The sequence below is a fragment of the Macaca nemestrina genome, chromosome 3 (assembly GCF_043159975.1).
Source record: "Macaca nemestrina isolate mMacNem1 chromosome 3, mMacNem.hap1, whole genome shotgun sequence".
Taxonomy (NCBI): Eukaryota; Metazoa; Chordata; class Mammalia; order Primates; family Cercopithecidae; genus Macaca; species Macaca nemestrina.
In genome coordinates, this window is record NC_092127.1 from 128,175,485 (window position 1) to 128,247,573 (window position 72,089).

Consider the following 72,089-nt stretch of genomic DNA (forward strand, 5'->3'; position numbering starts at 1 on the left):
AATTACCTGGGCATAGTGGCGCATGCCTATAATCCCAGCTACTCAAGAGGCTGAGGAAGAAGAGTCTCTTGAACCTGGGAGGTGGAGGTTGCAGTGAGCAGAGATCACATCTGTACTCCAGCCTGGGCGACAGAGCAAGACTCGGTCTCAAAAACAACAATAACAACAAAAAACTTGTTACTAAATTAATTTAAAAAGAGTATTGATAAAGGAAAATTGTTTCTAAAGGTTTTTATATGGATAAGAATGAATAAACAAAATAACCTTTCAAGAGACTACAGAAATATAAAATTTTTCATCTTGTACCGGAAAGACCAGATAATAACAACAACAATAATATACTGTAAGTTGTCCCAGTAATACAGAATATAATAAAGATATCCACTTTATAGGGTTTTTAATAGGTCTATTGAGATGCTAAACACTTGATATATCAACTCAACACTGTATAAAGAAAGGTGATCAACTATAAAATGTTTATTAAAAATGCATCAATGCGTCAATGAGTGATAATTCCACAAATATCAAATCTGGTAGTTGAACCATGAGTATGGATTTTTATATGGAATTAAAAATTTAATATTATTACTAAAAGTAATTTTAGTATCTAACTTATATTAAGCACATATCCAAAACAATTAATTTTAATAATTTATTTGGAAAATAAAAATATCATTGTCTTCTACTTCTAATTTGGTTGGTTGATTAATGAAGAAGAACGCCTGTTTGTAAATTTGTTATTTTGAATTTGAGCAAAAGTCAATCCTTTATATACTACACGTAATCATATTTGTGTGTAATAAATACTTTTACTTAAATTCCTCAAATAATGTTATATACAACATAGTAAAGGTTTAAATTAGTATTTTATTTATAAAACTTTTAATAATTTACATTTTTAGTGTTGTTTTAATAAAATTCAGACTTAATAATAATGGAATAGGTCAATACATTTCACTATATGAAAATAATGAATGTAGAATTGCTTAAATTGGTGAAAAAGATGATGGTTACATTTCAAGTGAATTAAGGATTTAGTTATGTAATTCAGGAGTTTGAGATGGAAGAGGAGAAGAACCAGCAACTACCTAGATAATGTAGAAAAAGCTGTCGGTAAAACTTTCGTGTATTCATAGGTCAGGTTTCATTTTCATTATGATATTCAGGGTTGCAGTGTCTAATATAATATTTTGGGGTCTCAAAGGTTTTTTTTTTTTTTTTTTTTTCAAAGAAATATTCAGTAACTCCAGCTTTCATTTTATATAAAGTTGGCTTTTTAGGAACTGAGTAAAAATTAAGCAAACCTCAAAAGGTTCTCTAAATATGCTTTGCCTCAGGATAGTGTCCTGCCTCTGTGATACAAGGACACAGGAATAGAGCACTTTCTCTAACTTAATACAATACCAATTTCCAACTCTCAAGCACCGCACCACTTAGAGATCTCTCATATAAAAATATACTTTGTATGAATTCAAGACACAGGGCTGGATTCTCATCCTTTGTATCTCCAGGGGAAAGCTTACTCATCAAATCTACTTAAACTGAATTTCCCTAGAGTTAGGAGAATGTGAATATGGCAAGTAGTAGTTTATTCTCTTGCCTTGGAGTGTTCTAACTTTTTTCCTGAGACTTCATAATTTAAAAATCTTATTGTCCCAATTTTCTTTTCCTTCCTCCCTTCCTCCTTTCCTTCCTCTCTTTCTCCTTTCCTTCCTTCCTTCCTTCCTCCCTTCTTCCTTTCTTTCCTTCCTTCCTCTCTCCCTCCCTCCCTCCTCTGTCCTTCCTTCCCTCCTTCCTTCCTTCCTCCCTCCCTCCCTCCCTTCTTTCCTTCCTTCCTTCCTTCCTTCCTTCCTTCCTTCCTTCCTTCCTCTCTCTCTCTCTCTCTCTCTTTCTTTCTTCTTTCTTTCTTTCTTTTCTTTCTTTCTTTCTTTCTTTCTTTCTTTCTTTCTTTCTTTCTTTTCTTTCTTTCTTTCTTTCTTTCTTCTTCCTTCTTTCTCTTTCTCTCTTTCTTTCTTTCTTTCTTTCTTTCTTTCTTTCTTTCTTTCTTTCTTTCTTTCTTTCTCTCTCTCTCTCTCTTCCCTCCCTCCCTCCCTCCCTCCCTCCCTCCCTCCCTTCCCTCTCCCTTTCCTTCCCTCTTCTCTTTCTTTCTTTCTTTCTTTCTTTCTTTCTTTCTTTCTTTCTTTCTTTCTTTCTTTCTTTCTTTCTTTCTCTCTCTCTCTCTCCCTCCCTCCCTCCCTCTCTCTCTCTCTTTCTCTTTCTTTCTTTCTTTCTTTCTTTCTTTCTTTCTTTCTTTCTTTCTTTCTTTCTTTCTTTCTTTCTTTCTTTCTTTCTTTCTCTCTCTCTCTCTCTCTCTCTCTCTTTCTTTCTTTCTTTCTTTCTTTCTTTCTTTCTTTCTTTCTTTCTTTCTTTCTTTTCTTTCTTTCTTTCTTTCTTCCTCTCTCTCTCTCTCTTCCCTCCCTCCCTCCCTCCCTCCCTTCCTCCCTTCCTTCCTTCCTTCCTTCCTTCCTTCCTTCCTTCCGTCCGTCCTTCCTTCCTTCCTTCCTTCCGTCCTTCCTTCTTCTCTAGCTCTGTCACCCAGACTGAAGTGCAATGGTGCGATCTCTACTCACTGCAACCTCCGCCTCCAGGGATCAAGCAATTCTCCTGCCTCAGCCTTCCAAGTAGCTGGGATTACAGGCGTGCACCACCACGACCAGCTAATTTTAGTTTAGTTTAGGTTTTTTTTATTTTATTTTATTATTATTATTTTTTTTTGTAGCTTTTAGTAGAGATGGGGTTTCACAATGTTGGCAAGACTGATCTCAAATCCCTGACCTCATGATCCTCACGCCTCGGCCTCCCAAAGTGCTGGGATTACAGGAGTGAGCCATCATGTCTGGGCCTAATTTTCTCTTCTAACATATTTCAGCTAAAGTCTGAATCTTATCATTTTGTTTCCTTTAATTTTATCAGTGGCTTTTTTTGGCATTCAGTTCTCTCTGTGGTATTACTGATGCTCGAGTTGCAGCTCGAGTTATTTATTTATTTATTTTTGTCTTTCCTAGTTAGTCCACATGTTGAGACAAATACCAGTAACAAGAAGTAAAGTAAAAAGAAATGATCGATTTATTTCTTTTTTTCCATAAACATAGATTTTTGATGTAATTTCTTTTGAGAGAAATAAAGGTAAGATCAGAATTTTTCTTTCTAAAATCTTATGCTTAAAACAAACAAAAAAAATTATTTACTTAAAATAAGTTTTTGTTAATGTGGGAAGAACATAGTAGCAATTCAATTGTTGTTTGGTAAATAATTAAACTGATAAGAACAACAACAAAAAAAGGCAACTCATTGAAAAAGACTAACCTCCCACTTCAATATTTTAAACTATTTTGGCAGCTGTTATACATGATTCTCTAACTGAAACAATATAGCATGAAAAAATGTAGATTTTAAAAAGTAACAAATAGACAATTTTTCTGGGTGTGAAAAATGCTGTCATGACATATAAACATATGTTAAGTTTTATCTTTTTTAGTTTGAATTGTCTTTATCTCTGAATGTGTCATTATGTTTGTGTCTTACAAAGTAATGCACCCATCTCTTTCTGTAGACCAATTAACAGGTGATTAATTCAATATATTATGTGCTACTCTGTGACTAGTGCTGATGCTGTTCTAATCAATTGTGATATATGAGTAGAACTGTCAGTAAAACTGAAAGGATAGTCTCCTTTATGGAGCTTACAAGAGATTTTTTTGTTTTTTAGAAAACATATACGTTTAAAATATGATATGGTACTACTTAATAAGTACAATGGAAAACAAAAGATAGGGCAAGGAAGGTAAAATATGCAATTTTAAATAGGAAGATCAGAATTCATTTTATTGGAAAATGATATTTGAGTCAGGGCAAAGTAGAAGTAGATGCAGGTATGTGCAAGAAAAGCATTACAGGCAGAGTGAAAATCCAGTGTTAGCATTCCAACGGACTTCTTGCTAAGTCCTTACTTAACATAGTCCATACTTTCTTGGAAACTTTGACTTTAAAAGACGTAGAGTAGAACATCATTAAAAAAATGATGAAAAAGCATATTGGTTTTGTTATATGGCATTTTCCTTAAAGTTGTAGTTTCCATGAACATATCAATGGCATTAAGTGAGGACTTACTCTATTGAAAACATTGAGAAGAGCAGTGTGGTTACAAAAATGACCAAGGAGAGATAATTATGAAATAAAGTTGTCAAGATAGAAAGGTGAGGATCACATTGGGCTTTGGAAGTACTTTACATATGTTGGCATTTTTATTGAGTGAAATGAGCCATTGTAGGATTTTGAACACTGGAGTGACATGATCTGGTGTATATTTTCAAGTTTCATTGTGGCTGTGGTGTTGAGAATAGATTATAGGTACAAGAATAGTATCCTTGTGGCCACTTAGAGGATGATTAGTAATCCCTACAAGAAATGATGGTGACTTGTGCAACAGCTCTAGAAGTGGTTATGAAGAGAGTGATCAGATTCTGGCAGTATTTTGAAACTAGAGTCAAACATAGTAAGAAACTATTTTTGGAGCATGATACAATAAAGGTGTCAAGGAAAGCTCCACATTTTTTAAATTAAAAAGTGAAAGGATGTAGTTGTCAAAAACTGAGATAAGAAAGACAGTGAAATGGGCAAGTATTCAGGGGATGTCCAGAAATTAAATTATTTATGTGTTTAGTTTAAAATTTTTATCAGACATCCTAGCAAACATGGGAATTAGGTTTTGCATATACAAGTGGGTGTATGGGAGAAAAGGTTGAGTTGGAGATACAGTTGTGGATATTGTTTACATAGTGATTATATTTAAAGCCAGGGATTTAAAGTATTTTACTAAGCCAGTGAGTACAGATAGAGAATAGGACCGAGGTTGAGCCTTAGGTTCTATTTTTTTTCTCTTTCTTTCTTTCTTTTTTCTTTCTTTCCTTCCTTCCTCCCTCCCTCCCTCCCTCCCTCCCTCCCTCCCTCCCTCCCTCCCTTCTTTCCTTCCTTCCTTCCTCTCCTTCCTCTCTTTCTTTCTTTCTTTCTTTCTTTCTTTCTTTCTTTCTTTCTTTCTTTCTTTCTTTCTTTCTTTCTTTCTTTCTTTCTTTCTTTTTCTAGTTTTTACTTTTTTGAGATGAAGTCTGACTGTCACCCAGACTGGAGTGTAGTGGCGCAATCCCGGCTCACTGCAGCCTCTGCCTCCTGGGTTCCAGTGATTCTCCTGCCTCAGTCTCCTGAGTAGCCGGGATTACAGGCATGTACCACCACACCCAGTTAATTTTTGTATTTTTAGTAGAGATGGGGTTTCACTATGTTTGCCAGGCTGATTTTGAACTCCTGACCTCAAGTGATCCACCCACCTTGGTCCCCCAAAGTGCAGGGATTACAGGTGTGAGCCACTGTGCCCAGCCAGGTTCTTTCCTCATTAAGATAAGAAACAAACATTAAGAAGAGAAACAAACAATCTTGCATGGTGGGCAATAATATACTAGAAAAACCAGGAGAGCATGTTAACATGAAAACCAAGTGAAGGACGTCTTTCAAGAAATAAGGTAGGGTCAACTTCATCAAATGTTACTTAATAAAAAAACAGAATTGATCATCAGCATTAGCAATGTAGGGCCATCAGTGACCCTGGCTAGAGCAGTTTCAGTGTAAAGACGATGTGGAGGCAATATATTGATTGGCTTGTGTTCTGGGTTGAATTGATGTTCAATCCAGATGTTAAATTGCTAACCTCTAGTGTCTGTGAATGTGGCTTTATTTGGAAATGGTATCTTTGCAGATGATCAAGTTAAGATGAGGGCATTAGAATAGGCTGTGACCCAATAGGACTGTGTTCTTATTGAACACAGAGACAGACACACATATACGGAAGAAATGTGAAGACAATGTGAAGACATAGGGAGAATGCCATCTTTATAAGCCAAGGAACACCTGAGACTACCAGAAGCTAGGAGAGAAGCATGGAACAGATTCCCCCTAATAGCCTTCCAGAGAAACCAATGCTGCCATTACTTTGGTCTCTGACTTACAGCTTCCAGAACTGTGAGACAATAAACTTCTGTTTTTTAAGACACCCAGTTGGAGGCACTTTGTCACCACCCTTAAGATGGGTGCAGCACACCAACATGGCACAAGTATACATATGTAACAAACCTGCATGTTATGCACATGTACCCTAGAACTTAAAGTATAATAATAATAATAAATAAATAAATAAATAAATAAATAAATAAAAAGAAACATCCCAAGAAGCTAAAACAGAGCACATGTAAGAAAGTTTGAAAGAGAGGAATTGGTAACAGATTACAGTCCATATGTAACAAATTTACAGGTATGATTGCAGAAGAAATTATTCACATGGTCTCTAGGCCCTTCACTGCAAGCATTTACAATCCATTCATTTTCCAATAATTGCTTATTGAGTGACAGTTATATACATTCGGCTTTGATAAATGCTTCAGTGGAGAGCTGAATTGCATGACATGTTATGAGGCCCTCAAGGACTTAGGAACTTTTCTGTATTTTTCTATTTACAATCCGTTAAAAAAGTAACACCCTGCTTTCTACATATCCCCCCACCCCGACCCTACCAAGTCCTCTACTCTCTGACTCTGTCTCTTGCCTCTCTTCCCTTCACTCTGTTCCTAAATCACATCAGGCTTCATGCACGTGATGCTTTCTCTGACTAAAATGGTCTTATGCCAGGTACTATGTGGCTTCCTCTCTCACTCCCTTCCTTTAGGACTTAATTCAAATGGCACATTCTCAGTGGGGTCTGTCCTGACCCGATCCTACCGAAAATAATAACTCCCCTTCTCCTTCCTGCCATGGGAATATAAGCAGGTAGAAAAAGAAACACATCAGTAGAAGACTACATACAAGACAGAACAAATGTACAGAGAGAAGTAATTATATGATATACATAGCAGCGAGATAGAATAAATGAGTAAATACAATACATATATTTCAGTAAATACATATATACATATATGTGAATGTATATATGCATATATAAATATATATCATTATAGTATAATTATATATTTACTAATAATATAAATTATATATGTATTAAAATATAAAATAAATTAATACTATATAATGATTATATAGATATATTATAATATAATTCTACATTTATATATAGAATTAATTAGAATTAATAGAAATATAATATATTTATTTATATGTATGCTTGTATACATTCATATATATTATATGTAATGTATGTACTGAAATCTAAAGCTATTGTCTTTTCAAATCCTCAGAATGCTTTCACACACACACACAAACACACAAATTGTATATTAGGCCACAAAATGAAAATTGTCCTCCCCTGCCAGATTCCATGTACCAAATAGATTGCCGGGGAGTGTGCAGCAGGAACCAAGTACCAGGAAGTTAGCGCTCTGTGATCACAACAGCAGCAGCTCCCTTGTCACCACAAATTGAGAAGAGCAGACACCTGACCAAGTTCTGTGTGTTTTTCCTGCAGCTCCATATTCTCCAGGTACCCAGAGCAGTAGAACAATAGCTACAACAGTGAAAAGGGAGGCTTCATTAAACAGTTAAAAAATGCTGGTTTTTTTTAAGTGAACTATATTAATTAGTGCTTAATGCTGGAAAGTAACTGCTTTGCATCTTTTTTTTTTGTTTTTAACCTTAAACTTGTCAGATTGTTGCTCTAGAATTGAAATTGTAAATTAGAAATGCTGATAAAACAGAAATCCTTAAAAAATTTAGTTAATAAACCTTGGTTTACAATGTTAGGTGATATCCCTTTGCCTTGACTGAAAAAAAAAAAAAATATTGACAAAGCTCTGACCTTTTCTTCCTGTTGCCATAATGCCCCTAAGAAGTCAGACCTATTGCTTTAGTGATTTTCAAAAACATTTTTGAAAGATAATAAATAGTTTGGTAGAAAATATATTTGGTTATCCCATACATTTACAAATTTTTACCCCATAGACTAACACAGGGAGAAATCTGTCAAGTTAGTGCTGCCACTCATCAAACAAAAGGCAGGTTTTAGAGAAATTGACATCTGGAGGAAAAATGTTCCAAACTCCATTACCACATGAAACTTTTGCTAGAAACAGGAAAGTTTCCTTTTGTTATACTTTGCAGTCGTATTTGTGGCTTAGAAAATATCTAATTTTTTTTACAATAGTATGTAACTTGTATGTAAACATAGCAATGTTTTTAATATCTTTTTGATGTGCTGAAGACTTGATTCTTTCCATTGAAGAAGAGGTCATGTGGTAAATAGACTGCACACATTATAAGGTTATATTGCTGAGTGGTGGCCAGGATGCTTATTTTATCCTTGAGTCTTTCTGTGTTATTTTGTCCTTTATCCCTATCATCAATTCTAGTCAGCAGGGATTTGTCCTTCTCCCTAGGTATTAAGCTGACCACAGAATAGACATTTTAACCAAAGATCAAATTTAGTTGGAACTTAAATCACATCTGCTACTGTTGTCTAAACCATAATGGTGTAGGTTAGCCACAAAGAATTGTAATTCAGCTTTTGAAGCTTATCAGTTTATTTTTGGAATAAACTAGAAAGTTAATCAAAGTATATTTATGAGTACAATAATATATATTTGCATGTCACAACATTTTAAATTGTATTTTGTTAAGAAAAGTACACTGGTTTTTGCTTGTTCATTTTTTTTCTTGAGAATAATACTACTTATCTATTTGTATATAGAAAAATGTAAACAGGATGAAGGAAAATTTTTGAATAATAATCTTCCCACTGAGTGACAAATCTTAAAATAATTGGGCTTATGTCTATAGATTTTTAAATCAATAAAACCGATGAGCCCTTCTCATTTATGAAAACATGCAACTGCTGCACTGAATTCATACTTTATAAAAAATTCAAGTTCTAATGATATTAGAAATGAAGAGATGAGTTAGTTGCTTAAACCCTGAGTATGTGTCAGGCATTATTCTAGATGCTGGGGATTGGAGCAGAACAGTAGATTTCTTGTCCTCATGGGGCTTACCTTCAAGTGACAGAAACCAAGTATGCACACAACTATATGAGAGAGATGATATATTAAAAATGACTGTGAAGAAAATTAAAGATGTGCTAAAGAGTGACTGAAAGCTGCTTATTCAGACAGCTTATTTGAGGAAGGGTAGTGGATAAAGGCCTATCAAAGGGAATTATATTTGAATTAATACTTCAATGATGAGATGATGGCAAAATGGAAGAATCTGTGAGAAATACATTTCAATCAAAAAAAAAAAAAAAAAAAAAAAAAAGAGCCAGGATAAAACTACCTACTTAGTCTGAATTTACAATGACTCCAGTCAGAACTCTTAAGTAATGACTGTACCCTAATTGAAATGGAACATTTAAACCTCAAGCTGGAGACATTCACTTGTTTGATTTATAAGGAAATATCATTAAATATCCAGCAAGTATTTTCTTTATGTTACAGATATTAGATCCATAAGAGTCTATGGTTTTTAAGGGGAGAAAATAAAGTATATCCTCAGGAGCTACAGAAAGCACGAAACCAACAGGCCCCAAAGCAGCATTAAAACAGAACCGAGTTTAACAGTATTTATAAAGTCTAGGAAAGTTAAAAGGAAAGAAAAAGAAGGAGGAGAAGGAGGAAGAGGAAGGAGAAAAATAAAAGTTTAAAATTAGAGAGAGGAAAAGAATAAACATGAAATGTACATTTTCAGAATTAAGCAACTGTAACGAAATTTGAGAGATTCCTGGAGGATGAGAAGAGCTCAATCTAGAGGCTTTGTCTAGAGACAAACTTTATATTTACAAATCTGATTTGAGGTAGAGATTATTTTCTATCAAATGGTAAATAAAATATTATTTGGGGTGTTTCAAAACTCTTCATTTTATGATAAATCTATAATGTTTTTCTGGGTTTTTATTTTGAAAAAGAGTAGGATAATTGGTACACAGAAAAAAAATAGTGAGTGAAATATATAACTAGTAATGAAAACTAGAGAGAGGAACTGAAATAAGCAAACTTTTAAAATTTGAATGGTTGAAATGTTTATTTTCGATTTTAAAAACAAAAGAGAAAAATGTGGTTAAAATATGGTCAATTACATGAAGATATTTTCAAAAAGGAGGAAGTACCTTCATTCTTTAAGAAAGGCTGAACTTTTCTAAACACCAAACTTTAAAGTAATACTCTAATTCTTAATTTTTTTAAGTAATACTACAAGGGTCAATATAATCAACACTCATTCCTTTAATAAAACAGGTGAAGTATTTCATATGGCTCTTCTTATAATATATTTCATATGCTTATTCTTATGATACTGATAAAAGTCAAGGACGTAATATAAATAACATACTCAATATATATTTATATACTCAGCATACTCAAATAATTTTCTGTAAAACTGAAATATTATACTGGAAATACTTGATTTTTTAATTGTCAGGTTTACTCAAGGGGAGTGAGAAGATTGTAAGGACTGCATGTCTTTCAGATATTTCCCCTAAATTCTACCTTCTTAGTGAGATTTTGATTGAAACTTGAGAGAAAATGCCTTAGTCTCTTTGGAAAATAAAAAGACTGCAATTGTTAATATTTTGAGTTGCAAGTTAAAGTTGGAAAGATATAGCTTGTAAACATTACATAAATTTGCAATAAAATAAACATTACTTGGTGAAAAGTTAGGAATCTAATCATAATCCTCATTTAGAAGGAAATATCATCCATTTCTACTTGAGCTTAGTCCCTAGTTAAAGCCAGAATTTCTTTAAATTATCCTCGTTTAATACAGTATATTAACAAATTGTCTAGTATCTCTAAAATTTTCCACAGGAAAGCAATGATTAAATAATTTGATTCAGGTAAATATTTCTGTAGCTTCACCATGAGTAGTAAAATGTCCATGGAATGTTGGCTTTGAACATACACCATGCTAGTGGATCTATCTTGACAAATTAATTGCAAAATATTCTTCCAATAACTAGCCAAATTTCCATTAATTGTGTATGAAATCAACAATAATTTTGGAATATAATATAAAATATAATAAGGATAAATACTGAAGACATTTTGGTATTACATTAGTTTTTATTATGCATTATTTTGATAAGAACAAATTATATTTAATAATAATTTCAAAAAAGTACGATCTATATATTTATAATAGAAAAACTGAATCCATTCAGACCATCTAATAATCATTAAATCTGCAAGTTTAGGCTAAAAGCTATAGTGGTCATACCATATTTCACTTGATATTGTTATCTGATCTATTAGAAGATTTTTATTAGTAAGGCTGTTGCAAGGATATTGGAATATGAGTTTCATATAAGGCTATGTGAACATCAGTAAGTTAATATTTAGCATATAACTAATTGTTTTTATTTTCAATATCTAAAAAATGGTCAGTTAACATTGCCAATAATCTTAAATATCTCTTCACATACTTCATAAAATTATAGTGATCATGGAGAGTATTAGTAGTAGTCATTTGCTTTTTTCTACAAAACATTGCACCTGAAACCCCAACATAGTAAGGAGGAAGACAGCACAAATATTTATGGAATGAACAGTTTATGATAGATGGTAGGACTATTTGGATGAAAGGAGCGATCGGTCTTTAGTCTTTTAGAAAAAAGTTAATGGAGAAGGACCATATTCCTTGGGATTTATTAAGATAAAATATTTAATAATTGTTATTGCTTCTGGCATTTATTGAATGCAAACCACGGATAAAGCATTTCACGTAAATTCTCATTTAACTTCATCAAACAATTTCAATATAAGCATTATCTTGTTACAAGTATATAAACCTATTTCCAAATGTTAATTTGTTCAAACTCTTCGAATCAGTACTGCATCAGGGATCTGATATTTGGAGGATTCATATAGTGAGGTTATAAAGGAAGGAAAGTGGGCCTATCAGTTAGCTGTTGTTAGCTATTATGTTATGTAATAAACCATCCAAATTTTCAGTGGCTTAAAATGACATTTTTCATAGCTCAAGTGGTTGGGCTTGGCTGATCTCTGCTGAAACACCACTTGTGTGTAGGCTAAGTAGGGAATGTATCAAATGGAGACATTCCCCACAAATGTAAATATATATTTATTCTTTACCAAAAGAAGATGTACAGATGACAAATAAGCACATGGAAAGATGATCAACATCATCAGACATTAAGGAAATGAAAATTAAAACTATAATGAGATCACTACATACCTATCAGAGTGGCTAAAATGAAAAATAGTGACAACACCAAATTCTGGCAAGGATACAGAGATGCTGGATACCTCCTACGTCATTGGTGGAAATGTAAATGGTAGAGCCACTCTTTCTTCTTTTTTTTATTTTTATTTTTTGAGACAGAGTGTTAGTCTCACTGTTGACCAGGCTGAAGTGCAGTGGTGCAATCATGGCCCCCTGCAGGCTTGAATTTGCCCAGGCTCAGGTGATTCTCCTACCCTAGCCTCCCAAGTAGCTAGAACTAGAGGCTTGCGCCACAATGCAGAGCTATTTTTTTTTTTTTTTGTAGTGAAGTTGTTTTGCCAGGCTGCTCAGGCTGGTCTTAAACAACTTCGGCTCAATTTGGGAGGCCTGCCTCAGCCTCGCAAAGTGATGGGAGCCACCTCATTCAGTCAGTAATTTCTTTAAAACCACAACTCAACTCAACTAAACTGAAACTGCAACTACCACATGACTTGACAATTGTACTCCTGGATGTTCAACCCAGAGAAAGGAAAATTTATATTCACACAAAAACCTGTATATGAAGGTGTATGACAGTTTTATTTGTAATAACCAAAAACTGGAAACAGCCAACATGGTCTTAAACAGATAAATGGTTGAACAAACTGTGGTACATCCATACATCAGAATTGTACTTGGAAAAAAAGCAAAGAAACCATGAATTTGCCAATACCTTACGTGAATCTCTAGGGAAACATGCTGAGAGAAAATGTGGAAATGGTTGTAAAAGAACAGCACAAGGGATCCTGGAAATGTAAATGGTACAGCCATCCTTTCTGAAAAAAGGATCAGTAAGCATTACCATGAATCTTAGATAAATGTTTACGTACTTAATACACACATAACTGTTACATGCAAAATTATAAAAGATCCCAGTGGTTTTGGAACTGTAGAGTATCATGAGTGAAGAGATCCTGGTGGTTTTGGAACAGTACAGTATCTTGAATGTAGTGGTGTACATGATAATAGACAAAGGTAATAAAATTGTATTAAACTTAGCATACATAACGGGCATAGCCCCCAACCAACTGCAAATAAAACTGGGAAGGTATGAATAAGATTAGTGGATTTTATCGATGTCAATAACCTGGTTGTGATATTATAATATAGTTTTATAAAATGTTGCCATTAGGGAAAACTGTGAAAATTGTACACAGCGTATTATTTCTATAATGGCATGGGAAACTAAAATTTTCTCAATTTTTTAATTAAAAATGCATTTATTGATATTTGTAAAATAAAAATTTTAAAATGCAGAAATCAATAAACAAATCTAGCAATAAGTAAAATAAAGTAAAACATCTGGAAAACAAAACATGATCTTGTAAGAATACAGGGGCAAATACAAATTTTAACTTATTGGTAGAATTTTAAAGTAAAATTTAAGTAAGATTTCTAAGACACAACACAAAACAAAAAATATTTAAAAGCTAAGTAAATTTTAAAAATTTTAATGAGCTAATTTTATTAGTTAATTATTTTAACTTATGTTTATTATTTATTATTGTAAATAAGTAAACTTCATTGTTTCACTAACTTATTTTTACAAAAAAAATTAATAATACCAATAATAAAATTTATACAGTCATGAGTCACTTAGCAATGAGGATACATTCTGAGAAATGCACCCTGTGGGCAATTTCCTTGTGCTAACATCACAAAGTGTAAACAATCCTAGATGGTATAGCCTACTACGCACCTAGGCTATGTGGTATAGACTATTGCTACTAGGCTACAAACCTGTACAACATGTTACTACACTGAACACTGTAGGCAACTGTAATATAATAGCAAATATTTGTGTATCTAAACATATAAAAGATACAGTAAAAATATGATATAAAAGATTTAAAAGGGTACACCTTTATATTTTAATTTTTTATTTTTAAACAATTTTTATTTTAGCTTCAGGGTTACATAAGCAGGTATGTCCTATAGACAAATTGCATGTCACAGAGGTTTCATGTACATATGATTTCATTACCCAGGTAATAAGCATTGTACCCAATAGGCAGTTTTTTGATCCTCACTTTGTTCCCACCCTGTGCCCTCAAGTCGGCCCTGGTGTCTATTGTTCCCATCTTTGTGTCCACGGGTACTCAGTGTTTAACTCCCATTTATAAGTGAGAACATGGAGTATTTGTTTTTTTGTTCTTGTACCAGTTTGCTTAAGATAATGGCCTCCAGCTCCAACCATGTTGCTGCAAAGGACATTATCTCATTCTTTTTCTATGGCTTCCCAGGTGTATATGTGCCACATTTTCTCTACCACTGACAAGCATTTAATTTGATTCCATGTCTTTGCTGTTTTGAATAGTGCTGTGATAAACTTACAAGTAATGTACCTTTATGGTAGAACAACTTCTATTTCTTTGGGTATAATGGCCTTGCTTGGTCAAATGGTAGTCCTGTTTTACGTTCTTTGAGAAATCACCAACTGCTTTCCACAATGCCTGAACTAACTTACATTCCCATCAGCAGTGTATAAGTGTTCTCTTTTATTGACAGCTTTGCTAAGGTCTGTTATTTTTTGACATTTTAATAATAACCATTCTGACTGGTGCGAGATAGTATCTCATGGTTTTGATTTGTATTTCTCTAATTGTTACTGATGTTAAGCACTTTTTCATATGTCTGTTGGTCACATATATGTCTTGTTTTGATAAGTGCCTGTTCATGTCCTTTGCCCATTATAGACATAGGCCCTGGCAAGTATTTCATGATGAAACAAAATTGCAAAGAAACTAAAAATTGACAAAAGGGGCCTAATTAAACTAAAGAGCTTCTGACTAGCAAAGAAACTATCAACAGGGTAAGCAGACAATCTGCAGAATGGGAAAAAATATTAGCAAACTGTGCCTCTGACAAAAGTCTAATATCCAGAATCTATAAGGAATTTAAACAAATGAACAAATATAGTACACCTTTATGGGTCACTTACCATGCATGGAGCTTACAAGACTGAAAGTTGCCCTGGGTGAGTCAGTGAGCGAGTGGTGAGGGAATGTGAAGGCCTAAGACATTACTGTACATTTCTGTAAACTTTATAAACACTGTATATTTAAGCTACACTGAAATTGTAAAAACATTATTTCTTCAATAGTAAAATCATTTTAGTAGCTTACTGTAACTTTTTTACCTTATAAACTTTTAAATTTTTATTAACTTTTTGTCTCTTCTGTAATAACACAGCTTAAAACACATGTTGTACAACTGTGCAAAAGTATTTTCTTTTAAAAATACCTTTATTACATAAGGTATGTGTTTGTTTGTTTTTAGAGATGGAGTCTCACTGTGCTGCCCAGTCTGGTCTCAAACTTCTGGCCTTAAGATATCCCCCAACCTTGGCCTCTTAAAGTGTCAATTACAGGCATAAGCCACCACAAGGGGCAAGTTTATTTTTTCTATTAAATTTATTTTTTTACTGTTTTGTTAAGACACAAAAACACACATTAATCTAGGCCTGCACTCGGTCAAAATCACCAATATCACTGTTTTTTACCTCAACATTTTGTCCCACTAAAAGGCCTTCATGGACAGCAGGCATAGAGCTGTCAATCTCCTTCCTTCTTCTGGAATGCTTCATGAAGTGCCTGCTGTTTTACAGTTAATGTTTTTATTGTTTTTTTTAGATAAATGTAAGAAGTGCACTCTAAAATAATAATAAAAAGTACAGGAAATATATAAACCAATACATAGTCATTTGTCATCATTATGAATTATGTACTGTACATAATTGTATGTGCTATACTTCTATGCAACTGACAGCCCAATAGGTTTGTTTATACCAGCATAATCACAAATGCATGATTAATGCATTGAGCTGCAATGTTATGACGGCTTCAGTGTCACTAGATGATAATTAATTTTATTTATTTGCTTAATATTTGCCTAACTGCCTTACACGTATTAACTTATTTAATGCTTACAATAATCTGATAAGTAATTTAAATTATATTCACTTCTATTTGAAGATGAGTTCAAATCCAGAGAGGTTATTTAACTTGCATAAAGTAATCTTACAGATGAGAAAAATGTTAATATGGAAAAGTTAAGTATAATTAGTTTATGTATAAACATATAGATGGATGCTACATTGTAAATTCTTAGCACTTTGTATGCATACTTAAGTTTGTGTATAAATAAACAACAAGTACTGTCTTACAAAGTACTTATTTCCACTCAGAAATATTATATTCTTATTTCTCATGTTTTAAATGGTTTTAAGGAGATATTTTATGTATGCATTAACTCACATAAATGTACCACCTACAGTAGTCCTCCCTGATCCACAGTAGTCCTCCCTGATCCACAGTTTTGTCTTCCATGTTTTTAGTTACTTTAAGTCAACCGTAATCTAAAAATCTTAAATGAAGCATTTTAGTAAAAATCAAGTCATCAGTTTGAGATTGCACACTGTCCTGAATAACATGACAAAATCTACCTGAGATGTGAATCATCCTTTTGGATGGTTTATCCCTGCTTTAGACATTTCCAGTCCGTAGTCACTTAGTAGCCATCTGTTATCAGGTTGACTGTGGAGGTATCATAGTGTTTGTGTTCAATTAATCCTTGTCTTACTTTATAATGGCTCCAAAGTGCAAGAGTACTATGCCTAATTTATAAACTAAACTTTATCATAGATATGTATGTGTAGGAAAAATAGTGTGTTACAGGATGCTTGGGGTGTCGTTTCACCAGCTGAAAACCTTTGTGGCTGGTGGCATCTTTGCCTGAGTTTTGCACTGGCCCGCTGGGCTTATTCTGCCCACTCAAGCCTAGCAGGATGAGCTTGGATTGCACTTCTGGCCTGGATCCCATGCCTGCCAAGGGCAAGCCAGGCAAGGAGCAGCAAGGGGTGTGTGAGCGAGCTTGGGGTTCATCCACTGCACACAGCCAGGCATGCTGGCTGCATCAGGGCAGACAGCTCCAGACGCTGGCACAGGCACTGGCTCCCTGAAAGACTGCAGTTAGACCATATGTACCATAAGCAGCTTCCATGGCTGACACCAGGGAATGTGGTGGTACCTGGAAGCTTGGAGACACCAGTAACTGCAGATCCCTAAAGAGAGTGTCACAGTCCTGACTTGAGGAGCTCCTAGGTCAGGGCTACCCAAAGGGCTGCAGCTCTTCTCTCCTCTCTTCTCTACTTCTTGTTGCCTGAAATGTGGTGAGCAAGAGGCATGTTTCAGCCCTATTTGTGTTACAGCTCTTTTAGCCCTGTCATTGGGTGGGTCCCACCTACTTGTCCTGCTTCCAGGAAGAATGGGGTACACAGAAAAGTGGAGGGTAAGCAAGACCAAGATGGGCTGTATTGAGTACTAGAAGAGTTCAGAGGGGACCCACAGTGGGTAGTTCTTCTCCATAGCCAAGGTGTTCCAATGAATGTTCAGCTTTTAGCAGAGAGAGTAGCTCTTCTCTGCTAGGCAGATCGTCCTGATGAGCATTCAGCTCTGAGCAGTGAGGGTAGCTTTTGTCTGCTATGCAGATCATCCTGATGATTGTTCAGCTCTCAGCAGAGATAGTAGCTCCTCTCTGGAAGCAGGTCATCACCAGGAATGTTCAGCTCTCAGCAGTGAGGGTAGCTCCTCTCTGCAGTCAGGTTGTCCCAATGAGTGTCCAGCTCTCAGCAGAGAGGGTAGCACCTATGTGCAGGCAGGTGGTCCTGTCAACTCTTCTGGTCTGGTTAAGTTCAGGGTTTTTCATGGGCCTCAGAGGGGAGGAAGTGTATGCTGAATCATCCAATGGTGGCCATGGGTGGGCTCGGAAAAAGCACCACAAATTTCCACTCCTGTCCACCAGAGTGGCCACTCAGCCCTCAGCCTTAAGATCCTCCCCAGCTTGAAGGTGGGGCTTCACCAGGGATCCGCCCCCTCCACCCAGGAGCCTGTCTGCCTCCTGCTGCTGTTCATGCCACCCAGGCTGTTCTTGCCAAGAGGCACCCGCAGGCCAGTGCTGAGCTGCCCTCAGTGCCCTACTTAGTCTCTCCCCCATGCTTGTTTGTGCCTAAAGTCCTGAGGGTGCTGAGGCAGCAGGGGTTGGTGTGCCAGCATGGCCCCAAGCGTGTGCACACCTGGCCAAATTGAGACAGTGCCTAGCCTCAACTTTGCTCCATGATTACAGTGGGTGCTGACATTGTGGAGAAGCCAGACAGTAGGAGCAGGCACTTGGAGCCTATATATGCAGGGAAAGGCTTCCTGGGCCCCCAGAGTGCAGAAATGCCTGGGTCTGCAGCTGCAGACATCCAAGTTGCACCTGAGAGGGTGGGGCTCCTGCCTGCTCCTGACTACCAAGAGCACGGGGTCCCAGGCCACAGCCACAGCTTGGGTGGCCCCAGTTGTGTCTGAAAAGCTCTCACTCCACAAACTTGAAAGGGGCAGTCTCCCGCTTCTCCCTGGCTCCCACCAGCTCAGTCAAGCATGTGGAGCATGCAGCCCTGGCCTTGCTTCCTCTCTGTTTTCCCTGCAGCAGCAGTAGGTGAGGTGCAGGTGGCACCTCACAAATTAATCTGATGCTCCCAAGTTCTGCCCTGTGATTCCTGCGATGCAGCGGGGAATGAGGTTGAGGCCGCCGAGAAGGCTCTGGGACTAGCAGCGGGTCCTGCCTGGCCATGCAAGAGTGGAGGTGGCACTGTTTGCTGCCTCGGGGACACAGGGCAGAGGGAACCCATTGCTGCTCCAGCAGCTGTTTCTGCCACCAGTGCCCATGTCTCCTCGCTTCAGCCAGTGTGATGGCAGCAGCCACTCCAGCTGGCCTGCTGCTGCCATCAATAGTATATAGAGGATTCAGTACTCTTTGCAGTTTTAGGAATCCACTGTGGGTCTTGAAACACATACCCTGAGGATAGGGGAAGATTGCTGTAAATTCAATTATTTATTGTTAGCTGGTTATATTATTATTTTTCTTCTCTCTTTCTCCTAACCTCTCTCTCTTTTTCCTCCTGACTCCCTCTCTTTTTTCCTCCCTTCCCTCCTCCCTCCTCCCACTTCTTTCTTTCTTTCATTTATAATACTGTGAATGGCACAGCAGTTATTTCTTTCTCTGATATTGTGAGTGGCACCGCAGCTAGCCCTGACATCTGTCTTCTCCCTTTCTTTCTCCCCTATCTTGGCAATACTAGTTGTGGAAGAATAATGGATATAAATCATGTGAATAGCCCTGACCACTAATCAGCTGTGATGGTTACTTTTAGATGTCAACTTGACTGAATTTACAGATACTTAGAATGGCTGATGAGGCATTGTTTCTAGGTGTGTTCATGAGAGTGTTTTGGGAGATTGACAAGCAATTTCATGGACTGAGTGGGGAAAATCTGCCCCAATATGGGAGGGCATCAATCAGCTGGAGAACCAGACAGAACAAAAAGGTGGAAAAATGGTAAATTCTCTCTCTCTCTCTCTCTGTCTCCCTTACAGTGCTAGATGCCTTCTTCTGCTGTTCTTGCACATCAGAACTCCAGATTCTTCAGTCTTTGGATTCTGGCACTTGCATCAGCAGCCTCTAAGGGCTCTCAAGCTTTGAACTTCGGACTGAGAGTTAGATCACCAGCTTTCTTGGTTCTCAGGCTTTCCAAGCTGGAGTGAACAACACTATGGGCTTCTCTAGTTCTCTAACTTGCATATATCCTGTTGAGGGACTTCTCAGCCTCCAATATCATAAGAACCAATTCTACTAATAAACACCCTTTCATATAGCTATACCATCTATGTGTATATCTATAACTATTTATATATTCATTGGTTCTGTTCCTCAGAAAACTCTAATACAGCAGGAGAGGTAGTGGCCACCTTTCTCAGTCCAGAATTTCCAATTTCTAAGAGTTTCTATCAATGATGGCAGAGAAAAAAACACATACTACAATGTAATTTGCAACTACACCTCATGGCTTATTATATAACATTGACATTAATCAATTAGCAGGAAAAGCACTAAGTGAGCTCTGTGAGCAAGAACTCTCAAACAACCACATTGTAAATGGTTTCCTTATTCTTGTAGCATAGTTTTCACCCTTGGTACAGTCCTTTGGCTGTGCTACAATCATCTCAAAATTTTTCTGCCAAAAATTCCCCTGAGGTGTAGATACTGGGACTATATTTAGCCTCATTACTAATTATTCTTTACATGTGTTTTTATTATGACTTTTATTCTTTGCATGTATTTTTATTATAACTTTATGCCATAAATTAAATTTCCGTATTTCAAATTTGATTGATAAGTTTAACTCTATCTTGTTAGCTTTCAACCATCTTCTTTTTATTTATTAATTAATTTATTTATTTATTTTTATTATTATTATACTTTAAGTTCTAGGGTACATGTGCATAACGTGCAGGTTTGTTACATATGTATACTTGTGCCATGTTGCTGTGCTGCACCCATCAACTCATCAGCACCCATCAACTCGTCATTTACATCAGGTATAACTCCCAATGCAATCCCTCCCTCCTCCCCCCTCCCCATGATAGGCCCCGGTGTGTGATGTTCCCCTTCCCGAGTCCAAGTGATCTCATTGTTCAGTTCCCACCTATGAGTGACAACATGCGGTGTTTGGTTTTCTGTTCTTGTGATAGTTTGCTGAGAATGATGGTTTCCAGCTGCATCCATGTCTCTACAAAGGACACAAACTCATCCTTTTTGATGGCTGCATAGTATTCCATGGTGTATATGTGCCACATTTTCTTAATCCAGTCTGTCACTAATGAACATTTGGGTTGATTCCAAGTCTTTGCTATTGTGAATAGTGCCGCAATAAAGATACGTGTGCATGTGTCTTTGTAGCAGCATGATCTATAATCCTTTGGGTATATACCCAGTAATGGGATGGCTGGGTCATATGGTACATCTAGTTCTAGATCCTTGAGGAATCGCCATACTGTTTTCCATAATGGTTGAACTAGTTTACAATCCCACCAACAGTGTAAAAGTGTTCCTATTCCTCCACATCCTCTCCAGCACCCGTTGTTTCCTGACTTTTTAATGATCGCCATTCTAAATGGTGTGAGATGGTATCTCATTGTGGTTTTGATTTGCATTTCTCTGATGGCCAGTGATGATGAGCATTTTTTCATGTGTCTGTTGGCTGTATGAATGTCTTCTTTTGAGAAATGTCTCTTCATATCCTTTGCCCACTTTTTGATGGGGTTGTTTGTTTTTTTCTTGTAAATTTGTTTGAGTTCTTTGTAGGTTCTGGATATTAGCCCTTTGCCAGATGAGTAGATTGCAAAAATTTTCTCCCATTCTGTAGGTTGCCTGTTCACTCTGATGGTAGTTTCTTTTGCTGTGCAGAAGCTCTTTAGTTTAATGAGATCCCATTTGTCAATTTTGGCTTTTGCTGCCGTTGCTTTTGGTGTTTTAGATGTGAAGTCTTTGCCCATGCCTATGTCCTGAATGGTACTACCTAGGTTTTCCTCTAGGGTTTTTATGGTATTAGGTCTAACATTTAAGTCTCTAATCCATCTTGAATTAATTTTCGTATAAGGAGTAAGGAAAGGATCCAGTTTCAGCTTTCTACTTACGGCTAGCCAATTTTCCCAGCACCATTTATTAAATAGGGAATCCTTTCCCCATTTCTTGTTTCTCTCAGGTTTGTCAAAGATCAGATGGCTGTAGATGTGTAGTATTATTTCTGAGGACTCGATTCTGTTCCATTGGTCTATATCTCTGTTTTGGTACCAGTACCATGCTGTTTTGGTTACTGTAGCCTTGTAGTATAGTTTGAAGTCAGGTAGCGTGATGCCTCCAGCTTTGTTCTTTTGACTTAGGATTGTCTTGGAGGTGCGGGCTCTTTTTTGGTTCCATATGAACTTTAAAGCAGTTTTTTCCAATTCTGTGAAGAAACTCATTGGTAGCTTGATGGGGATGGCATTGAATCTATAAATTACCTTGGGCAGTATGGCCATTTTCACGATATTGATTCTTCCTATCCATGAGCATGGTATGTTCTTCCATTTGTTTGTGTCCTCTTTTATTTCACTGAGCAGTGGTTTGTAGTTCTCCTTGAAGAGGTCCTTTACATCCCTTGTAAGTTGGATTCTTAGGTGTTTTATTCTCTTTGAAGCAATTGTGAATGGAAGTTCATTCCTGATTTGGCTCTCTGTTTGTCTGTTGCTGGTGTATAAGAATGCTTGTGATTTTTGCACATTAATTTTGTATCCTGAGACTTTGCTGAAGTTGCTTATCAGCTTAAGGAGATTTTGGGCTGAGACAATGGGGTTTTCTAAATATACAATCATGTCATCTGCAAAGAGGGACAATTTGACTACTTCTTTTCCTAACTGGGTATTCAACCATCTTCTTTACTTCCCTTAATCATGCCTTAAACAATGCACATCTTTCCTTACATCTGCTTCTTTTCTCTTTCTGTTCTCTCCTGCTCTCACTCATTTGCCTTCTTTTGTACTTTTTCCCCCTCTCCGTAAGATCTGTATCTTTTTATATCTGACTGACATTAATAGATTCCTATAAATCTGTAATTTAACTATTTTCATTTATACCACTAATATTAACGTATTTCTTTTCTTCTATTCAGTGAATTTGCTTTTGCTCTTTAAATTTCACTCTCAACAATTGCCTGGGAATAAAATCTTTTATTCACATGAATAACTCTGTGAAGGAGTATGAAACCTATGGAGATCTTTGATGCAAATTGCCAATTTTACTCAAAAAAGGACAGCATAGTGGTCAACAGCATTGCTTCCAGGCCATGGTAACTGTGTTGGAATCCTGAGTTCTCTAGTTGTTAGACATGTGACTTAAGGAAATTATCCATTTCTTCTAGATTTTCCAGTTTATTTGCGTAGAGGTGTTTATAGTATTCTCTGATGGTAGTTTGTATTTCTGTGGGGTCGGCGGTGATATCCCCTTTATCATTTTTTATTGCGTCGATTTGATTCTTCTCTCTTTTCTTCTTTATTAGTCTTGCTAGCGGTCTGTCAATTTTGTTGATCTTTTCAAAAAACCAACTCCTGGATTCATTGATTTTTTGGAGGGTTTTTTGTGTCTCTATCTCCTTCAGTTCTGCTCTGCTCTTAGTTATTTCTTGCCTTCTGCTAGCTTTCGAATGTGTTTGCTCTTGCTTCTCTAGTTCTTTTAATTGCGATGTTAGAGTGTCAATTTTAGATCTTTCCTGCTTTCTCTTGTGGGCATTTAGTGCTATAAATTTCCCTCTACACACTGCTTTAAATGTGTCCCAGAGAATCTGGTATATTGTATCTTTGTTCTCATTGGTTTCAAAGAACATCTTTATTTCTGCCTTCATTTCGTTATGTACCCAGTAGTCATTCAGGAGCAGGTTATTCAGTTTCCATGTAGTTGAGCGGTTTTGATTGAGTTTCTTAGTCCTGAGTTCTAGTTTGATTGCACTGTGGTCTGAGAGACAGTTTGTTATAATTTCTGTTCTTGTACATTTGCTGAGGAGTGCTTTACTTCCAATTATGTGGTCAAGTTTGGAGTAAGTACGATGTGGTGCTGAGAAGAATGTATATTCTGTTGATTTGGGGTGGAGAGTTCTATAGATGTCTATTAGGTCTGCTTGCTGCAGAGATGAGTTCAATTCCTGTATATTCTTGTTAACGTTCTGTCTCATTGATCTGTCTAATGTTGACAGTGGAGTGTTGAAGTCTCCCGTTATTAATGTATGGGAGACTAAGTCTCTTTGTAAGTCTCTAAGGACTTGCTTTATGAATCTGGGTACTCCTGTATTGGGTGCATATATATTTAGGATAGTTAGCTCTTCCTGTTGAATTGATCCCTTTACCATTATGTAATGGCCTTCTTTGTCTCTTTTGATCTTTGATGGTTTAAAGTCTGTTTTATCAGAGACTAGTATTGCAACCCTTGCTTTTTTTTGTTCTCCATTTGCTTGGTAAATCTTCCTCCATCCCTTTATTTTGAGCCTATGTGTGTCTCTGCATGTGAGATGGGCCACCTGAATACAGCAGACTGATGGGTCTTGACTCTTTATCCAGTTTGCCAGTCTGTGTCTTTTAATTGGAGCATTTAGTCCATTTACATTTAAGGTTAATATTGTTATGTGTGAACTTGATCCTGCCATTATGATATTAACTGGTTATTTTGCTTGTTAGTTGATGCAGTTTCTTCCTAGCTTCGATGGTCTTTACATTTTGGCATGTTTTTGCAATGGCTGGTACCGGTTGTTCCTTTCCATGTTTAGTGCTTCCTTCAGGGTCTCTTGTAAGGCAGGCCTAGTGGTGACAAAATCTCTAAGCATTTGCTTATCTGTAAAGGATTTTATTTCTCCTTCACTTATGAAACTTTGTTTGGCTGGATATGAAATTCTGGGTTTAAAATTCTTTTTTTTAAGAATGTTGAATATTGGCCCCCACTCTCTTCTGGCTTGTAGAGTTTCTGCTAAGAGATCTGCTGTTAGTCTGATGGGCTTCCCTTTGTGGGTAACCCGACCTTTCTCTCTGGCTGCCCTTAAGACTTTTTCCTTCATTTCAACTTTGGTGAATCTGGCAATTATGTGTCTTGGAGTTGCTCTTCTCGAGGAGTATCTTGGTGGCATTCTCTGTATTACCTGGATTTGAATGTTTGCCTGTCCTACTAGGTTGGGGAAGTTCTCCTGGATGATATCCTGAAGAGTGTTTTCCAACTTGGTTCCATTTTCCCCCTCACTTTCAGACACCCCTATCAGACGTAGATTTTGTCTTTATACATAATCCCACACTTCTTGCAGGCTTTGTTCATTTCTTTTTCTTCTTTTTTCTTTTGGTTTCTCTTCTCACTTCATTTCATTCTTTTCATCCTCAATCACTGATACTCTTTCTTCCAGTTGATCGAGTCAGTTACTGAAGCTTGTGCATTTGTCACGTATTTCTCGTGTCATGGTTTTCATCTCTTTCATTTTGTTTATGACCTTCCCTACATTAATTACTCTAGCCATCAATTCTTCCACTTTGTTTTCAAGATTTTTAGTTTCTTTGCGCTGGGTACGTAATTCCTCCTTTAGCTCTGAGAAGTTTGATGGAGTGAAGCCTTCTTCTCTCATCTCGTCAGTCATTCTCCGTCCAGCTTTGACCCGTTGCTGGCGATGAGCTGCGCTCCTTTGCCGGGGGAGATGAGCTCTTAGTTTTTGAATTTCCAGCTTTTCTGCCCTGCTTTTTCCCCATCTTTGTGGTTTTATCTGCCTCTGGTCTTTGATGATGATGACGTACTGATGGGGTTTTGGTGTAGGTGTCCTTCCTGTTTGATAGTTTTCCTTCTAACAGTCAGGACCCTCAGCTGTAGGTCTGTTGGGTAATTTCCTGGACACTTACACTCTTCCAAGACCAAACCAGGAAGAAGTTGAATCCCTGAATAGACCAATAGCAGGCTCTGAAATTGAGGCAATAATTAATAGCCTACTAACCAAAAAAAGTCCAGGACCAGATGGATTCACAGCTGAATTCTACCAGAGGTACAAGGAAGAGCTGGTAACATTCCTTCTGAAACTATTCCAATCAATAGAAAAAGAGGGAATCCTCCCTAACTCATTTTATGAGGCCAACATCATCCTGATACCAAAACCTGGCAGAGACACAACAAAAAAAGAGAATTTTAGACCAATATCCCTGATGAACATCGATGCAAAAATCCTCAATAAAATACTGGCAAACCGGATTCAGCAACACATCAAAAAGCTTATCCACCATGATCAAGTGGGCTTCATCCCTGGGATGCAAGGCTGGTTCAACATTCGCAAATCAATAAACATAATCCAGCATATAAACAGAACCAAAGACAAGAACCACATGATTATCTCAATAGATGCAGAAAAGGCTTTTGACAAAATTCAACAGCCCTTCATGCTAAAAACACTCAATAAATTCGGTATTGATGGAACGTACCTCAAAATAATAAGAGCTATTTATGACAAACCCACAGCCAATATCATACTGAATGGGCAAAAACTGGAAAAATTCCCTTTGAAAACTGGCACAAGACAGGGATGCCCTCTCTCACCACTCCTATTCAACATAGTGTTGGAAGTTCTGGCTAGGGCAATCAGGCAAGAGAAAGAAATCAAGGGTATTCCGTTAGGAAAAGAAGAAGTCAAATTGTCCCTGTTTGCAGATGACATGATTGTATATTTAGAAAACCCCATTGTCCTAGCCCAAAACCTCCTTAAGCTGATAAGCAACTTCAGCAAAGTCTCAGGATACAAAATTAATGTGCAAAAATCACAAGCATTCGTATACACCAGTAACAGACAAACAGAGAGCCAAATCATGAATGAACTTCCATTCACAATTGCTTCAAAGAGAATAAAATACCTAAGAATCCAACTTACAAGGGATGTAAAGGACCTCTTCAAGGAGAACTACAAACCACTGCTCAGTGAAATAAAAGAGGACACAAACAAATGGAAGAACATACCATGCTCATGGATAGGAAGAATCAATATCGTGAAAATGGCCATACTGCCCAAGGTAATTTATAGATTCAATGCCATCCCCATCAAGCTACCAATGAGTTTCTTCACAGAATTGGAAAAAACTGCTTTAAAGTTCATATGGAACCAAAAAAGAGCCCGCACCTCCAAGACAATCCTAAGTCAAAAGAACAAAGCTGGAGGCATCACACTACCTGACTTCAAACTATACTACAAGGCTACAGTAACCAAAACAGCATGGTACTGGTACCAAAACAGAGATATAGACCAATGGAACAGAATCGAGTCCTCAGAAATAATACTACACATCCACAGCCATCTGATCTTTGACAAACCTGAGAGAAACAAGAAATGGGGAAAGGATTCCCTATTTAATAAATGTTGCTGGGAAAATTGGCTAGCCATAAGTAGAAAGCTGAAACTGGATCCTTTCCTTACTCCTTATACGAAAATTAATTCAAGATGGATTAGAGACTTAAATGTTAGACCTAATACCATAAAAACCCTAGAGGAAAACCTAGGTAGTACCATTCAGGACATAGGCATGGGCAAAGACTTCACATCTAAAACACCAAAAGCAACAGCAGCAAAAGCCAAAATTGACAAATGGGATCTCATTAAACTAAAGAGCTTCTGCACAGCAAAAGAAACTACCATCAGAGTGAACAGGCAACCTACAGAATGGGAGAAAATTTTTGCAATCTACTCATCTGGCAAAGGGCTAATATCCAGAACCTACAAAGAACTCAAACAAATTTACAAGAAAAAAACAAACAACCCCATCAAAAAGTGGGCAAAGGATATGAACAGACATTTCTCAAAAGAAGACATTCATACAGCCAACAGACACATGAAAAAATGCTCATCATCACTGGCCATCAGAGAAATGCAAATCAAAACCACAATGAGATACCATCTCACACCATTTAGAATGGCAATCATTAAAAAGTCAGGAAACAACAGGTGCTGGAGAGGATGTGGAGGAATAGGAACACTTTTACACTGTTGGTGGGATTGTAAACTAGTTCAACCATTATGGAAAACAGTATGGCGATTCCTCAAGGATCTAGAACTAGATGTACCATATGACCCAGCCATCCCATTACTGGGTATATACCCAAAGGATTATAGATCATGCTGCTACAAAGACACATGCACACGTATCTTTATTGCGGCACTATTCACAATAGCAAAGACTTGGAATCAACCCAAATGTTCATTAGTGACAGACTGGATTAAGAAAATGTGGCACATATACACCATGGAATACTATGCTGCCATCAAAAAGGATGAGTTTGTGTCCTTTGTAGAGACATGGATGCAGCTGGAAACCATCATTCTCAGCAAACTATCACAAGAACAGAAAACCAAACACCGCATGTTCTCACTCATAGATGGGAACTGAACAATGAGATCACTTGGACTCGGGAAGGGGAACATCACACACCGGGGCCTATCATGGGGAGGGGGGAGGGATTGCATTGGGAGTTATACCTGATGTAAATGACGAGTTGATGGGTGCTGACGAGTTGATGGGTGCAGCACAGCAACATGGCACAAGTATACATATGTAACAAACCTGCACGTTATGCACATGTAACCTAGAACTTAAAGTATAATAATAATAAAAAAAAAAAAAAAGAAAAAAAAGAAATGTGACTTAAGGAAAGTTACTGAACTTTTCTAACAGTCAATTTTCCCATCTTTAAAATATGAGTAATATTAGAAGCCACCACATACAGTTGCTGTTAAGATGATATGAATTGATACATGTAACTATTTAGAACAATGCCCAGCATAAATTTGAGTGGTTATTATTACAACTTCCGTTTCTGAGCCAATATCTGCTTATTATTTCAATAATAGTTAATTATTTCATGTACTTTCCTACAATGCTTATCTCTTAACAAAGTATTTCTAAATTTCCAAAAAAAAAAAAAAACTTCTTTTTTAAAATTTATTTTTCGAAGAAAAGTGTTAACAGCAGCCCTGTAATCTCTTCCGTCCCTGAGACAGATAAACACCAGGGAATAAATAGCCTAGAGAAGATCTACTTATAAACAAGCTGATGACTTCAACCCATTTCATAAACATGTTAATGCTTCTTATTAGGGGAAAGATACTAGAGTCCTCATATATAAAATATTTTGAGAAAGATATACCTAGTCATTCTAGACTCCTCATTGTAAATAATTCTGAACTTCGTGGATTCATTAAACATGGCTAATTAGAGAACAGAAGCGTCATTGTAGAAGCCAGCTTCTATTTAAGTAATCAACAGGGTATAAGTCATAACTGTTCAGAAAAGAAAATGACTTCTTTTTCTAACCAGTATTTATCCTTATCTTCTCATAATCCTCACTGCTAATCTAAAACCAAAATGTTTTCCCAATGTGAGTAAATAGAGGTGACTTTAAAAGCTGCATTTAAAGATTGCAGAATACAACAAGAGAAATCCCTCATGTGTACATGATATTTGTTTGACTCTTTTGAATCACTAGATATGGTATATGTTGATATATGGTGTGTGTTTGTGTCTGTATATGTTTGTGTGTGCATATGTGTGTATGTTTATATATTTATATAAGTCGATAATATAAATATAAAATAATATATGTAATAAATATATGAAAATTTATATTTTATGAGTTTATATACAATTATATATGATTACATATATACCTATAGAATCATATATAAATATATAAAAATTGACTAAGTCTGATATGGCAATTCAACCTTTTGTGATAAATGTGTATTTGTTTGTGTTTTAGTTCTTTGTTATTTGTAAACATTCTATAATAAGCTGTCAGTGAACATCTTCACATTTTTATTTAATTAAAAATTAATTATTTTAGGTTAACTAGATATTTCTATATTTATGGCTATGACTTATCATTCTATATTTAAATTAGTAAATATCAGGAATTTGATTGTGTGTGATCTAAAGTAGACTTCACCTATAAAGCATTTGTGATTTCTACTTACCATAAAATATGGTAAGTTTAATATGTCTTTGTGACTACCATTCTCTCAAATCAAGTGTTCTAATCATAATTCATGTAACATTAATACATTGTACTGATTTCTGAGTTATCTTCACGTTGCCATCATTTTGAACATTTCTTTCTTGTTTTTGTTTTTCTATTTTTCATGGTATGTCAATATAAATTTAACCATATTTTTGTAGCTTTGTCTCATTTGAAAGCAACTCATTGTCTTAGTTTTATATAAGTGATTTTGTTTTTCCTTTGGCATCATGACATCTTTCTGTCCCTGCTCTCTGAATATAGATACAAAAAAACTGATACAGGTCAAACTGAGAGGGGCTTCCAAGGATGATGCAGGATTCTGGGAAAATCCATCTGAGTACAGTACAGGAAACAATGAGTTAATTCCAAATATGACACCCTTAAAAGCATTACATAAATAGAGGCAACTAAAAAGTAATTAACATGAGTCAAAAGTAGATGCATTATGTAGACAAATATAGCTATGTCTAAATCATGCAAGACAAAAAAGGCTTGCATGAATATCAGGGAGCAGTCTAAAATATATCAAGAGATGAAAAAAGTGTTCTCTTTCCTGATTTCTGATTCAGCACCCACTATACACAGAAGATCATGGTTTTTGTCTTTGAATGACAAAAAAGTGATCTCTTTCTTCTCTAGGCTTCTGATGTACTGTAACTTTCACAATATAAATCACTCATTTTTATGTATCAGTAACATTTACCTAATTTTTCTCTCGCCTTTAAATGACCATAAAATTTATACTGGTGAAAGTTATTTCAGTGATTTTTAAGAAACACAATTTTATCCTGTCATTCCAAAACATGATTTTAACTGTACTTCCCATTTTTCACCTTTATAATCTAAAAGAATAGTTGTTGCATAGTAGGTGGGACCTCATTCATATCAATAGTTGCGCTTTGCTTTACAAAGTTGCCTGCTCCTATATTGCCATATTTTCTTTATCAATATTCTATTTGGACACGTGATTAATTTGTCTCACCATGTTTATGGAGTTAATAAAACTGCTTAAAATCTATCACTGATGTTAACTTCTTATTTAAGTCATCCAGCACCTGTTACTAACCACTTTCTCCCAAAATATGTTACATTTTACCAAATTTGTTGTTTTCTTCCATATTTTGTGCTATTTTAAACTAGTGTATATTCTTGAACCAAAACAATGATGAAAAATATTGATCAAGTGTTCTTTAGATTTTTTCTTTCAACTGTTTAAAGATTTACATATATCTGTGTTTTCTCTAGAATTCTTAACTGAAAATCTTGTATATCCAAAGTAAAGGACCTATAGCTACTTCTATCCTTAATTGACACTTCTTCCTGAGAAATGGTTGAGTCACAAATACATATGCTTTTCAGGAAGTACAGTTTTATTTCAACCAAGTCCTTGTGAGATATTTCTAGTCCTTCTGAGAATACAAGTCTTTATGAAACAGAACATATGTTCCATTTTGCAGCCTATCCCACTGTCTTGGTAGTTGTAATATTTTCTGCAGATTTATTTTCTTCCAAGCCACCTGGTGTATTTTCCAAATAGTTGCACACATATATAGAATGTTTCAATAGCTATGTAATACAAAATATTATAAATATACGTGTGTATTAAGGAATTTTATTAAAACGACTTTTTTTTTTTTAAACGTGGTGTTCTCTGAAAGTGGGCAAAAGTTAATTTGCAGATTTTAGTTGTTATCTAAACACATTTGAAACCAGTGTCATTCTCACTTGAAGCGAAAGTGTGAAATGGTAAAATGCTAAAACTAAAAAGAGTACTTTTTAGTTCTCAAGAGTAGTAGATGAGCTTAAGTATCCAAAAAACAAGCCAAATGAATAAGCTTATGAATGATAATAATCTAAATTCAGGAATCAAATTTACTTATCTTTGTTTTACCCTCATAACTTCCTTCAGTGTCATGTCCATAGGAGGTTAGTAACAAACGCTATTGGGTAACTGATTAAATAAAGGAAAGCATAATATATCAAAACATATGACTTATCTTTCTGCATATATACATATACACACATATGTATGTATATGTAAATATATATGCATGTAAAACAAACTCATGGCTGCTAACATATATACATATGCAAGAGTGTGTGTGTAGAAGTCTCCCCTTATCTGTGACACTGCTTTCTGTAGCTTCAGTCACCTGCAGTCAGCCATGGTGAAAAATAAGTGAGTATACTACAATAAGATATTTTGACACAGAAATAAAGAAATCACATTTAAATAACTTTTATAACAGCAAGCCATATTTTCTAAATTTTATTATTAGTTGTTCATCTTTTACTATGCTTAATTCATAAATTAAAACTTATCATCATTATGGGAAAACATATATATAAGATTTGGTAGTATTCATAGTATCAGGAATCCACAGGGGGTTTTGGAACATCTCCCTCATATATCAGGGGAAGCTATTTTATAGTGAGTGTGAGAGAGAATCTCACATTACATTAAGGATTATATCATCATAAAAAAATAAGTATGAGAAACATACTGAAAAACTGAAAACCTACACATCCATGACATGTATATAGGCTGAATGCTTACCAAGATGTATACGATGAATATCTTGCCATTAATGGATTCCCTGTCTAGTTTTATAGACTCCAGAAGAACACACACACACACACACACGCCCACACACACATACACTCAATCTCTCTCCTGTTTTGTTGAGTGAAAATATCTTCTCAAAAGAAGATATTGATGGAAAGCTTAATAAGTCATTCTATCCTAAGGCTAAATGACAATAAATGAACAATTTGACAACTTCAAAAATGCAAAGTCGATGAAAGAATCCGATCTCAACCAATGTTGAAACGAAAGCTATTGGAGACCTTGTTATGCTTAGAAATATATGTATATCCAAGCACTATCTCGCCTCTCAAGATGTGAGCAAAATGCTTCTCTTTATAGAATATCAATCCAGACCACGTTCCCATTGACAGCGTGAATCTAAAGTAATACTGGAGATTTATTAAGTTCCCAAAGTCCATCACTCCATCAGTCCATCACTCCCTTCCCCTGTGAAGGGAACTTATGAGGTTAGATTCTCTTCAAGTTCATCTTAGTTGTTGTGATACTTTTGTCAGCATTACAGCTAGAAATCGCATTGAAACATCTTATTATTGATTTTTTGATAGATAATAATGATATTTTCATGAATTTTACTGAATATAGATAATATTTATTGCCTCTCTATAGTGTTTGCAACAGAAGTGCTGAAGGCACTGTGACACTTTGGTAAAAGGGATGACAGAAAAAGGTTACATGATGACCAGTGTCTCTGACAGTTCTTTAACAGAAGTAACTGTCTAATAGCAAGGCTGATATCCAACAGCTGCTATGATGAGGAAGGCCAGACTCTTGAAAGAATGTATAGCTTCTCTCCAGTGCCTCTCAGGTCTAATAGCACTACACACTCCTATATGACAATTCTGAATGGACAGCTTATATGTAATTGATATATTCAGGGTGGTAGATTTTAAGTTTTGATAGCTTCCGTAAAGCAATAGTTGTATTTTATTCAAAGTATCTTCTAAAATATGATTATTGTATCACTTAATAACTGAAAATGTGAAAGCATTTACATATATGTATGTTTACATATTTAGATTAGTATAACTTAAGTATAAATAATAGAAGTTGAGGTTCTGTTTAAAGAAGTATATTTAACATTTTTATATGTCATAATATGTTTCTCTACCAGATAGTTGGACTTTACCAGATAAGGACTTTCAAATTCACAAGAATGTTAAAAGGAGGATTGGATCAAATTTTTGAAGAGTCTCTCAAGCTACTTGGTAAAAAAAAAAATGTTATCTATACTTTAAATGTTTAGTTATCTAAAGACGAGTGTGATAATCTTTTTCATATTTTACTGGGTATTTGTAATTACTTTTCTATTAACAACCTGCTAATGATATTTGGATAGTTTTCTGTTGGGTTATTATATTTATTTATTTATTTATTTATTTATTTATTTATTTATTTTTGAGATGGAGTTTCACTCTCCTTGCCCAGGCTGGAGTGCAATGGTGTGATCTTGGCTCACTGCATTCTTCACCTCACGGGTTCAAGAGATTCTCTTGCCTCTGCCTTCCAAGTAGTTTGGATTACAGGTGACCACCACCATGCCCGGCTAATTTTTGTATTTTTAGTAGAGACAGGATTTCACCATGTTGTCCAGGCTGGTCTCGAATTCCTGAACCTCAAGTGATCCACCCGCCTCGGCCTCCCAAAGTGCTAAGATTACAGGCATGAGCCACCGCGCCTGGCCTTAAGTTTTTTATAATAGCTAGAAAACTAGAAACTTCTCAGTCTACCTCTCCATAACTACTTGCTGAAGAGACAAGAAAAAAAAAAACACCACACACAGAGGAGCACACAGAAGACAACCATGCCAACTTTTCTTGGGTCAGAGGTCTAAAAAAGACATTGTTTTGAGATTAAAATCCCAGAAGTTTAATCCTTAAAGGAAATAAAGAAACAATGATAGTAAAAGGAATAAGAGATACTGATAATTGTATTTTTTTGTTTGTATATCCCATTAATGAATAGTTTCAAAGGATTAGGCGAGAAAAAATAGAGATGGTTCTTTCACTTCATCAGAACTGCATAGGATATATGATCATTAGATTCTAGGAGTCTTAATGGATGCTATGTCTGTTCTCCAATTACGAGCACTAAAAATAGAATATTTCACACACTTTCCAGAAGAAAAGCCAAGGGAAACTCATGTGATCTCTCTGTTGGCCAATAATAAATCATGATATTATAAACACCTTCTTATTCAGGAAAAAAACAGATACATAATAAAATATTCAAACTATATAGCAAAACTATAGAACAGAGTTTTGGGCGTTAGTGTAAAGCAATCAAATTTGCATCCTCAATATATTCCCAAAGCTATGTGGAGCAGAGTGAGACTAGCATACATATGGGAAAACCTTCCAGAACAATATTATGGTAGTCCAAGCAAAAAAAAAAAAAAAAAAAAAATTGAGGTTCTTAAAGGTAGACTGAAAAATATGGGCTTTTTAAAGATGGAATTAGCAATACCTGGTATTTGAAAGGATCTTGAGTGGTAAAGAAAAGGGAAGCATCATAGATGATACTGATGATATTCCAGGATGAACTAGTAACTAGGTGGATTGGATTGAGATAGGGAACCGTGAAAAAGAAGGGGGATTTCTGTGTTGGCATTGTTCTGAGGTAGGAAGAAGATTACAAAATCAGTTTTCGACAAGATTTCAAGTTTTGTGTGAGACAGAGATCTGGGTATATAACTTGACATCAAAAGAATGTTGTGAATTGTTTATATAAATTACTAAATAATAGTCATATGTCACTGATAGTATGGGACTAAAAATGATCACTGAAAAAAACAGTGTAGGGTGAGAAGGACCAGTGATTAAGCGCTTCAGAGAAACAGTAACACTGAAGCAGTAAATAGAAAGAAGGAGCCAAGAAAGAGACTGTATTAGTTTGTTCATGTTGCAGTAATAAAATGCCATAAGGTCGGAGCTTGTAAACAACAGAAATTTATTCCTCACAGTTCTGAAGGCTGAAAAGTCCAAGATCAAGGTGCCAATAGACTCAATGTCTGGTGAGGGCCAACTTTCTAGTTCATTGATTACCATCTTCTTGCTGTGTCTTCAAATGGTGAAATGGATGAGGGAGTTCTCTGAGGGCTCTTTTATATGGGCACTAATGCCACTCATGAGGGATCTGCTCTCATGACCTCATCACCTCCAATGACTCCACTTCCTAATGCCATCAAATTAGGGGTTAAGATTTCAGCAGTTAATTTTTTGGAGAATGTGAACATTCAATCTGTAGCAGGACCTAGAAGAAGTTGAGAAGTTATTTGAAGAAACAACAGAAAAAACATGAAGTTCGAGTGTTACACAAGCCAAGAAAAGATAACTTTCAAGGAAAGATAATATTGTCAACCTAAAACAAAACAAAATGATTCTGAAAATTTGATTAGAATAATTGAAAATACGTACTTTTGTTGAGAATTATATAATCATTTTTAAGTTTAGTAGAAACTTCTTGAAATTCTTGTTATTGGTACATGCATCAAGCTAGTGAAATAATGCCTAAATACTTTATGAAGAAAATAATGTGTATCACAAGTAACTTATTTTGCAGTTAGGACAATTTAAAATATTTTAGATATGCCAGAAACAGTAAAACAGCATCTATGCAACATGTTTGAAAATGACTGTAATACTGGTGCTAAAAGCAACAGATAATACTGGTGCTAAAAGCAACAGATAGATTAATGGAACAATTAATGGAACAATCTATCTGTTCCAATTAATGGAACAATACACACAGAGACCCGAAATAATCTCTAGGATCTTTAATATCTCAATACCTAATAAAGGAAGCATCACTAATGAATAAAAAGCCATGCATTCCTTCAAAAATGTAGACATCAATTTTGACTATCTAAAAAAATTTAACTCAACATATTATAAGATCGATTCAGGAGAATTAAATATTTATTCATACAATTACTATAATTAAATACATTGGAAAAATTTAAGTAATTGCTTACCCAACTTAAAAAAATCACAACTGGACACTGAAAAATATTTCCAACTGATTTCATGCATTTGCTATTTTTTCAAAAATTTTATAAGAAAATTTCAAGAAAATTATAATTATACATAATTAAGAGATAAATCAAATATTAACTAACAAATTGGAACAGTATATCAAAAAGTAATATTTCATGACCAAGTACCTTTTATCTCAGAAATACAAAGATCATTCAACATACAACATACTTCCATGTAATTTATTGTTAGTATATCAAAGACCAAAAACGTACTGTTACCTCAATAGATATAAAAAAAATTTGTAATAAAGTTATCCAACAATATGAAAACATACTTGTAAACTAAGTAATGAAAAGATTTGAGTAAACTCCAAATCAAAAATCATAAGGCAGAAAACTATTATGATAATGGCAAATTAAGAATCTTAATATTCAATAAATATCATAAAATACAAAGAAAATTAAAAGAACGCAAGTTTTAAAAGATATTTCCAATGTTTATAATAAACAAGGAAGCTAAAGAAACTCCTGAAAATTGGCACAACAAAGGGAAGCTGTGGGAGAAGACTCTCAATGGAAAAATAAACAAAGATATAAACAGATTCACAGATAGGGACAACCAAAAGGCAAATAACCATGGAAAGACATAGTCAAACTCATTAGAAATTAGAGAAATGAGAGAAAACAAAAGCAGAACATAACTTTGCTTCTGAAAATTAACAAAAATAAAAAATCTGATAAGTGTAGGCAGATATTTGGTATTCAGGAATTTTGTCTACTAAAGTTGGAAGTGTATATTAGTGTGTTCATTATGGAGAACAATCCAGCAATATTTAGCCAAATTAGATACAAATGTATTCTTTGTTTCAGATTTTCTTGCTGGTATTTATAGAAGCCTAGGAAATTCTCACACATATCCATAGAGATAAACATACAATGAAGTTCACCTCATTGTTTGAGGCTGTGAGATATTGGAGGCAATCTGTGTGACCTTAATTGGGGAAATGGATAAGTAAAATATGTTGAATGTATATTAAGGAATACTATGCAGAATTTAGAATCTACTTAATTATAATGTATAATACTATGCAGAAATTAGAATCTACTTAATTATGATAGAAACTACATTTAGAGTGCTGTGTGAACACAAGGAATTAATAAACTCACGTTTATAGTGTGATTCCCCTAAAGTTACAAAAAAATACATACACTGTATTTGTTTTATGTACATATATATCACACAGCATATAACATAAATACATATATACATGATACATATCAGAATGGCTTCCTTTGTAGAATTGAGAAGTTAGAGTGAAAGATTAGAAATATATTGGAATAAAGCCATATTACATACACCAATGTTACCATATTGTAAAGAACCAGATTTATTAACTTAATTCTCTCTACCTGAAATTTTTTCTCTCTCTAACTGATTTAGTTTAGAGGAGATTAAAAGTTCTAAAGAATATCACTGATACATGTGACTTCATAAAAATGTATATACAGTCAAAAAGCAGATAGACAAATGACAAACTGAAAATACACTTTGTAGTAAATATGACAGGCATAGATTTAAACGTATTGACATGTAAGTTTTACACATCAATCAATACATACATAGTTTCTTTAAATTATATGTAATCACCTTTTCACAAAAACATAAAGGCCAATAAACATATGAATAATATTCAATCTAATTCAGTCATGCAAATTTTTTAAACTATGTGTTTTTTCTTCTAACCAAGGAATAAGAAAATACAACGGTTTTATAGTATGGAATGCTCCTTAAATGATGGCTGAAAAAGAAATTAATAAGTCTATATGAAAGTTTTGGCATGACTTATGTCAAGCACAAGTGCCCAAAATGATGAGCAAAAGTGAAGACTTCTTATCTGTCAATAGTGTGACGATAAAATTTTGTGACATGAAAAACTAGAAAAAAAACAAAGCAAAAAGTTCTCATTTCACTTATGTCAAAATACTAAGAGCCATCTAAGTCACAGCCAACGTCACACGGAGTGGGCAAATGCTGATAGCTTTCTTCTTAAGAATTAGAATAAGACAAAGATTCCCACTCTTACCATTCCTATTTAACATAGTACTGTAATTCCTATCCAGAGCAGACAGGCAGGAGAAAGAAATAAAAACCATCAAAATGGGAAAAGAATAAGTCAAACTATCTCTTCTTGCTGACAATATGATTCTATATCTAGAAAACCCTAAAGACTATGCCAAAGGGCAGTAATAAATAACTTCAATAAAGTTTTGGGATAAAAAATTAATAAACAAAATGTACAAAAGTCAGTACATTCTGTGAACCAGGAATGTTTAGGCTGAGAGCAAAATCAAGAACCAAATCCTAATTACAGTAGCCACACACACCACGAAAAAAAACCACCTGGGAATAAATGTAACCAAAAAGGTGAAGATCTCTACAAAGAGTACCACAAAACACAATTGAAAGAAATCATAGATGACACAAAAAAAAGGAAAAATATTTTATGCTCTTGGGTCAGAATAATTAATATTGTTAAAATCGTTATACCATATACCTCAATGTGCAGATTCAATGCTATTCATATCAAAATACCAATGTCAAACTACCAGCGTCATTTCAATAGATTTAGAAAAGACTATTTTATAATTTAGATGGAACCAAAGAAGAGCCCGAATAGCCAAAGCCATCTTAAACATAAAGAACAAAATGGGAGGCATCACATTACCTGAGTTCAAACTATATTATAAGGTTACAATAACCCAAACGGCATGAAACTGGTACAAAAAAGACACAGAAACCAATGGGACTGGATGGAGAAGTCAGAAATGAAGCCTCATGTCTACAACCAACTGATCTTTGACAAAATTCACAAAAATAAGCAATGTGGAAAGGACCCTCTATTTAAAAAGTAATTATTATTAAATTATTTATTAAATAGGGTTTACTGGGTTTACTGGGTTAACTGGCTAGCTATATTCAGAAGAATGAAACTGAACTCTGACCTTTTACCTTATACAAAAATTAACTCAAGATCAATTAAAGGTTTAAATATAAATTCTCAAACTACAAATTCTAGAATAAAACCCAGAAACAGCATTCTGGACATTGGTCTTGGGGAATAATTTATGACTAAGTTCTCAAAAGTGATTGCAACGAAAAGGAAATTGACAAGTGGGATTTAAGTCAACTAAAGAGCTTCTGCACATCCAGAAAAACCTAACGACAGAGTAATGTAAAATCTACAGAATGGGAGAAAGTATTCACAAACTATTCATTTGAAAAAAGTCTAATATCCAGATTCTATAAGGAATTTAACTCAACAAGCAAAAAACAACCCCATTAAAAAGTGGGCAAGATACACTAACAGACACTTCTCACAGGAAGACTTACAAGCAACCAACAAGCATATGAAAAAACGCTCAACATCACTAATATCACTAATCATCAGAGAAATGCAAGTCAAAACCACAATGCAATACCATCTCACACCAGTCAGAATGGTGATTATTAAAAACAAACAAACAAACAAAACAGATGCTGACAATGATGTGGAGAAAAAAGGAAGCTTGTACACAGTTGGTGGGAATGTAAATTGGTTCAGACATTGTGGAAAATAGTTTGAAGATTTATCAAAGAACTTAAAATAAAACTACTGTCCAACCCAGTAATCCTATTACTGGGTATATATCCAAAAGAAAATAAACTATTCTACCAAAAAGACACATGCACCTGTATGTTCGTCACAGCACTATTCACAAAAACAAAGGCATGGAATCAACCTAGGTGTTCATCAATGGTGGATTGGATAAAGAAAATCTGGTACATATACATCATCAAATATTACACAATTAAAAAAATGAAATCATGTTCTTTGCAGTAATATGGTTGCAGCTAGAGGCCATTCTCTTCAGTGAATTAATATAGGTACAAAAAATCAAATACTGCATATCTCACTTATAAGTAGGGACTAAATATTACATTCTCCTAGACATAACAATAGCAACAATAGAGAGTGGGGATAAATAAAAAAAACTAAAGGGGTAAATGAGGAGGTGGGTAAAAGTTAAAAAAAAAAGCTAACTATTGGGTACTATGCTCAGAACCTGGGTGAAAGAATCAATCGTACCACGAACCTCAGCACGACACAGTATACCCGTGAAACAAACCTGCAATGTACCACCTGAATCTTAAATTAAAACGTTGAAATTAAAAATAAAATAAGTCCTCATTTTTCTTCAACTAAACAATGGAGGTTGTTAAATAAACTTTTTAAAATAAGGAGTCTGAAATTTTATAAAATAATCAATCTTGAATTATTCCCCACTTTTGTCTAGATACAAAAAAAAAATCAGCATTTAAACAAAAACAAAATACAACATTTGTTTTATTTTCCCGGTTATTTGTTTGTTTATTCATACCAAATACTAAGAAGTATTTTATCTGAGTGGTATTGATGTCTGATTTTTATTTGTGTCTTTAACATTTCTTGATTATGTAAATTTTCCACTATGCACACAAATCACATTTATATTCACAAATATATTTAGGATAATATTTTGAGAAAATTCAACCCACAAATGCCCATTAAATGAAGAATGCACCTAACTTTAACCCTCGTAGTTTTCTAGTGTTCAGATTTGAAACATTTCATTTTTATTCATGGTGTTTGTTGGGTAGACTGGGGAGAATCTCCAGAACCCAAGAATCTGGTGAAATAAAGTGAGGTAATTAAGAGCTATGTCTGTAGTTATAAATCATCCGAGAAGTAACATCATTTGAAATGAACAACAAAAACAGACCTGTAAAATACTGTCTTTAATATATGTAGGGTAATATGGAACTTGGAAAATTCTATTCAAAATCATTTTAAGATAATTTTACTTTCCCCAGACATTTGTGAAGTCCTTCTGACACTTTTGGAGACAGTCAGGTACAAAGTAAATCTTTGAGCAAATCATGTATTTTAAGAATATTCAGAAAATTAAAGTGTATTGCTGTGGCATGTTAAGTAAACCAATCATGTGATCAGAGGGTTGGAACTTTCAGCCTCACCCCTCAACCTCCAGGGAGGTGGGAAGGGCTGCAGGTTAAGCTGATCGCCAATGGTCAATGATATAATCAATCATGCCAATCTAATGAATCCTCCATAAAAACCCAAAAGGAGAACTTTCTGGATAGCTGAACTCACAGAGGTCCCTGGAGGATAGCAGCACTTGAGAGGGCACAGAAGCTCCACAACCCTTCCCCCTATCTCACTTAGGCATCTCTTCCATCTGGCTATTATCTGTATGCTTTGAAATATGCTTCATAATAAAAGGATAAACTTAAGAAAACTGTCCATTTATTTTTTAATTTGGAATTTTAAAATATTATTAAACAGTACTATAATACTTTGGGACATTAAAAATAACAGAAGAATCAAAGTTTTGCTAATAAGGGACAAGAGTATTGAGTGACAGGCAATTTAAAAACCAAAATGATTCTCTCTTTTCACATAGCTGTCACAGCTTCACCACCAAGAAAACTGTCACATTTTTAGAGAAGCCCCTAATTTCGAAAGAATTTCTGCCAACTTCTTTCACTGTGTTTTATTTCACCTGACAACAGTGTTTACCTCATGTGATAGGAACAGTTTCATAGCAATAATTAAGAAAATGTAATGAACAGAGGTTGGTAGCAAAACACTTTATTATTGATTTTTGCTTATAGCTTTTCACTGTGTAGATAGATTATAAATTCAAAATATTATTGGCTGGCATTTATAAATAAAATAGAATCTCATATAAAAATTATAATAGCTAGTAAGTACTAGCTCATAAATAAAATTACTTATATTTTTCAATGAAATGTATTCCTTAATTATGAAAATCACAAACCTGAATTTAGCACGCTAAATATCTTCAGGTGCAATTTTTATTTGAGTCATCATTCTGCTTTCTTCAACTACATGTTTCTGTTACGTGTTGTTTCACCTTCCTTCTATAAATATATAGCACAGCCTATATTTCCATGGCAACAGTGTTCTGTTCCGCCAGTTATCAGGAAAGAAAATAAATGGGAATGTGTTCCCTGTGGTAAATGGTTAGCTGAACTAAAACTATCAACCATGGTTGGGACATTTACTGGTATATATTCTATGCCATGTGATCATGGAAAATCTGAGTTTATCAAAACAACAGAAATTTTGTATATTTACCTGAGAACTTTATCATATCAAATTGCATTTTGGAAGATCAAGCAGTCAAAAATATGCTACTTACCTGTATTAGATCAGAATATCTCACTATTCATTATACAATGAGTTTGTGGTATACTAATAAATTTACATGTTTAAAAATGTTTCATGAAGACATTTGTAAATGCTTATTTAAATAATGTAAATCATGACTGACTGAAGAACTTAGAATATTTTCAAAAAATGTGAAGTCTGGGGTTTTATCCCACTTGCAAGCTAACGAGTTAACTTACCACGGTTTCATGGATGTTGACAAAAGTCATACAAGTCCTGGGTCAAAGATAAATTATTTTATTATTCATGGCCCACCAGGCAGCATGAGCATCGGCATATTTTTGATAATTGTCTTCGCTCTTACGTTTCACAGAAGCAACGTGAATATGCCCAGAGGCAGCCAGTACATGCAGCAGGTTGCATTACAATAGAAGAGCCCTAAGTTTAGGAAACCCAAATTTCTTATAATGGACAGTAAGCATGCTTTTTCTTTATTGAAGAAGTATTATGTTGAATAGCATGTATGCCTTACATTTGCTCCAGAGGAAGATAGTATATCTATTTCCCAAGCTGTTCACTATAATAATGTATTTGAAAAGGTAGTCCAGATTAAAGACCATCTTGTGTCTCCACTCAGAAGATGTTCAGAAATACAATAGTCAATGGAGAATTGTCTCCTAACAGTCCTTCAATATGCTTATTTCCATTGTAAATCTTTAAGGAGTAGGAGGATATTCTAAATCTAATTTGCATATCAAAACCATGTGTGTGTGTGTGTGTGTGTGTGTGTGTGTGTGTGTGTGTGTGTATGATGTGTGAAATATCTCTTAGTAAGAGGATGTAGAAATCAAGAAAAAGTTGAAGTAAAATGTTTTCAGTGCTGGATATTTTGAAACAACTTAACATTCCCCTACCGTTGCATTCTTAATTATTTTAATGTATAATGGGTAATAGGAGCTTTTCACTCAATTTAGTGAAAATATTTATTTAGGTATAATGGCCTATATTTGAATACCATCTCCAATACTAACCGTTTAGATGTGAAGAAAAAAGAAAGAGGAAAACTCTCTGGACTCTAGGCTTTTTTTCCTGTGAAATTTTACCTAATGAATTCAGTTCTTTAACTAAATGAAATAATGCATGTAAATAACTTAATGTTTGCCTAGTAAATACATATTTTCTATATAATTAAATATATCATATTAATTTCTATATTATAATATGAGTAATTATGAAATAAACCTGAACATTAAATTAATATAGGAGTTTTAAAGTAAGGGTAAAGTAAAAACTGAATTAAATATTTGTGCATGCCCAGAGGCACAGACATATATACATGTAAGACAATATTCATTAGAAAATGTCAAACAGGGACCTAGAAGAATGTTGTCACCAAGATGGCAAAGTACCAGCCCTTAACCCCACCCCATAAGAACAAATATAGACTGCTATCCAAATATCTAAATAGTCCAGAGAGGGCTCAAGGATCCATTAAAATCTGCAGCAACACAGTAGAGTTAAAAACTAGAGAATATCTACATAGAAAGGATTGCGGGTGAGATTCACATACCTTAGACACCAGGAGAAAGCTAGGAGCAAAGAAGAAAGACAAAAGCTATTGGTATCAGTCCCGCTCCACAAAGGACACTGGCATCTTTTGCCATGAAGGTAACCAACAGTCATTTCTACCAGAAAACCCCAGAGATAGAGATATGGCTGCATAAGTCCTCGCCTACTCAAGGAGTGGCCACCGTTGAGCTGCTTTGAGAAAACCTCTCCCAAACCCATGAGTCCTCTAGCCTTGGAGCCATGGCTACAATGAGAGTGCCCACACTATCAAACTAGGTTCTGTGTCTGTGGTTAACCAACCTATCTCTCAGACACCAGGGCCATTGTCATAGCAAGATAGTTTGCACAATGTGTTCCGGAGAGAAGTTCTTGCTGCATGTGTCAAACTCTAGGCACCAGCTCAGTTGCCACTAAAACTAGTTACTGCCTGGACACCAGACCCTTTCTAATACTGCTCATGCCTGAGTTCCTGTTCTCGGCTCCCGCATTACTTCACAAACATCCATGTTTTGCATACTGCTACCAATGCAGTAGGAGGGATGCCTGTGTCTTGACGTCAGTGCCAATACAGACCTGGCTCTCCAGAGTTATAGTCTTCCATGCATTCCTATACTTCAGGCCTCAGCTGTGTGGCTACTCAATGGACACCACTCATCAAAGACACCAGGTGCTACTGCCACCAGAAGTGAACCCGTAAGTGAGATCCAATGCCAAGAGGGGCCACATCAGTCACAACTTTCCCAGTGGGAGAATAATTGATTGGGAGGATGTTAGAAGCCACTGCCACTAAATACCCCCACAACCCTTGCTGCCACTGAAGACATCCACAGCATTGATGCCTGAAGATCCCTGCAATCTTCATCAACACCAACCTCAACTGACAGAGCTACACACAGACTACACCTGTGTCCACACAGGTGCCAGAGCACCACAACATATCTAGCAAGTGCCGTTGCATCCATCCACGCCAAAGAGGAAGGTCTTTCCTTGGAAAAACTAGCCTGTAAAATGTCGGACATCAAAATAAGGCAACAAAAATCCACGAAGAAAACACACACACACACACACACACACACAAAGAAACATAACACCACCAAAATAACACAATAATTCCCAGTATCTGACTCCAAAGAAATGACACTATACAAACTGCCTGACAAATGTTTAAATAATTGTTTTTAAAAACACAACAAACTTTTAAAAAATGCCGATAGATTCAACAAAATTACAAGAACAAAAAGTTCTAAGATTAGAAATTAAGAAGATTTTTTATATATAAATATATAATATATTATCTTATATATATAGATGGATGGATGGATAGATAGATTAGATAGATAGATATTTCCTGAATTTCTGGAACAAACAGAAATTCTGGAAATAAAAAAAAAAAACAGAATGAAGTGAAAATGTAAAATAGAGTGTTAAAGGTAGAAACCTGTTTCCAGTTTGTTAAAGAATATAAACTGGTACTTCCTATCACACTAGTACCTGATGGGCACATATGTCCAGGTGGAGTCTCCTGAAGGTGGCAATTTTAAGAAAGAGATTGATGTTGACTTCTAGGGCTATCTGCTGCTCATTAGAGATGAAGAGGGGCTCCTAGAAGGCATAGTTTGCATGCAGGTGGATGTTGTTATGTTTTTCCGCACCTTGGAGAATGAGGTAAGTTTGCAGACTGTTTACCACTACTACAGTTGAATGGCCAGCTATCGGAACACAAGGGAGATTCTTCTAGTTCTGATGGGAACCCAGGATGCCATAAGTTCCACTAACCCAAAGGTCATTGATGACACCAGGGTGAGGAAGCCCTCTAATGACCTAAAGTGGTGCATGTACTATGAGATGTGTACTACACACGGGCTAAAAGTGGAGAGGGTCTTCCAGGACATTGACCAGAAGATTGTTGTCACAAGGAGCTATTTCTTCTCTGTCCCATCAACTCCCAGCACCGGCCAGAAGGAACTTTGGCTTGATGTTCCTTCCACTGCCAACAAACCTATGCCTAATCATAAGCAGTCCAAGTGCCAGTCCAACCTTTTCACCTCTTGAATACGGAGTGACCCAGAAAGAGAGAAAAAAAGGCCTGGGGAGTCATGTGGACAGCATGGGGAGCAGCAGAGCCATCCCAGTTAAACAGGACTTGCCCTTCTTTGTCTTTGCACTGAGAGCCAGCACTTACCTCAAGCCTGCTATAGCCTGTGCCCATTATCCTCCCACTGGCCAGGGCTGAGGGGTGGTCAGACCAGCCTGCATTGTGCTCAAAGCACACAATCATCCCAGCTTTCCAGGCCTTAATCAATAGGCAGTGGGAGTGAACTCCAGATTGGCTGATTGCTAGCAGATTGCCACTGTTTGTCCTGACTTCAGTGCATCTCTGATAGACCTTTGACACCTTCCAACAAAGAGTTCATGGGAGGAAGAACTGTAGAAATGGAGAGATCCTCAAGAAAGCTGGGCAACTCACAAAACACCCCTTAATTTCTACAGCAGACAATTCACTCCACAAAGGAAAGAAAACGATGAGAGTTTATACTTTTTCTTTGAGGAGCCTTTCTTTAAAAAAAAAAAAAAATCATTTACTGGAACTTTGCATATTTTGAGTACAAGCAATGGTAGAAACATAAGACATTAAAAAGCAAAAGAAAGAATCTCTGAACTAAATGACAGTTTCTTGAAATATATACAGTCAGAGGAAGAAAAATAAAAAGGAATAAAGAAAGCTCATGGAATCTGTGGGACAGCATCGAAAGAACAAATATTCAACTTACAGGAATTCTAAAAGAAGAAAAGAACAAAAGTGCATAAAGCTTATTTTAAAAAATCATAGCAGAAAACTTTCCAAATCTGGGGAAGGGTATAAAAATCCAGTTACCACAAGATAAAAATTTCCAAACAGTTTCAATTCAAAGACTACACCAAGGCATACTGTCAAAAACCAAAGACAAAGAGAGGATCCTGAAAGCAGTAAGAGAAAATATGCAAATCACATATAAAAGAGTTGTAATAATGCTAACAGCAGATTTCTCAGAAGAAATTTTGCATGCCAAGAGAAAGTGGAATAATATATTCAAGGTGCTGCACTTAAACTGTAAATCAAGAATATTTCAACCAGGAAAACTATTCTTCAGAAATAAGGAGAGATAAAGATGTCCCCAGACAAACAAAATCAGAGGGAATTTATCACCAACAGACCTGTCTTTTTAGAAACACTAAAGGGTCTGGCATGGTGGCTCACGCCTATAATCCCAGCACTTTGGGAGGTCAAGGCACACAGATAACTTGAAGTCAGTAGTTCAAGACCAGTCTGGCCAAATTAGCAAAACCCTGTCTCTACTAAAAATGCAAAAATTAGCCAGGTGTGGCGGCACACGTTTGTAATTCCAGCTACTCAGGAGGCTGAGGCATGATAATGGCTTGAACCTTGGAGGCAGAGTTTGCAGTAAGCCAAGATTGTGCCATTGCAATCCAACCTGGGTGACAGAGCAAGAGCCTGTCAAAAAAAAAAAAAAAAAAAAAGGAAGAAAAGAAAAACTAAATGGAGTTATTTAGTTATTTCAGCTGAAAGAAAAGCATGGTAATTAGTAAAATGAAAACATATAGGCGGCGCATAAACCATTTCTGTCTGAAGTATGAAGGTTAAGAGATAAAACAAAAAATAACTGCAATGATTCATTAAGAGTTGTACAATTTAAAATAGAATTTGTGACATAAATCATAAAATGTGGAGTGATGGAGTAAAAATGTACAGTTTTTTTAAATGTAATCAAAGTTCATTTATTATCAGCTTAACTTGTTGTAACTATAAGATGTTTTATGTAATTCTTACAGTAACAAAAGGCAAAAACATAGAGTAGATATATAAAATAGAACAAGTAATAAATCAAAGCATACCACTATAGAAAATCACCTAAATACAAAGGAAGATAGGATGCTAGGATGAGAGGAAGAAAGGAATAAAGAATCTACAAAACAACTGAAAAAGAATGAACAAAATGCCAGTAGTAAGTCCTTAGCTATCAGTGATTACCTCAATTGTAAATGGATTAAGTTCTCCAATAAAAATATATGGAGTAGAAGAATGGACATTAGAAAAAAAGAAGTCAATCCATATGCTGGCTACAAAAGACTCATATCACCTTTAAGAACAAACACAGATTGAATATGAAAAGTTGTAAAAGAATAGTCTATACAACTAGAAACCAAAAGATGCAGGGGTAGTTATGTTTATATCAGACAAAATGGACTTTAAGTAAAAAACTTTAAAAATAGAAAAGGTTATTATATATTGGCAAAGGAATCAATTCATCCAGAAGATATAAAATTATAAATATATATGTACTTAACACCAAAGCACTTAACTGTATAAAGCAAGTATTAACAGATTGGGGCAATACAGTAATACTAGGAGACTTCAAAACATGATTGTTAACAATGGACAGATCATCCATACAGAAAATCAGTAAAGAAATACTGGATTTGAACTACATTTTAGATCAACTGGACCTAACAGACATATAAAGAACATTCCATCCAACAACTGTAGAATATACATTCTTCTCAAGTGCACAAGGAACATTTTCCAGGACAAATCATATGTCATGCCACCAAATAAATCTTAACAAATTTGAAAAGACTGAAATTATATCAAGTCTCCTTCTTAACCAAACCGTATTTAACTACAAATCAATAATAGAAATATTTTTGTAATATTCACAAATATGTGTAAATTAAACGCCATGCTCCTAAACAGAGCAAAAAAATTGAAAACAAAATTAAAAACAACTTTGAAAAAAAACAAAAAGGGGAAAAACACACTAAAACTAATGAGATATAGAAAAAGAAGTGCCAAGAGATGCTTTATAGCAACAGACACCTACATCAAAAAATAAGAACAATTCGGAATTACCTAATATTACCTCAAGAAACTAGGAAAAGAAACTAAGTCAAAAGCTAAGGAAGAAAATAAAGATCAGAGCAGAAATAAATGAAACAGAAACTAGAAAAATGATATAAAATATCAACAAAACTAACATTCAATTTTCTGGAAATGAAAAATATGACAAAACTTTAGCTAGACTAATTAAGAAAAAATGAGAGAAGGTGTGGATAAATACAATTCAAAATAAAAGAGGGGACATTGCTTTGATACCACAGAAATACAAATGATCATAAAAGACTACCATGAACAATTATATGCTGATAAATTGGATAACCTGGAAGAAATGAATAAAGCCTCAGACACATACAACCTAATACACAAACTTACTAAGACTGAATCATGAAGAAATTGAAATTCTCAACAGAACAATGAATAAGGAGATTGAATCAGTAATAAAAAAGTTTCCCATCGAAGAAAGCCCAAGACCTAATGGGCACACTGAATTCTACTGAACATTTAAAGAAGGAAAAAAAAGCAATCTTTCTTAAACAATTCCAAAAAAATTGAATTGAAAGGAACACTTCCAAATCTATTTATTACAACACTAAAGTCAGACAAATACACTACAAGAAAAAAAGATTGCAGGCTGATATCCATGATGAACACATATATATGCAAAAAAAAAAAATCAACAAAATTTCCATTTTAAATAAAGACCAAATATAAGATAGAAACAAACATCAAAAAATAAGAATCAAAATAAATTTTAATTTTCAATATTTCACATTTGTTTTTAAATTAGCTATGCATTTATGGTCGCAAACTTGCTAACTGGTCCATCTTACAGTCTGGAAGCAAAAATTGACATATCAGTGTTACATTTAAAAGCCGTAGTAAGGACAATGTTTAGAGAATAAAATTGACTGATTACATACTTTTTTCCTGCTCTAAATAGTTCCATCATACAGGCACAGCATTGGCACATCTTCCCTATTAGCTCAGATTCTCAAGAGTGTGTGAAAATAATGCCCATAATCAGTTTATATTATTTTTATTTGGTAAGAATTCTTTGTAAGAATTCTTTGTAAGAATTCTTTGGTAAGAATTTGGTAATTTATAGAAAATGCAACGTATTAACATTTAATTGTATGGTAATATGTTAAATGATTTATAACTAGAAAAAATATTTTTCCTTTATTAACATCAAAACATAATATTTCAACCAAATTCCTTTTAAGAAGCATAGGGTTTAGATTAAAACTGACTTTAATGAAATCAGATTAACGGCATCTAAGAATGAAATTCAGACTTAATGTGTTCATTAATTGTGTTGTATTCAATCATTATATCCTTTATTTATTTGTATATAGTAATTAATTAACACCAAACAGTATTTTTTTCAATTTTTAATTTTGATTGTCTCCACCACATTTTTTTTTTCTTTTTTTGAGATAGAGCTTCACTCTGGTCGCCCAGGCTGGAGTGCAATGGCGCAGTCTCAACTCACTGCAACCTCCACCTCCCGGGTTCAAGTGATTCTCCTGCCTCAGCCTCCCAAGTAGCTTGGACTGACAGGTGCCTGCCACCACACCCAGCTGATTTTTATATTTTTAGTTCAGATCAGATTTCACCATGTTGGTCAGGTTGGTCTCAAACTCCTGACTTTAGGTGATCCGCCTTCCTGGGCCTCCCAAAGTGCTGGGTCTGCTACATATTCTAATCAGTAAGCCATTGTCAAGTATATTTATTTCAATGATTCGTTTTTTTTTTTTTTTTTAATTCATATAAAGAAATTATACTGGAAGTTGTGAAGTGTTAAACTACCAAAGCTCCAAAACACTTTGGCAATGTTGCATTCATTAATGAGTCCAGCATAAAAATCCTCCAGATGAGATATCAAACTAAGGTATTTACTGTAAGTCAAAATTTTTACCTGTACTCTTTCCAGATGGCCTTACCCACACCATTATTTTTCAGTTTTCCATGAAACTAATGCTGAACTACACATTTGCTTAGAAATTACTTTGTTAGAATCATTAATATAAGACAAAAAGACAAATTTCATCCTGAAAGAGCTGAATTTGAGGTGTGTTGCAGACATCCAAGAGGTACTCCCAGAGAGTTAGGCAAATATGTAGGTATGTTGTCCAGAGGCTAGGTCTTGATTGACACAATCTGAAAGTCATTTGCACATAGATAATAATTAAAGCTGTGAGTAAAGATGAGACTCCCTAGTGTAAGCATAGGGGAAAAAAAGGTTTCAGATTGACTCGAGGAACACAAACATTTGGTAGAAAGAGAGGAACTGGCAAAAGTGACTGACATATGTGATCTGAGAAGTAGGAGGAATCCAAGGGAAGAAAGAGATAAATTGGTAAATGTAATAAGTGTTGCTTGGAGTTGGAATATAATGAGGCATGAAAAATATCTTTAGAATTTAATGTTACAGAAATCATAGTTAGTTTAGTGATTCTGAAATATTAGAAAAATGAGGACGAAACTGCACAAAAGTATTAGTTTAAGTATATTAACATTTATGTTCAGAGAATTAATGAATTTACTATATAATATGGAGTGTAATGTAAAGTGGGAAAATGTTCCATCTCATCAACCAGAAATTCATTCTTTACCTAAGAGGTTAACTATTTAAAAGAGAATTCTCAAGTATTTGAGGCATATAAATTTATATTGTGAGGAACAACATACCATGATGATGAGAACCTTGACCCCAAAGATTGTTGTTGTTGTTGTTGTTTTGAGACAGAGTTTCACTCTTGTTGCCCAGGCTGGAAAGCAATGGCACGATCTTGGCTCACTGCAACATCCACCTCCCAGGTTCAAGCGATTCTCCTGCCTCAGCCTCCTAAGCAGCTGGAATTACAGGCACCTACCACCACACCCTGCTAATTTTTCGTATTTTCAGTAGAGACAGGATTTCACCACGTTGGCCAGGCTGGTCTTGAACTCCTGACCTAAGGTGATCCGCTCGCCTCAGTCTCCCAAAGTGCTGGGATTACATGTGTGAGCCATCGTGCCTGGCAGCACTGAAGTTACAACACATTGAGTCCAACCTAAACTTCCCCAAAGTATGAATCTTTTGTGAATCTCAACATCTTGTTGAGTAATGTTGGTTTAGTAGAATAGCTAATTTATTTCTCAGAACTGTTTTAAGGATTCAAAAATGAAAAAATGAGGATATGTACAGGATAATGTTCTTTTTTTTTTTTTTTTTTTTTTTTTTTTTTTTTTTTTGAGACGGAGTCTCGCTCTGTCGCCCAGGCTGGAGTACAGTGGCCGGATCTCAGCTCACTGCAAGCTCCGCCTCCCAGGTTCACGCCATTCTCCTGCCTCAGCCTCCCGAGTAGCTGGGACTACAGGCGCCCGCCACCTCGCCCGGCTAATTTTTTTGTATTTTTTAGTAGAGACGGGGTTTCACTGTGCTAGCCAGGATGGTCTCGATCTCCTGACCTCGTGATCCGCCCGTCTCGGCCTCCCAAAGTGCTGGGATTACAGGCGTGAGCCACCGCGCCCAGCCCAAGATAATGTTCTTTATCCTACAATGTCATAGGTAAATAAATTATAAAGAGACAGACAGACTGGTTGTATGTAATAATGATGTCTGGTATCATTATCTCCACTTCTGGTCTTGCTACCCAGTATTCAATCCTCTAAACTCTGCCTTGAAAATGTGTTATTTAGATCTCTACAAAAAGATAAATGTATTGTCCATTGCATGTTCATACATACCTAGAAACTTCCATTTAAGTACTGTCATGTCTTATTGTGGTCACAAAATAAATATTTCTTCCACTGGCTTTTAGAGATTGTAATTACTTGAAGTAAATAGTTACAAAGCAAACCAGTCAGTATTGACAGTTGCATCCTTTAAACCATGTTGAATCAGTGTAATCTGTACATTAATCTGAAGTCAAAATATTGACAGTTATTAAATACACTTATTTGATCTAGCTCTTTGTAAAACACAATTGTATTTTCTCTTCTTCCCTAGCTGCTTTGTTTCCTCCTGCTGCCTCTACCTTGGGTCAGTTAAGAATGGTCATGTTTCACTCAGTGCTAAAGGATATACAGACTTACCTTAATAAATACCAAGTTGAAGCCTGACAGAAATCAGCTCTGCCCCTCTCCAGATTGATGGCCCCTTTCCAGGTAGGTTTAATGTGCACACAAAATGTCAACTCTCTGAAATAATTTGTAGAAGATGAGTTCCATAGTGATTCAATTTGATAAGAATGGGTATTAAGAACTACCTCAGTGGACTTATTTGCACTAGTCTGGCTTATTGGTAATTTCCATAAAGATCACTGAAGTGTGGATGATAAACTAGCAGGAGGAAGAGCTCTCGAATCAGCAGACCCCAACCCTCACAACCTGCCAGCCTTGTGGTTGCTGAATGTTTTCCATTTCCTTAATGTATTTATCTGTTACACTTATGACCCCAGATTTAAATAGAGGGCTCTCACTGCTGGCCTTTGGCCTCCAGTTACAGCACCTGACTTCCAGTTGTCTTCATCATATTTTATTTGTTTTAAAATAAGAGAGCTACACTGTTGTTTATCATTTTAAAAGTGATATGCTGGAGCAAAATATATTAAAATAGGAAACACTTTTGCCTCTGAATGGTGGGATTATAGGTGATGTTGCTGTTTTGTTTTTGTTATTTTCTCTACTTTCAAATTCTTTAATTAACAGAAAATTTCACATGAACAATGAAGACGGATGCACCAGCCACACAGATCATTAAAAATACCCCAAAATAATAAAACAAGAGTTTTGCCATTATCATTTCCATTATCATACTATTACCATTATCATTTCAGTTGAGATTATGAGTGTCATCAAACTATAACACTTAACATATGAGAAAAATGTTAAGCAACTATACACATGGAGAATATTTCATAGTTCACATATGAGGTAGCTTCAACTCAAAATACCCAGGGATTGAAAGTTCTATTTTTCAAATAACACTTAATGATTATTTTGTGGACTGGAGTATTTCTGTAAAGCATTTGCTTTCAGCACCTAATATCTTTAGAACACAACTCACGTTCATTTATTTTACCCTCTTTTTTACCTCCCTGTTTTATGTTCTCTGAACTTACAGGGACTAGTTCATATTCTTTAAAAATTTCCTTTTTTCCTCTACATTGCCCTCTTCAAATGTTTTTCTACTTAAATGTTAGGATATACATTGAAACAGATTTTACAAACTCAGATAACTAAACTACAAAATTAAACCATTAATATATTAGTATTCAGTACTTGGGTGACAAGACTGAATTAAGTTAGAAAAAAATGGGTTAGAAAAGTTAAACTTAAGACAGGACTGTCATTTATACACATCTGGTGGAAATGAGTATGGTGACAATGATCTTAGAGGAAAATATTATACAGCTATATACTCATGGAACTGAAAGCTGCATAAAGAATACATTTTAAATCCATGTTTACTTATCTTCCTAAGTATAAATGATAGACTAGTAACAAAGTATGTTAGAGTTTCTCCACTAGATTTCTGATAAGATACATGAGAAGTAGAATCCCTTCTAAGTGGTACTTATTGTATAGTGTGACTATTTTCCCTAACCCACTGACCACCCTTACTATTACAGGGAAGACACAGATATTTCCTGCTTTGCACTATCGACTCCTGGGCTCTGATGCAATGCCAGCTTCCTCATAGTGCCACAACACTTCAGCTAGCCCCACTTATACCTTTTCATGGTACTCCATTCTTTAATGTGCTGAAGTTAAGTTTGGTTCATTGAGGTCAAAAGCTAATGCTTATTTATTTTTTATGCTATGTTTCATAAAGCTTATTTTTACCCCTCACCCCAATTTTAGTAAATTTTTGGTTAAAAAGCACTATTGTAGATTTACTGATTCCTTTTTTTCCACATGAGTTCAGGAGGTAGATTGGTGAAGAATTTAAGTGACAGACACCACTTTGTGTCTTGCAATAAAATTATTTCTTCTCTCCAAACATGATACTCTCTTATGCAGTCAAGTTTGGTATCCTTGAATTCATCTTAACTGAAAAACAACTGTATAGCACTTAATTTGTGCATGTGCTGTTGTAAATACTCTCTCAACATGAACTCATTTAATTCTCACTACAATAACAATCAGGTACTGTTATTAGCTTCATGTCATAAATGAGGAAGCTGTGGTACACAGAGGTTAAGCAACTTGCTCGAGGTCACACAACTAATAAAAGAAAGACTTAGACTTCAAACCCAGGTATTGTGTGCCCTCAGCTGCTTCACTGAAGCAGGCTGCCTCTTTCTTCACAAAAAAATACTTCAGTATCTCAATAAATGAACATGTAGTAAGTCTGATTTACCAGTTCACCATACATTCCAGGTTGGTCTGAAACTGCGGCCCACAACCTAGACATCGTGCACATGAATAGGCTTCAGTCATAAGAAATTGACTACATATGTTCATCAGTCCTTTATCATTTTATTTCAAAGCTGAGGCAATTGCACAAATGCACATGCATTATCTTTCCTTCTGTTTCTAAACGTTCATCTTCTTAAAATAGCTTTGCACTTGTAATCATATGATTTTGTTTTTGTACAATGTTAGGCAAGTAGCAGGAAAACCATTTAAAAGCCTGTATTTTGCTGCCAGACTGCATTGGTATGAATCCTGATTGTCACATAATATGTGACCTTAGGCAAGTTATATACTCTCTTTGTTGCTCAGTTTTCTCATATGGAAAATAGAGATTATAATACAACTTACATTATAGGGTTGAAATGAGAATTAAATTAGCAAAGTATGTAAAGCATGCACACAGTGCTTAGCATGTGGTAAGCATTATGTCAGTGTATAGGTTACATACAATTTGCAAAGTATGCTACCATTCATATATACTTCAGTTTGGCCTTTTTTCATTATTGCACAATTATTAATATATTTTTATAAATCTAGAGGTGCCTAGAGTTTGATTCTTAAGCCTCATTAGTATACTCAAAGAAACATTACACATTAAGCCCATTTACCCATACGTTGTTGAGAAGTGGCAAGTTGGAAACTAAAAAATTAAAAACTTAAATGTAGCACAAATTTATTTAATTCGGTTATAGCCCTGACTCTGTGTAATTCCTGCAAGCCTTTAGTCTTCCTTCTAATTATATGGGAAACACATCCATTAAATTACAATAGTAAAATACCAATGATAAATTGGAAATTTGTATAGATTTCTTAAGCTTTTGTCAAATACACACATAAATTAAGAATCAAAGAAATTTCAATACCCCAAACAAACATATCATGGCTCATATTTCTAAATATTTTAGCCACTTATTGTGTAGTAGTTTGACTTCTGAAATGACAGACAAAATAATTTATATGTGTATATTATTTAACCTAGCATACATAGAGAATGTTTAGTTTCTTATGGAGATCCTATTATGGAATGGTATTTTAAAACTCTGATAGAGTGATAGGATTTGATGACATGTGATTACAAATATTCTCACAAATTGAGGTCAAATGTAAGATGATTAGTCAAGTTATATCTAATATTGTTATAATCTTGTGCTATTTAGAAATGTCAACTGAGTAGTGACTTAGAAAAAAAAAATGACACTCCATTTTCTTATCTTTCTTTTAAATGTCATACTGAAGAGCAAAATACATGTGGGCCAGAGGATATTTTGAGTTGTTTTTGAACTAAGTTTTTTATATATTGAAGTCAATATATACTTTGGTCTAATTTATATAACATAACACCTTATTTCAATGAAACAGAGAATACTAACACATTGAAACACAGCATAAAAAGGGAAAGCTCTAGAGAGGGGGCAGTGAAAGAGGAAGTTTAACCCTTCAGTGCTTCTTCATGGGTCACTGAAGCTGTGATGTCAATTTTCCAATGTATACTCAACTGGAATAAACTGCTAGAAAAAAAAATTATGCTTTCATAAGTCCTCTATTACTTGTTTCTTTGTTTGTTTTCATATTATTCCACACTTTTGGATTTGGAATTCAGATTAAGATCAGATTCAGGCTTTATTAGCTCCTGACATACATTTACTAAATTTCTACTGGGCAATGGAACTTCCTCATATTTGTGTATATTTATTGAAATTGTAATATATGACAGTCTGTGCCAGGTTCTGAGAAAATATGTACCATAGAAATGTTTACTGATCACCTAGAAAAATATACAAATAACTTCACAGTCTCAGTCAATATGGTGAGTTCTTGTCAGAAATATCTATAAGATTGATTGAAACTTGTGGAGAGGTACCCAATTCAGAGGGCAACACTTAGAAAAGGAATTTGGAGAAGAAGAGACAATGAAACTGAAGTTTGAAGTATTCACTAGAGTTAGTTGAGTGTCAAAAGAGTGCAGTAGTGACAAATACACATTTTGGAAGACGTGAATCTCAGTTTCATCAATAACAGGTTGTGTGACCTCATTAGGGACATCATGCAGAGTTGTTCAGGGTGATCTTCATACCAATATTTCTGGCTAAAATTGCTAATCAACGTGAAAGCCAGCCAGAGGTCTGCTTGCCCACCCACAGACCACAGTAATTTCTGTGCCTGCTAAGGGCAGATATATTTTTCTAATCCACGGGCACAATGCAGTCCTGGACTTTAAATTAGTTACTTAACATCACTAGCCTTCAGATACCTAAAGTGGAGATTATAATAGTAGCTACTTCATAGTGTTGTGAGAATTACATGAAATAATTCTCATAATTTGTTTTGATGTTCTTAAATAAGCTCAGGAAATTTTTTGTCATCATGAGAAAAGATGAAGTGGGGGAGATAAACATGGATAAGAATGATTAGCAACACCAATATCTTTCCAAGTGGAAGTCTCACAATATGAAATAAAACAAGATTCTGAGATATTAGATAATATCAAACAAAACCTATATCTGACATCTTGAATTTAGAATAAGTTGCTTCTCACTAAATGAAACGCTTTAATTTTTATGTTTTTTTATTTCTATTCACATTATATTTCTTCTTTTCACTTTCTTTTTCTTCTCCTTTTCCCTTTACATTCAGTGTATAAAGAGATCTGTTAGTCTTGTCCATAAATATTGCTTTTAGCAACTAAAAAGCTTCAGATCCACAAAACATCTGCATGGTTACCCATTGAATTTATTTTTCATATAAATGGCTTTGACTCTGCTAACAGATAAATAAATTAACTGTCATTTTAATTTTCAGCAAAATTTAGAGAGAATTGATGTTTCAAATATCATACACTTTGCTCCTGCTGATTCTGTTTCTTCCTTCTGAACTACTCAGACCAGTACCAGCGCCAAGGAAATGACTCCTTTTGATTACAAAATAAATGAAAATTGAAGATCTGTCAAAATGTATCCAGTAGAATTGCACAAAGCAAAATAATTCTTCAACTCTGTGATGAAAGGATGAGCTCCCTCTGTGATCATCACTTCCTAGGATTGAAGAATTCATGGTTGTGTGGTTTGAAATTAAACTGAATTCAAAAGTGTGAAAGAATATTTTTTTTTTCCTTTCTGGTTATCTCCTTGAAAACAAACAAACAAACAAGCAAACCCAAAACCTGAAAATTCCATACCAGTAGGATATTTGGATTACTATGCAGCAAAATTCACTATTGAGCTATTAAATGAATGACAGCGATTTTTAAAATTTTCTTATATCATTATGTTATTCAGATATCCATAAAATTAAAGCAGATAAATTATGTTAATTTTAACCTACATATTTTGATCTTTAATTATTTGTTATTAAACTCATGTTGCTACAAGTATTTGAAAAATTCCTAACTGTATAGTTAGAGATTATGATGTATGGCAATTATGGCTAGCTTATGTAGGATATAAACTAAAAGTACCAGAGAACATGCACACATAGCAAATCAAAGAATAGGTTAGGGAACTTTCAGAAATTTATTAATTTTAAGATTGAAAAACAGGTATTATTCATAAAAAACTCACCATATCATAGATGAGACATTACATGTATCTGATTCAAATTTCTGCTATAGAAAATGTATATTAGCATAAAACATAATAAATAATTAAATCACAAAAATTCTTGCTAGAGAACTAGCTAAATACAAGGTTTCTATGTTAAAATGTCAAATGTAAACAGAAAATTTCAAATCAGATGCATTATTTTGAAAACACTATAACTTGGAAGTGAATATTAATTTCTTGGAAAATTATATGAAAAACATTTTTTTGTTCACTAAAAATAATATGAAGAAAATAAAGTGATGGGGAATCACTTTTTTACTTTTTTTTTTTTTTTTTTTTTGAGTTGGAATCTCTCTCTCTTGGCACCCAGGCTGGAGTGCAGTGGCACCATCTTGGCTCATTGCAACCTCCACCTCCAGGGTTCAAGCAATTTTCCGGCCTCAGCCTCCCTAATAGCAGGGATTACAGGTTCACACCACCACGCCCACCTAATTTTTGTATTTTTAGTAGAGACAGGATTTCAACATGTTGGTCAGGCTGGTCTCGAACTCCCTACATTAGGTGACCGCCTGCCTCAGTCTACCAAAGTGCTGGAATTACAGGCGTGAGCCACCACACCCGACTGGGAATCACATTTTAAGATATTTCATTTCTTGTAAATGTTCTTTGATACAAAAATGAAAACCAATTTTATGAATAAGGTAATTTGGAGAGCTATTCAAAAACAGAGGAAGAAGTAAAGGAGAAAGCATCACAAGTTATTTGTCCATTAATTTATATCTTTAAAAGTAGAGAAATCTAAATAGAAGTAGTACAATAATGAAGACTAAATGTTCCCAGTTGTCGTGAATCAAATCAACGCCTCTTGTAATATTTCACTAATGTATAATGAGGAAACAGGCAATAAAATAACAATATGTTGTAAATAACCAAAATGCATGAAGTACTATCCTAATTAAAGAATGTTTCTTGGATCTCATAAACATCAAAGAGATATTTGACACCACCTTACACATGGTTATAAAGCAGTGGTCATCAATGTTTTTGGCACCAGGGATAGATTTCTGGTTGTATGACAGACAATTTTTCCATGCTAGGGGCAGGGCAGTGGGGGTCCCTGTTAGAAAGAATACATTTTCAAAAACCAAAAGCAACTGCACACAAAAATCTGTGGTTGATTTCATAGAAAGCGTGGTTTTGCCCATGATAATGACAATGAGAAAAAGGACTTCTAGTAATGACAGCAGAGTGGCATGTTTGCATTAACTACTTTCAGTTTCTAACTCTAAACATTACATAAACTTTTTTGAAATATTATTTCATTTACAGCGTACAAAAAAAGCAAAGCAAAGCTAGGAAGGGGCTAATCTCAAAAACTACAACTGAAAGGAATAAAATAATTGTGATACTGTTTCTTCCTTTTGAAAATTTATTGAAAATTGTAGAGTCACATTGGTCTAATAACAGTAAGTGATTAGGAGATGATGCTATGTAAAAATTTAGAAATTATTCTTATTCCTAATATTATGTGGTTTAGTATCCTTTAATTTTTCACCTACTTTGATATATACAATTGTACATTTTATGATGCAATCCACATTAAGTATTTTTGGAAGTAATTTCCCAAATATGTAAATATGTAAAAAGTATTCTGGGTATCTCAAAAGAAGTAATGAAGTGGGTCCACTCCCATCAAAAGGAAGTAGAAGTCATGTACAACATTGTTATTCTTGTCACTAGTAGGAATACTCATCATAGTTTATTAAAATTACAATTTTTCTGGCCTTGCAATGGTCAGGTAAATAAATCCTTATCACTGCTTAACTGAAATAGCTCTTTAACTGAATTAATCACTCTTTTCTTCCCTGAGTCACTCCCATCTTACACCATCAATAATGGTTTCCTCTCCTATATAGCACAACTCCATTCTTTTATAACTGTTATTTTAATCACTTATTTGATTATTTGTTATCCACTCATTTCAATTACTGTATCTAATATATCATCTTTGGGCACTTCTATTTTTATGTAGATTGGTTCCTATCTCAATTTAACAAAGAACTATTTGTATACTTAGTGCCTTATGCCTTGATTATTTCTTTCTAAAATGACTGTTTTCTTCTCCTTTCAAACTTTTAATGTCTTAGATTAGAGTCCTCCCATGGTTGCCCAGTGTGTATATACACTGCTACAAAATTAATTTTTAAAACAAAAGGTATGCTATTTGTAAACTTTTGATGTTTCAGTTTTATCCACTGTAAAATGACTGATACTTTCAGCTCTCTTGTAACAGTTTCCAAAATCTGACCTGACTCTAAGAAGACAACCATAACTCCTGCTTTTCCCAAGGCAAATCTACTTCTTCAGCCTAACCACTCTCCACTCTCCTCATCTTTCTTATTCTTCACCACTCCTAACAACTACAAGAAAAAGGGATATGCTCTTTAGGTTTGAGGTGCCTGTCTTTTTCTGCTATCTATATTAAAGCAATATATTTTATCAAAGACAAACTCAATTCCCACTTTCTCTCGCATCCTTTGTCAAACTACATCAGTAACATCTGTGATACTGTATCATGTATTTTCTTTATTATATATTTGATTACGAAAATACATGTCCGTATATTTTTCCACTTAATCATCAGTGCCTCACCTCTTTACCTTGGTGGAAGCTCCTCCAAGGAATTCATGGAGGTAACCATTTCTAACATTTACATATTCCCTCAGTGATTAGTAAAATGCTTTATGTGTAGATAATGTCTAATTAATATTTGCATGAGCACAGTGCTTAAATATTTCCAGCTTATTAACCAGAAACATTTGACAATACCAATTTATTTTTTCAATAAACCTTTATTTGTACTAATTTGCAATGGACAGCCAAATGAATCTTTGGGATGACTTTTTTTGGTGTCAAAATTATCAAAATGAAGAGCCACAGCAAGAGGTCTTCCAAATGTGCTTTCAGAAAAAATAAAATACCGTATGGTTGTAACAACACCACAATCCAATTCCAGACAATTTTGTGTGCCTAACAGATTGGCATTTTATCGAAAATATGCTGGTTAGCTAATGAATTCATTTGAGTGTGATTAACTTCTGGATTGCAGCAAACCTGTTTATGTATAAAATTATGGTTTGAAATGATCACTTGTTGGCTTGTGAATCAAATAATTTGGTTTGTATATAGAAAATCCAATGTGCATATGGTATGAATACCACTTGTAAAAATATAACTCATAGGAAATGTATAGTGTGAATTTGTGGTGACTTTGTAAATTGGCTGACAACTTGTTTTGTGACATATGTCCAGAAGGAATGCTTTATGTATCTCACAAAAGAGAGTTTTAAATTTTAAGTTTTATTCTCTTTATAGATTATCATCAAAGGGATATGAAATTATCTCCTTTGGATTCTTCTCTCAACACTTCACCTTAATCATTTCACATAATTATAATAAAGCCTTTTGATTTTAAGAAATTAATCCATGTTTTTACAGGTAGCATTTCGTAATAGCTGCATAATATGAATTTTAAAAAGCTGTTGTAAAATAGACAAATCTTCAGTGCGCTGATAGGAATTTTAAAAAGTTGTTGTAAAATAGACAAACTTTCAGTGCACTGATATCTGTGTAACATTGGCTAAGAGAAAGAGGAAGCCTTGAACTATATGCTTACTAAGCCTTTTATTTTTTTTTTAAGCTGCCATTTCCTTTAGTTTCATCTACCAATTACCATTTTCATCAGTTAATTGGAAACTATTTGTAAAGTCTTTTATTTCTGAGAAGATGGAAGAAAAGCAATCTGAAAGAATTCAGAGAGAAAATGCCTAGAAATGTTTGACTTGATGTTATGCTATTAAGGTAATTATAAATCGATGATATAGCATACGAATTGTTGAGTTTTCTAATGCAGGAATCATATTTCACCATAAAATTAAATGTGTTGCCCACCAATAGCTATATGCCTTAAACATAATCTACACTGGTGGCTTATTCTTTTTCATTAGTGTTGACAGTACAGTGATTGTCTCCTAGTTTCATGATGCAGTATATTTTTATAATAAAGGTATGACAAAGAGAAAGTCCTATTTTAATATAAAAGGATAAAATGCATTTTAGTTTTGTGTTTTTACCTTCCTTAGTTAAAATCTGACAACCAACAAAACTCAAGAAGAGCCAGAGGTAATTAATTAAACAGTTATTGAGTGCTTATCATGTGCCAAATAATTTTCTTAATTTTAGAATGTAAAATGACAATCAATGTTACTTACATAATTTCCAAATGTAATCAATAATGCTGCCCCTTCTGACTGGACGTCTCCCCTGGTATGTTCCAAATAGTGTCAACTATTGAAGAAAAAATATACACTACAACAAGCATAAAGCCAGGGAACTGAACACTTATTTTGGCAAAAGTACAATGTCTGTTATCATGGAATAATTTTTAGTGTTATAAAATAATTTTAAATATTAAATCTCATCAATACATAATTCCCATAAATTCAGAATTTTGTACTTAATTTCAAAGTTTAGATAAAGAATGAGGGCACTCAAAAATAATACCAGATATTTGACTTGAAAAATAGTAAGTAGTCCATGAATCTGAAAGATTATATAAATGCATGTGGCTTAAATGTTTATATGCAATTTTCAAGAAAGAGCAAATTTCACATTGGAAATTTAAAAGACTGAAACAGAACAATCTATCTATCTATCTATGAACTTAAATTCTGATAATGCCAACCAAGGTGATAAGAATGATTTTAAAATTATGATACATTTAGCATTGCTCTTTGAGTCACAGGATTTAGGTATCTAAAAGGCACATTCAACATAATTATTGTGTCCAGAATTGGTGGGTTCTTGTTCTCGCTGTCAGGAGTGAAGCTGCAGACCTTCACAGTGAGTGTTACAGCTCTTAAAGGCAGTGCGTCTAGAGTTGTTCACTCTTCCCGGTGGGTTTGTGGTCTTGCTGGCTTCAGGAGTGAAGTTTCAGACCTTCACAGTGAGTGCTATAGCTCTTAAATGGTCCTTCTAATTCCCAGACTTCAGGGTTGATTCCCTCCTCAAGTATGGGACAACAAATGGGCAACTTGTTCCCCATATTCATGTAGATAATAGCTCCAGCCTTGGCTAATACATCCCTCCCCAATAAGGGTGTGGGACTTTCAGGCATAACAAGAAAAGCATGTGAAAAGAGCAAAGTCTCCCAATTACAACTGAGGAGGTGGGAGAAATACGTGGTTCCAGGCTGTCCCAGGAGTCCTCGGATGGTAACGAACCTTGAGGACAGTTGTCCAGGACAGGAGATTAACACTGAGGAGGCTGCACCAGTGTCCAGGAGGAAGTCAATTTCCTGGCCCTCAATGGTTAAGCATACCCGGGTCTTAGTGAGGATGATGGCATGAGCTGGCGCTTGCCCCGGGAACCCTCAGTCCTGTTGTTGGATCATCTGGTTGGGGGCTTCTGACCCAGAGAATCTTCGTCCTCTGGGGCAGTGCAGCTTCCAGTGATTGCCTTGGCATAGTGGACAGGGACGAGGGGGCAGCTTGTTTCTCATTGGACAGTCTTTTTTAAAGTGTCCTAATAAGCCACACTGATAACAAAGCCTACTGGGTGACTGGCCTGCTCCATTTTCTGTCCTCTCTGAAGCACCAAGGTTTGTTGGTCTGAGGGCCATGACTAAGGCTGTGGCCTTTCTCTGATCTCACTTTTCCTTTTGGGCCTTTTCCTCTTGGTCCCTATTATAGAACACCGAGGTTGCCAGGTTTAATAATGCCTCGAAATTTTGTTCAGGGCCAAGGGCTTGCTTTTGGAGCTTTCCCTGATATCTGTGGCTGATTGGGTAATAAACTTATCTTTTAGAATCAATTGACCCTCGAGTGATTCGGGTGACAGAGGAGTATATTTTCTTAAGGTCTCCCATAGCCGTTCGAGGAAGGCAGAAGGATTTTCTTCCTTTACCTGAGTTACGGTGGACATCATTGAATAATTCATGGGCTTTTTCCTAACTCTCCTTAGTACTTCTAGAACACAGGTCAACAGATGTTTACGACTCCAGTCCCCATGATCTAAGTCAAGATCCCAGGGGGGATCCATGCTGGGGATGGCTTGCTGACCAGTAGGGAATTTGTCCCTTTCCTCAGCTGTCATTCTATTATTTACTTGACTAAGATACCAGGTATCTCCAAACTCTCGGGCTGCAGCCAAAACCGCATTCTTTTCATTAAAAGCCAGTGTTTGATCTAACAGTAGCATGACATCTCTCCAAGTGAGGTCAAAGGTTTTCCCTAGACCCTGTAGGACGTCTATGTACTTATCAGGATCGTCTGAAAACATCCCCAGGTCTGCCTTGGCCTGATTTTAAATCAGAGAGGGAGAAGGGGACATGTACCCCGGTTGGGCCAAATTCCCCTCCCCCTACAGCTTGAAGGGGACATAACTGATAGCCTGGGGGGTTTTGTGGTCCTTTGGCGATTTCTTTGCTTATTTCCTTCTGGGCAGGGGAGATTAGAGGAGGATCACCATTAATAGGAAGGGGAGCTATAGGTAGGCTAGGATATAGGGGTAAGCTGAGAGCTCCTCCTGTGGGATATAAATTGCAAGCTTTACATAGTTGTGTGTTGCCTCAATGAAAAGAAAGCTTGGACATAAGGTATTTCACTCCATTTGCCCTCCCTCTTACAGAAAAGGTCAAGCTGCAGGATGGTATTATAATTTGTACTTCCCTGAGGTAGCCATTTTTCCCCATCAGAGAGAGAATATTGGGGCCAAGCCATAGTGCAGAAAAAAATGAGCCGTCTCTTTTTCAGGGTTTGTGGGTCAAATTGGTCCCAATGGCTTAGGATGCATTTCAAGGGTGAGACTGTTGGTGTGTGTTTCCCATCTGAAAGACAAAACCACCCATGGTTTTGGTTTGTTTTGTTTCTCCCCCTGCCCAAGAACCCTCAAGGTTCCCTGGACCCTGCTGATCAGAATAGCTGCACTCACCGACGCAGCAGCAGAAACATTAGCTTTTCCCCCAGACCACATGGAGGACAGAGGAAGGTCAGATTTAGTAGCCCTTACCGATGCATTCTCGAAAACCTGCACCTTTGCCTGTCCACCCAGGCCACATGGAGGACTGGATCGAGAAAAATTGGATTTAGTGGCCGTTACCGATGCATTCTCAAAAACCTGTTAGAGTCCTAAGCATTCTCCTGTTAGTATTGGGACTTTACCCCGTCCTATAAAGATGTTATGCCCCAAAATGAAGTGGAGAGCCATACCCTGAGGGAGGGAAAGGATCTCCAGGCTTGGAATAGTGACACCTTTTGTCCTCATTTATATGAACAGGAAAGATTGTGTTATTATGAACAATTATGAATAACTGCTGAGACTCCCCATATCCTAGCTTCAGGAATAGCTTTTGTTAGGCCTGCTTGTCTGAGGAGGGATCCTAAAATTCCAGGTAGTCCCCACTATGACGGGACTTTGGGCAAAAACTATGTCTTTCTGATTGGTGAGTCCAGGTGCCTAAAGAAGGTAACAGTGTCTTTGAGTTTATATTAGAAGTCATTCTTATAGAAGAAATTAGAAAAGCACCAGAGATAGGGACGATTTTTAGAAGTGGGTCTAATCTCAGAGAAGAGAGGCGAGAGGAAGTTTGTCTGGTAGGCATTAGGATCCAGGAGGCAAGAGTCAGGGTAGACAGAATAGATGGGCGAGTCTCACTTGGGCGACATGCCTTTGAGAGTTCCATTCATGGCTGCAGGATCAACCAACTTGTTGTCAGAACCCTGGAGCTGCGTGGTTTTCCTCTCAGTGGACCCTCGGCTCAGCCCAGAAGTACAGGAAAAGCGGAAGCTGGTTCTAGGCAAACCAACGCTCCCAACTCTGAAGAGTTGGGGGTTGTTAGAGAGCCCTTTCCCAGAAAACCTGACACCCACGTCTTAAGTCCCTTGGCAGTGCTACTCGCTTTTAACTGGCTAACAGGTACCTGGTATTTAGCCCCCAAATTCTAAGGAGAAATAGGACAGAATATCAAGCTAAAGGGGTCCATTGGTGCTCACCGCTCAGCGATAGTCGATGTCCCACTGTTTGGCAATAGGGGAAAATCTCACCACATGGTGATAGGTGAAAGTCCCTTCCTGGTGGCCAAAATGTGTCCGGAATTGATGAGTTCTTGTCCTCGCACCCTCGCAGTGAGGGTTACAGCTCTTCAAGGAAGTGTGTAGACCCAGAAAGTGAGCAGCAATAAGATTTATTGCAAAGAGCAAAAAAACCAAAGCTTCCACAGTGTGGAAGGGGACCCCAGCGGATTGCCGCTGGCTGGCTTGGGCAGCCTGCTTTCATTCCCTTATCTAGTCCCACCCACATCCCGCTGATAGGTCCGTTTTACAGAGAGCTCATTGGGCCATTTTAACAGGGTGCTGATAGGTGCATTTATAATCTCTGAGCTAGACACAGAGTGCTGATTGGTGCATTTACAATCCTCTAGCTAGACCTAAAAGTTCTCCAAGTCTCTACTAGGTTAGCTAGATACAGAGTACTGATTGGTGTATTTACAAACCCTGAGCTAGAGGCAGAGTGCTGACTGGTGTATCTACAATCCCTCAGCCAGACATAAAAGCTCTCCAAGTCCTCACCAGACTCAGGAGCCCAACCAGCTTCACCTAGTGGATCTTGCACTGGGGCTGCGGGGGTAAGTGCCCACTAGTCCCACGCCTTGAATCCGCACTCCTCAGACCCTGGGCAGTCTACGGAACCCAGCGCAGGGGGCTGCGCTCATCAGGGAGGCTCCGTGGGGGCAAGGGAGCTGACAGCAGTCGGGGGCTTCCAGCATGGCGGGCTGCAGGTCCCAAGCCTTGCCCCATGGGGAGGCACCTGAACTTGAGCCCAGCGATAACTTGAGCGCAGTACCAGCAGGTCTGCACTGCTGGAGGACCCAGCGCACCCACCGCAGCTTCTGGACTGGGTGCTAAGTCCCTCACTGCCCTGGGCCTGTGGTGCCGGCTGGCCGCTCCATGTTTGGGGCCAGCCAAGCCCACACTTAGGGGAACTCACGCCGGCCCGCGAGCGCTGCACGCAGCCCCGGTTCCCTCCCTAGCCTCTCCCTCTACACCTCCCTGCAAGCAGAGGGAGGTGACTCTGGCCTTGGCAGTCCAGAGAGGGGCTCTCACAGTGCCATGGTGAGCTGAAGGGCTCCTCAGTTGCCACCAGAGTGGACGCTGAGGCCGAGGAGGTGCCGAGAGTGGGGGCTGCTAGCACGTTGTCACCTCCCATTATGACTCCAAAGGCTTTTATAGTAGTGATGATTCCATGCCAGTATTACTGGCTCGTGCCTGCAATTCCAGTTCTTTGGCAGGTTAAGGCAGGAGGATTGCCTGAGGCCAGAAGTCTGAGCCTGGACAACATAACAAAATCCTGTCTCTACTATATATATTTAGATAGCCAATATCTAAAACTCTTGTAGGCCCAGCTACTCAGGAAGGAGGTTGAGATGGGAAAATTGCTTGGGTCCAAGAGTTTGAAATTTCAGTAGGCTCTGATGGCACCACTGCACTCCAGTCTGGGAGACAGAATGAGACCCCATCTCTAAAATTATATAGATGTATAATAACAATGACCCCACCTTAGGTTTATATTGAACTTTGCAGTTTGCAAAATTCTTTTATAGATAATATCACATTTTGTTCTTAGAAGTCTAAAAGACTAATTTAGATACACACACACACACACACACACACACACGGGTTACTTTAAAATTAAGAACAATAATACATGTTCCATAGTAACTACTGACAACTAAGTTCTTTCCATATGCTGCTGTGATGCTTAATTTTGTGTGTCAACTTGGAGGGCATTTTGGATGAAATTAGCATTTAAATTGGTAAATTTTGACTAAACAGACTGTCCTCCATAATGTGGCTAGGGCTCATCTAATCAGGTGAAGGTCTGAAAAGGGCAAAAACATCAGTCTCCCAAAGCAACAGGGAATTGTCCAGAAGACAGTCTTTGGACATCACCCTTACCATCAGTTTTCCAGAGTCTCCAGTGGGCCAATCTTTGAACTAGAACTGAAAAATGGACTTTTCTTGGTCCTTGACCTGCCAGTCCACACTGTAGATTTTGGTCTTGTCCACTTAAATTTATTTTTAAAAATATCTATCTATCTATCTATCTATCTATCTATCTATCTATCTATCATCTATCTACCTACCTACCTATCTATACATATCTATCTATATATGCATACATACATACACATCTTAATGGTTGTTTCTCTGGAAAACACTGACTAGTACACCTGTTCTCTCATTAGTACACATTTCAAACATGATACATATGTATTATGTGTATATGTGCATATATGTTTATGTGTATGTTTGAATTTGTGAGTATATGTACATCTACATACATACACACAGAACTAGAGATAGAGATAGAAATAGAGATATATCCAATGACACTTGAATAAGCCTGCATCTAGTGGACTGAAGGATCTGAGGCCTTTTCCATGTAACAATACTTTATCATCTATGAATATTTGAAATTGGTAAATTATCACAAGAAGAGCCTATTAGAGCCAGCCTTAAGCCATTCAATTCCTATGATGCAATTTAAGTCAGTTATAGCAAGAAAATATAATACAACGTTCTTTTGTCTTTGTTTTCCCCATTATATTCTGAGAAATTCTTCCTTGCTTGTCACCTTGTGATATCTCTGAGGGTGAATAGACAATCTGGTTCTTTAGTGATGCAAATGAGAATGAAAGAATTGTAATTAGATGCCATCACAGTCAATCATCATAGGCTTAGTGGAGGAAGGGAGGTTATCCCAAGGAGGAGAAGTGACATGTCCAGATTATGTCCATAAAAACAAAAACTCTTTGACCACCCCTTTTCAAACATGGTACCTGGAATCTAGGATTGGTAGCTTAAAGTATTAAGAAAAAAGACTTCAGCATCAGACGACTAGGAAAGATAGTCAACAGCTGTACTTATTATTCCATATTAGCTTTGGTAGAGGGAAAAAAAAATAACATCTTCATAAAAAGTTACTTCTGACTGATCTTCCTCAGCTTCCTAATGTCTTAGGGTTCAAATTGACAAAAGACACTGATTTATTAATATAAACCCTGACAAATTAAAAAATATTCTTCTTAATATTGTCCCAAATTCCCCTAAGACAATATGACTCTCTGAATTCTAACGATAAAATTTCTAAGTTGGAAGGATTACATTACTTGCCCAAGATCATTCAGATTCTAAATGGGCATGCATTGGTTTCTAGTAGAATCTGATTCTGAATCCTTTTGACTGTAGTACACTGTCACTAAACCACCACTTGTGTCTCCCTGCTGGAATGTAAGTGCCATGGGGACAGGGAGTATTATGTGTATTGCTCACTATTAACTTTTCAGTACCCAGGATAGTGCCTGACATAAAGCAGGCACTCAATGAATATTTGTTAAATGAGTACATATTTGGACTAGTTTGAAATGACTCACTAGTATTTTTTTATTGTGTGTGTATATGCATGTATACATATATGAGTAAACACTAATTAATAAATGGAGTTTTTTCTGTGTCTTTTATTGTATACTTTATCTCATCCATATTGTTCACTAGTAAATCAAACAAGCAAGAAAACAAAAATAATTTTTATTTTAAGCAAAATATTGTACCTTCAAAGTTCATGATTGATTCAGGATTTTAATTCTTCCTCTAATATCAGTCTTTGCCACAGGCCACCGAGCAGATCAAACCTAAAAAAAAGTCATTTACTTTTGTCAACATCCAGTCCTTAAGTATGTAAATATTTCATATAATATTTTGTTGATATTAGAATACTTGGAATAACTTATTTATGTTCCAAATAAAGTCAATAATCTGTGATATTCACGGCTAAAAAAGAAAAAGATAAAATAAGCTAATTATGATAATGAAAATTTGAATCCCTATAGTATTGTGTTAAATTTCTTCAGAGTTACAGAACCAACAGGATGTGTGTTGTTGTGTTGTGTGTATGTGTGTGTATTATACAAACACATATACACATATACATATATAACATGTATAATATATAATATGTATTTGTATATAATATATGCATGTATGTTATATATGTATATATGTATTATAGATTATATAAAGAGATAAAGAGATAATATATGCATATATATGTAGAGAGAGAGTGAGAGAGATTTATTATAAAGAATGGGCTCATGCAATTACGGAGGAGGAGAAGCCCCATGTTCTGCAGTTAGTGCGCTGGAGATCCTGGACGGCCAGTAATGTATTCCCAATGTGAGTCTGAAGGCCAGAGAACTAGGAGGGTACATTGGATAAGTTCTAGTCTGAGAACCAATGTTTTAGTTCAAGTCCAAAGACAGGAAAAATCTCTTGTTCTTGCTCAAGCAATCAGACAGGAAAAATACCCTCTTACTCATACGAGGGTCAGCATTTTTGTTCCATTTTGTGCCTTATCTGATAGCCTGAGCTTTACTTACATCAGATAGGGTAATATGCTTTACTTATTCTAACAATTCAAATATTAATTTCATCTAAAACACCCTTACAGACACACTGAAATAATGTTTGACCAAATGGGCACGCATAGTCCAGACAAGTTGAATCATTAGATTCATCATCACAAGCATCTTCTAATTCACTACTAGAAACGCTCTTCAATAAATGCTTTACTCACAGAAGGTATCTTTATTCCAATACTACAGTGTTTTACCTCTGTGAAAAAACTATGTTTCAGTTTAAGAACATTATTAAACTGTGGGTTTATGTTTAAATGTCAACCTCGAAATGTATTGCATTTCAAAAGATCAATAGAGTTTCAATTTATTTTTGGTAAATGTCTTTCATTGAAAAAAAAAAATAAGAAACTTTCAATGATCTGTTCTCATGTAGTTATTAATGTAGTAATTTTTAATTGATGTAGAGACTTAAGGAAGGAACACTTTCTCAGTCAGTGTCACATTTTTGAATTTGTGTGTGTTTTTCCAAATTCTCGACAATCAATCAATTCTGATCATTTTTTTCTTAATTGCTAGATTGTTGAGCCATGGTTTATTTATTGACCTGAGCCACACAAAATCAGTACATAAAATGTATTTACAAAAAATACATTCTAAACTTAAATATGTATTACATACATTTATAAAATTGTCTTTCTAATTATTTTATTATCTGAAAAAAATATAACT

At 35.6% G+C, this 72,089-nt stretch overlaps 1 pseudogene; it reads left to right on the forward strand.

Moving 5' to 3' along the window:
- The first annotated feature begins 19,468 nt into the window (after positions 1 to 19,468).
- On the forward strand, positions 19,469 to 46,365 carry LOC112423434 (arf-GAP with GTPase, ANK repeat and PH domain-containing protein 1 pseudogene; annotated as a pseudogene).
- Positions 46,366 to 72,089: the final 25,724 nt, after the last annotated feature.